Raw genomic sequence first — 72,089 nt, forward strand, 5'->3', positions numbered from 1 at the left:
TGACTTCCAGATTAAACATGGCGAGACACTTAGTCTTCTTGGGTATGGGATCATCCAACACTTCCTAGACAAAGCTTTTCAAAGAAATTAAATATTTAAACTTCTTACAATAACCTTAAGTTTAACTATAGAGACCAAAATCGAAACACAAAATCGATAGCCTCTTGTGTTGGTATTTCAGGATCCATACAAAGAACACAAACTAATTATGCAGCGGAAACAAATAATTAGTTATACCTTTCTTTGCAGCTAAAGACCTCTTGATCTTCTGTATTATTATTCTCCTCCTCTTGGACGTCGTGTGGGCGATAATCTACCAAGATGAAATCCACCCGAACCTTCTTCTTTGCCTACAAGTTTTGACCACCCAAGGAATGCCAAAATAGGAAACTTCATTCTCTTCTTCTTCCCCTCCAAGCAAACCGACCACAAGAAGATGGAGCTTGATGTGTCGCCGGCCTTAAGAGAAGAAAACAAAGGGAGAAGAGAAAGAGAGAAGGGTCGGCCACCAAGGAAAAGAGAAGAAGGAAAGCTTAGGTTTCGGCCCCAAGGGAACAAGAGAAATATGGAGATGTGTTATGTGTTATTCGTTATTCCCATAAGGCACCCTCTACATCTCTTTTATAATCATTGGTTATGGAAAAAAAGGAAATTTTAATAATAATTAAAATCTTTCTCTTTTAAATTTCCTATTGTGATGGCTACAAAAGGAAAGTTTAAAATTAAACTTTTCTTCATGATTACAAAAAGGAAAGTTTTATCAAAATTAAAATCTCTCTTTTTAAATCAAAATAGATGACAACAAAAAAAGAAAGATTTTAAAATTTAAAACTCTCTTTTAAAACCATGTGGATGGCTTCAAAGAAAAGAAAAGATTTTAAAATTAAAATCTTTCTTTTATACCTTTGTAGATTGTTATAAAAGGAAAGATTTTAACAAAAATTAAAATCTCTCTTTTTATTTCTTTTGTGGTTGGCCCCTTGCTTGGTCACCAAGCAAGGCTTGGCCGACCACATCTTGGACACCAAGATGGGCTTGGCCGACCCCTTGCTTGGGCACCAAGCAAGGATGTGGCAGACCCCTAGCTTGGATAAGAAGCTGGGCTTTGAGTGGATAAAAAGACTTTTAATAAGAGGCTACAACAAGGACCTAGAGGAGGAATTGATTTTGACCTCTTGATGGACTTGAGCTTCCTGTGTTCGACTCGAACACCCAACTCAAGTTCATCAATAATAACTCATACCACTAAAGAGTCATTATTGAACCACCGCACTAATCTCATATTACATTATGGGCTCCTTCTTATCATGAGTGCATTAGTCTCCCTATATTTAAGATATCGAATGTTCATTAATTAAATGAGTTACTGACAACTCACTTAATTAATATCTAGCTCCAAGAGTGCATTAGTGCTGACAACTCGCTTACATTATGGGTTCCTTCTTATCATGAGTGCATTAGTCTCCCTGTGTTTAAGATATCGAATGTTCATTAATTAAATGAGTTACTGACAACTCACTTAATTAATATCTAGCTCCAAGAGTAGTACCACTCAACTTCATTGTCATGTCGGACTAAGTCCACCTGCAGGGTTTACATGACAATCCTTATGAGTACTTCAAGAGGACATCATCAACCTAGATAACTAGGACACAATTTTCTTCTATAATCAATAGCACACCATATAAATAATATTATTTTCTAACTTATCGGGCCTATTGATTTAACGAATAAATCTCACCCATTGATAAATTAAAGAAATAAATACTAATTATATGTGCTTGTTATTATATCGAGATTAAGAGTACGTACATCCATAATAACAGAGATTATGTTATTTTATGCAGTCAGTATAAAAAGAAACAACCTCAAATGATCATGCTCAATACACACATAGTGTACTAGTGTAATTTTATAGTCAAGATAAACTAATACCAAATTACACTACAACCATTCCAATGGTTTGTCCCAATCCATCTTGGTTGTGAGTTACTATTTATAATTTATAAGGAACTGATAACATGATCTTCTGCGTGACACCACACACCATGTTATCTACAATATAAATTAAATGGACAACTGCATTTAACTAAATGCAGACATTTGACCAATGTGTTTCTCATTTCAAAATAAATGTTCATAAAAAAAGCTAGGTTTTTAGTATACATCCTAACATTACGAACGACGAATAGAGAAACGCAGTCAGTGTCTCGTTGAGGCGGTAGTGTGATAGCAGTGGCGTGAGGAGTCAAAGGAGAAGAGGGGGCGGCCTATAGCAAAGGTGGTCAGGTGAACGATGACGAGGCCAGTGGGCTATCGGTGTGTTAGTGAGCTCAAGAGGAGGTCGGTGCAGGTGACGCCGAAGGGCTCCGTGGCAGTAGCGGTGCTCTCCGATGGTGGCAGTCTAGAGAGGGAGGCGCAATGTGTGTGAGGAGTCAAAGGAGGCATCGACGGGCATGGCTGCAGTGGCAGCTGGGGAGGGGAAGAAATAGCTGCTGGAGGCGGCACGAGGGGAAGCGACTCCCGGGCAACATTGGCGGTCGATGTGGAGAAGGGAGGAGGTGGCGACCAGAGGCGCCTGCCGGCTGGAGGAGAGGGAGAGCAGAGGAGGGGAGCGGCCGGCGTCGGCGAGGAGAGGAGCATGAGAGGGAGTGTCGTCGGCGATGTCCTTTGCCACAGTGGCGTCTGCCGGCGAGAGGAGATGGAGAGAAGAGGAGGGGAGCGGCCGACATCGGCGAGGAGAGGAGCATGAGAGGGAGAGCCGTCAGTGATGTCCTTGGCCACGGTGGCGTATGCCAACGAGAATAGACGGAGAGAAGAGAAGAGGAGGGGAGCGGCCAACGTCGGCGAGGAGAGGAGTGTGAACTCCCTGGCGGTGGAAAAAAACTCCCCCCATGAATAGTGCTTCCTCTTCCTCCTATCCCCTAAATAGTGATTTGACCAAAATACCCCTCTTCCTCCTCTTAATTCCTCCTATAACCTTATGTTGTATCCGTATCACACGCAATAGATAATAATCCAAGAAAATAACCAAGTGTTTGTAACAACTTAAACAAAATAAGGTTATAATTAACTAGATCGCCATACATGCTAATTGAGTATGAGAATCCTAAAATTAAAAAAATGATAGATTAGAACAATCAAGCTCTAGTGCCAGGAACATTAGAAATTTCTACAAAGAAATAAAAAAAATTAACATTCTAAGGAGGAGGCTGATGTTTAGTGATCCGATCCGAGATCAAGGGATAAGATGACACAGTAAAGTAACTACGGTCGAGTACTTTCAGTCGGCTAGATACCGATGGAGTCGACTTCTTCAGATTGGGAGGCCGACTCTGCTTTATAGGTCGGGAGGTTGGCTTTCTTCATGAGGTCGACCTTAATTTGTTAGGATAACTTCTTGGGAAGTCTTAGGAAGTCAGTTGTTGTTATGATGACTTCTAAGGAGGTTGCTTGTAGTCAGGATGATTTTTAAAGAGGCCAGTCTTTCAGGATGTTAGGGTCGATTTGTAGCTAGAGCGAGGTGAATAGCTCGTCGTGCTTCATTTCTCACTCCTTGATGATGATATGCGGCAGAATGTAACTAAAGCAATGTTAACACTAGAATTTACTTGATATCCACCTCAGGATGAGGTGACTAATCCAAGGATCTACACATACAAGCACTCTCCATTAAGAAAATATTCTTTTTCGGTAACTACCGGAGGTGGAGAATGTTGGTGCAACCTTAGGTCAAGGTTGACCTGGTTGACCCGACTCGAGTTGACGTGACTCGAGTTGTATTTTGATGTTTGACTTGGGAAGATTGTCGGTGCAACCTTAGGTCAAGGTTGACCTAGTTGTGTTGCATGTTGATGTTTGACACTCGTGAGAGAGTTGTATTCTTGATGTTTGACAAGAATAGGTGTTTGGGAGATTGTAGGTGCAACCTTAGGTCAAGGTTGACCTGGTTGACCTGAAAAGTCCAAGTGTGGAGACTTGGCAACGGAAAAGTCCAAGCAAGGAGCTTGGCACGCGAAAAGTCCAAGTATGGAGACTTGGCACGGGAAAAGTCCAAGCAGGGAGCTTGGCACAAGGGAAAGTCCTAACTGGGATGTTAGGCAGTGTGGAAAGTCCTGGTGAGTGAAGCCAGGCAGTGGGAAAGTCCTGGTGAGTGAAGCCAGGCAGTGAGAAAGTCCTAACTGGGATGTTAGGCAGTGTGGAAATCCTGGTGAGTGAAGCCAGGTGAAAGTCCTGGTGAGTGAAGCCAGGCAAGGGAAAATCCAGATGGATCAGGGATGATCGGACTTCTGGTGTTGGAAAGTCCAAGTAGGTCAAAGGGATTGACCGGACACTTGGCAGGGAGTTCTAGCAGGTCAAGGGAGTGACCAGATGCTAGGGATGAAGTACCAATAGGTCAAGGTTGACGGATATTGGTTTGGAAGTCTTGGGACTTGGTTTGGGCAAAACCAAGCTCGGATCGGTCACCGACCGATCGGTGATCTGTTGCTCGATCGGTGCGGTGACCGATCGATCCAACGAAGCTCTGTTCGATTCGATCGGTGCGGTGACCGATCAGATTAATTCTGATCGATGCGCCGACCGATCGACAACGATCGAGGCGCAAAGTTCGGGAGAGAAGCTGATCGGTCTGGGACCGATCAGGAGGTTCCTGATCGATCCGTGGACCGATCGGACTCTGATCGGTCCATGGACCGATCGAGACGAAACGAAGCGGTTAGGAATGGATCGGTGCGTGGACCGATCCATGGAGCTGATCGGTCCGCATCGATCCGGCACTGGCGCTGACGCAGCGGCTAGATTTCTTCTGTTTTCTTCGCCTTCTTCGCAGGTTATAAAGGGCTGCTGCTGCGAGCCTCCTTCTTCTTCTTCTTCCTTCGGCGAAGCTTCTGCTTCTTCTGGTGCTCCGAGCTTTGCTGAGCTCAACCGCTGCTGAAGCTTCGCGTGAGCTTCCCGGACAGTTTTCTCGACTGGCTTGCTGTTGCATCTGTCCGTGGAGTTGCTACTTCATCCGGGACCTCAGTCGACGAGAAGGCAAGCTTGTTTGTTTTACATTCATTTTGTTCTTGCTATTCTCTTGTACTCTTAGCTTGCTGTTGCAAGTGATTGTGGCGAGGTTTCTCCACCCACAAGGAGTTGATATTAGCCGGTTCTCCGGGGACTCATCCACCGACGGATTGATAGGGCTCGTCCACCTTACGGACACGCCGAGGAGTAGGAGTATCATCTCCGAACCTCGTACATCGGTTTGATTTTCTTCTCTTTCGTTTCTTTGTTGTATTTTCCACTGCGCTAACCTAATCGTAGGAAGAAACGCGATCGATTTGGGGCGGCTATTCACACCCCCCCCTCTCTAGCCGAGTACGTAGGATCCTAACAAGTGGTATCAGAGCAAGGCCGCTCTTCGACGGATCAACACCCGGGGGAGCACGGGCTAGAGATGGATCTCTATGGAGAAGACATCACCATTCCACCCTTCTACGAATGCGGCGACTTCGCGTATTGGAAGGTAAGGATGAAGTACTTTCTTATGACTAACATAATGAATTGGTTTTGTGTACAAGAAGGTTTTACTCCTCCAGTGGGTAAGGAAGGAAAACCACTTGAGAAGGAGGAGTGGACAAGAGAACAAATTCACAAATCCGAAATCAACGAAGAGGTAACGAGAATAATTGAATTTTCATTGCCTACTAACATCTTGTGTAAGATAGGTTACAACAATGCCAAGGAATTATGGGATAACTTGGCCAAGTACCATGAGGAGAGCTCCACTTCAAGCCATGAAGAGGAGCCTAGTGAGCCAAGTAGCTCACATCATGGAAGGAGCGAATTAGGAGTTGAGGGCTACTCAACATCCAAGGAAGAAGAGGAGGAGAGTTCCTCTTGTTCAAGATCGGAGCAAGAAGAAGATTCTACCTCCGGAAGGGATGAAGGAGAGAGTCATCCATCCCAAACCCTAGGTAACTCAAGCATTTTAGTTTCAAATAAATTACATATATTATGCTTTGAGTGTAGGGAGTATGGACATTACAAGAGCAAATGTCCAAAGAGAGTTAGGAAGACTCCACCGGCGCCAAAGGTCAAGGTAGCCGGAGTCCCAACACGCAAAGGCAAGAAGCACGTGGTGTGCTTTCAATGCAAGCAACGGGGACACTATAGGAGCCATTGTCCGAGGGGGAGGCAACCTCACAAGGGCAAGAGACCGGACACATCGATAGGGGGAGCTAAGGCAAACCCTAAGGTATCTTCTAAGGTTCATTATTGCAATTCTAATAAAACTCATGCTAGTAGTTTTGTTGCAATTGTTAATAATGATAAGCATGTTAACTTTAGGAACCAATACATGTGCTTAGGAGCTAAACATGTTAGCCTAGGTAAGGATAACACTAGAAATATCAACCCTAGGATTAACGCCTCTAAAGTTAAGGAAAACCTAGGTAGAAATCCCAAGAAGACTAGACACATGCCTAGGAATATCTCAAGAGAAAATGACAAATTAAAACTTGAGGTATTAGAGAGAGAAAATCAAGTCTTGAGGTCAAGACTTGATAATCTAGAAAAGGCTCTTAAGAACATGGAGAAGTCATCTCTAGGGTTTAAGAGTCAAAATCTCAAGTCCAAGGACAAAAAGGGTTTGGGTCACAAACCTAAGTCCCAAATGGTCAAGCCCACCTATCATAATGTTCCATTCGATTATGGAACAAAACCTAAGGCTAGGAAGACCATTACCAAGGTCACAAGGGGAGTCACCCCTATAGTTGACCTTGATGAGACCCAAATGACCAAGGCTTTAAAGCCTAAGAGGGTCATTAGGAGGGTTGCTAGGGAAGTCATCCCTAGTGAATTTTTAGTGAACCCAATGAGCTCAAGTAGGTATTGGGTTCCTAGGAGCATTTTCTCTACCCCATAAATGGGTTAGAGAGTGTCAACTCCAATAAGAAGGGTAGTTAACCCAACTTTGAGGAAATTGACACTCAAGGAGCATTTTCAAGGTTTTTGGGAACCTTTGAAAATGAAATGGAATAATCTTTATCATTCACTCCTTGGAAGAGTAAAGTGTGCCAAAGTGAGAATATATTAATCTTACTTTAATTTGACACAATTTGGAAAAACCTAGAGAAATATCAAATTGGGATTTTGATATTCTCTTAGGTAATCAAGGCAATCCGGGCCTTAACTTAGAAGTGCTACTCTTGTAGAATTTTAAATGGTATAAATCAAACAAGAGATCAAGAAATGTCAATTTGGGTTTTGACATTTTCTTGGAGCACTTTGGGCAATCTAGGATTAGAATTTAAGTTAGCTAAGTGATTAAGGATACTTAGATAGGTAATCTAGGTATTTTATTTGTGTTAACTTACCATGGTTGTTTGCCATATGCCATGTCATGACATCATATTTAATTTATGATCATTTGAAATGCCATGATAATGCTTAGGTTATTATATGTCATGTGTTAGTTTAGTTTCAAACTTTATGCCATGACATCATGACATTGGCATATGTTTTCATTTATGAAACCATTTTATGCCATGTCATCATCTCTTGCATTAATAATCAATTGAATTGATTTAAGAATGAAAAACACATTTTGATATTGAGATCAAATTTGTGTTTAGAAAATGCATGAGAACTTAGTCTAAGATACCTAAACCCATATCTCACATCAAATTGACTTGAATGTGGTTTGATACACCTTAGATGTGTGTGAGATATTAGGATCATGAGTTAGGATCAAGGTGCATTGTCCTTGTACCTAGATGACCCTAATTCAAGAAATTAAGGATCATAGGGAAAGCTTGTGTACAAGTTATGTACATCTAGCCCTAAGATTATGGTCCTAAATTCAAATGGTTTTAAAAGCATTTTAAAATTGATTTGAAAAACCTTGATGAAGCTTTCCTAGTGATAGCATTCATCATTGAACATTGTGATACAAAGTTGAGTTAAACTTGAACTATTTCAAAGTTTTTGAACTTTGTATCAAGATTGAAAAATGGAAGTTATTTTCATAGAAAACTATTTTTCCATGATAGTATATGTTATGAGGAATGTATCCTCAAAATTTCACAATTTTTCGAATTTTCTGGAATTTTCTAGGAGTTTCTGAATTTCGGAAGGAAATTCAGAAATTCTGATATCAGTCTTGTGGACCGATCCGGAGGAATCTGATCGGTCCAGGAGAGCGTGGATCGGTCTGGTGTGCGATCTGGTGAAGGCCTGATCGGTCTGGGGACCGATCCATGGGGGTTTCTGATCGGTCTGGGGACCGATCAGAGCGTGCCAGTTTCTGATTTCAGCTGTTGGTCTGAAATTTCAGCTGGAAGTTGGGTTTTGTGGATTTCTAAAGGTTTGGAACTCACAAAGACATTGTTGGTGCAATGGTCAAGGGGGAGTTGACTTTTAGGGGGAGTTTTTACTCCTTAAGACTTTTGAGGATTAGTGATATGGGATTATCACTAAGTTGATTGTTGAGTTTAGTATCAAGGGGGAAATTAAGAGTTTCAATGAAAGGTATGGGACTTTCATTAGGAAGAAACTCTTGACCTTGATACCCTCCTTGTTCTTTTTGATGTGTGTCAAAAAGGGGAGAGTGTTCATTGGAGAATTATTGAAAGAATGTCAAGGAATGTTCAAGGAAGAACATTGGAATTCTTTTTGATGTATGTCAAAAAGGGAGAGAATTATTGGAGAACCCAAGTTAGGTTATCGGGTTAACCGAATGGGAGAATGTCCAGAGAATGTTCAAGGAAAGAACATTGGACATTGGAAGATGATTGAAAACCTAAGTTAGGTTATCGGGTTAACCTAACTTGATTATGGTTTTGTCAAACATCAAAAAGGGGGAGATTGTTGGTGCAACCTTAGGTCAAGGTTGACCTGGTTGACCCGACTCGAGTTGACGTGACTCGAGTTGTATTTTGATGTTTGACTTGGGAAGATTGTCGGTGCAACCTTAGGTCAAGGTTGACCTAGTTGTGTTGCATGTTGATGTTTGACACTCGTGAGAGAGTTGTATTCTTGATGTTTGACAAGAATAGGTGTTTGGGAGATTGTAGGTGCAACCTTAGGTCAAGGTTGACCTGGTTGACCTGAAAAGTCCAAGTGTGGAGACTTGGCAACGGAAAAGTCCAAGCAAGGAGCTTGGCACGCGAAAAGTCCAAGTATGGAGACTTGGCACGGGAAAAGTCCAAGCAGGGAGCTTGGCACAAGGGAAAGTCCTAACTGGGATGTTAGGCAGTGTGGAAAGTCCTGGTGAGTGAAGCCAGGTAGTGGGAAAGTCCTGGTGAGTGAAGCCAGGCAGTGAGAAAGTCCTAACTGGGATGTTAGGCAGTGTGGAAATCCTGGTGAGTGAAGCCAGGTGAAAGTCCTGGTGAGTGAAGCCAGGCAAGGGAAAATCCAGATGGATCAGGGATGATCGGACTTCTGGTGTTGGAAAGTCCAAGTAGGTCAAAGGGATTGACCGGACACTTGGCAGGGAGTTCTAGCAGGTCAAGGGAGTGACCAGATGCTAGGGATGAAGTACCAATAGGTCAAGGTTGACCGGATATTGGTTTGGAAGTCTTGGGACTTGGTTTGGGCAAAAACCAAGCTCTGGATCGGTCACCAGACCGATCCAGTGATACTCTGTTGCTCGATCGGTGCGGTGACCGATCGAGATCTGAAGCTCTGTTCTTGATCGATCGGTGACCGATCAGATTAGTTCTGATCGATGCCGGACCGATCGACAACGATCGAGGCGCAAAGTTCGGGAGAAGAAGCTGATCGGTCTACGGACCGATCAGGAGGTTCCTGATCGGTCCATACGCGCAGCTTCTGATCGGTCCATGGACCGATCGACCGATCAGGGACGGAATGGATGCGTGGCGATCCACATGGAGCCTGATCGGTCCACGGATCGATCCAGGCACTAGCCGTTGCAACGCGGCAGTTTTCTTCTGTTTTCTTCGCCTTCTAGAGTTATAAAGGAGGGCTGCTGCGAGCCTCCTTCTTCTTCTTCCTTCGAGTTCTCTCTGCAAGCTAGCTTCTTCGGTGCTCGAGCTTTGTTGAGCTCGCTGCCGAAGCTTCGCGTGAGCTTCCCCGACTTCTTCGACTGGCTTGTTGCATCTGTCCGTGGAGTTGCTACTTCATCCGGGACCTCAGTCGACGAGAAGGCAAGCTTGTTTGTTTTACATTCATTTTGTTCTTGCTATTCTCTTGTACTCTTAGCTTGCTGTTGCAAGTGATTGTGGCGAGGTTTCTCCACCCACAAGGAGTTGATATTAGCCGGTTCTCCGGGGACTCATCCACCGACGGATTGATAGGGCTCGTCCACCTTACGGACACGCCGAGGAGTAGGAGTATCATCTCCGAACCTCGTACATCGCTGTGTTAAGGTTTGATTTTCTTCTCTTTCGTTTCTTTGTTGTATTTTCCGCTGCGCTAACCTAATCGTAGGAAGAAACGCGATCGATTTGGGGCGGCTATTCACACCCCCCCCTCTCTAGCCGAGTACGTAGGATCCTAACAGAGAAACCTTGTACAAGACTCACATAACAAAATACACTCAAACAAGAAGAAAATACACAAGTGTATAAATAAAAACCTTCTCTTGCTTGATGTTGTTGATGTAGATCACCTTAAGACCCTTTGGAAAGTGCAACAACACTTCTCTTGCAAGCTCGAAGTCCGGTGGTGAGTGTCGGAGAGAATCACAATAAGATGGGGAAGAAGCGTTGTAGAGAAGAAGCTCGCCAACGGCTATATACTTCGCGTTTCTAGAGCTCCCAATCGATTGGGTATGCTCCCAATCGATTGCCACGTCAGATCCGCGTCATCCCAGTTGTCCATCACTCGCTACCTGCGTAACGATCACATCTCAATCGATTGGTTGTCGATTGGGGAGGCTAGATTGATCGGCTGATCGATTCAGCCTTCTTTTGTGCTCTCGTGTCTGCGCGAGAAAACTTTCTCCAATCAATCGACCAATCGATTAGGGAGCCCAATAGATCGGTCGATCGATTGGGGAGCATTCTGTGCTTGCGATTTCACTTCCCAATCGATCGGTCGATTGATTGGGCCAGCCTTCCTCGCAGAACACCTTCAATCGATCAGCTGATCGATTGAACTACAGTTCAATCGATTGGTTGATCGATTGACTTCCCTTTGACTTGCTTAACTCAAGTCTAGGGTCCCTAATTCCAACATTCGTTCAACCATGACCTGTTGGAACTCCTCATGCCTAGCATCCGGTCAACCTTGACCTGCCGGGACTTTTTTTGCCAAGTGTCTGATCAATCCTTTGATCCACTTGGACTTTTCTCGTTATGTCAAGTGTCCGGTCAACCTTGGCCCACTTGGACTTACTATCTCGTGCCAAGTGTTCGGTCTTCTATGACTCACTTAGACTTCCACCAGATGTCTGGTCACCCTTGACCCATCTGGATTTCCTCGTGCCTGGCTTCACTCACCAGGTCTTTCCATCTTCCTAGCTTCATTCACTAAGACTTTCCTTCTGCCTAGCTTCACTCACTAGGGCTTTCCATCTACCTGGCTTCACTCTTCAGGACTTTCACTTAGCTTCACTTACTAAGATTTTCACCTGACTTCACTCACCAGGATTTTCCCACTACTCGACTTCACTCACCGAGACTTTTATCTGTCTAGCTTCACTCACTAGGTCTTTCACCTGGCTTCACTCACCGAGATTTTCACCTGCCTAGCTTCACTCACTAGGTCTTTCACTTGGCTTCACTCACCAGGATTTTCCAACTGTCTAACTTCATTCATTAGGTCTTTCACCTGGTTTTACTCATCAGAATTTTTCCTTACTTTCCCAGTCAAGTGTCCGATCAATCTTGACCTACTTGACTCTTCTTCACATCAAACTGATCAGTCCTTGACCAAAGGGAAATTATATCAATAATCTCCTCAATCGAATGATTGCATCTGTAATCTCTATGTATTATCAAATACCAAAACTCAAATATTAAAACTTAAACTTGAGCCAAATCAAAATTAATCAACCAAGTCAAATTTAACCTAGGGATATTACACGCTTCCAGTTGGCGAGCTTCAAAACAATCTTCGGATAGATGTCTTGAAAGACTCAAGGAAGGTGTTAGAAGGGGTCAGGTGAACCCAGGGGCGGATCCAGAGGGGGGGCGGCATCGGCGGTCGCCCCCCCTTGCCGGTAATGGAACCCCTAGTAGTATGAGGTTCCACCGGTGGAGATAGAAGATACTGCCCCTTGTTCCACGTAAATATCGCCCCTCCATGCATAAATTCCTGGATCCGCCACTGGTTGAACCAGGGGCGTCAGAGGCGGATTTACAAGGGGGCTTGGGGGGGCCACGGCCCCCCCAAATCTCCATGTAAATCCTCCCTATATATACATGGTTGTATTATATATACTAGGATATATATATAGTATTAATTAGAATGGTGAAGGAGTACAAGATGATGAAATTAATCTTCCTTTTGAATATATTTTAATATAATTGACGAATGATATACTTATTAAATATGCTATATAATTTAAGAGAAAAATATTTCTTTTGGGAGTTTTTTAATTTACCTAATAGGAATTATGTTGAAAAAAAAATTAAATTTAAAAAAGGAAACTACAAATCATTAATTATATACAAATATTATTAGTAATAATATTATTAGTTTATTACTATATAGAAATCTTTTCTAATTTATGATATAGGCATTTTCTCTCCTATGGCTAGACATCTCGATCTTTTCCAATTCACTCCAAAATCATTGTTGTTGCTTTCATTGTCAATTGTAACATCGTTGATCGTCAGAATTCAAAATTGATTACATATTTAGAAAGTCCGCAATCTAAATTTTCTATTGGTAGTTTGATATCAAAATCTTGAAGTAATATCGCAACTTGAGAAGAGTCGTTGGCCCTTGTTTCGTGGAACTACATTTGAGCTTGTTCGCTATTGTTATCTTGTCAACCACGGTAACCTAGGACGGTGATTTCTAGGTAAATTTTGATTTCGATTTCAGTCGTAGATTGAGAATTCGGAGGTTGTTCAAGGGTGTACAAATTTCTGACGATAATTATTTTTGTCACTTATCATGCGGCCCCCCCAAATTTAAAATTCTGGATCCGCCCCTGAGGGGCGTAGTTAGTGTGGGGCGGGAGGGGGCGATCGCACCCCCTCAGATTTAGAGTAAAAAAAAATTAATATGATTAAAAATAAAATAAAAAACATTTATTTATAAATCTAAAAGTATGTGGACTTTTATGTAAAACTCCAATCAAAAGTCAAAACTTGCGGCGTGTTTTAATTGCTCTCTCTTGTCCAAAAAAAAGTTATCTCTCTTCTCTTGATTTTTCTCTCCGCCGCCGAAGCTTTTATTTTTCCCTTTTTACTATTTTTTTCCCTATCGGTGAAGCTTCTTCCCACACAACATTATTTTTTTTCCTCTTCCATTTTCTTCTTCCTCCACCATTACTCTTTCCTTTTTCCTTTATCCCATGTTCTTCTTCCTCCCCTAATTCTCATCTTATTTTTTCCTAATCTTAATTTTGCCCTCAAAATCCTCCGTCGCACATTGCCGTTGTCATCCACGTCATTGTCGGCCTGTCATCGCACGCCGCTGCCAACGCCGTTATCGTTTGCTGCCAACGCTGTCATCATTACTTCGCTACTATCGCTACTATCGCTACTATCGTTTGCTGACAACGCTATCGACGCTCCACAATAAATTTCTTTTGATTGAGGTAAAATTTTCTTACTTGATTTCTTTCGATTACGAATTTAAGTATTGAAAAAAATATGTAGTGTTAATTTTGTATATATTCATATTTTTATTTGTTATTCAAGTATGTTAAATGTTTACACATATTGAGGTGATAAGTATAAATAATATGCATATAAAATAAAATTAGATAAGAATTAATGATAAGAAATTAGATAAATAATATGCATATAAAACAATATTTTATAATAATAATATGCATATAAAATGAATCATCTTTATGATAAGAATTAAAATTAGATAGTCATATAATTAGAAAAATATGTTTTTATAATGTAAACATTTGACTTTATATCTCTACCAAGGGATCATTAACTCTCTATCAATTTCGTTTATTATTTGTTTTTTTAATATAAATTGTTGAAAACAAATAGTCATTAATTAGATGATTATGTTTCTGAAATATTATGTTGATGATAAATTAGGTGAAATAACAATGTTGAGGTATTTTAAGAAAATACGAGATGAACCTACTTCAAACAAGTCATCTCCCCCTCCACCACCTCCTCCTCCTCCGCCTCCTCCACCAGCTCCTCTTGATGCTGACTCAAATGAGTATCCTAGTGATCCTGGGCTAAGAAAGCACATTCTTGAGTATAATGTTAATGAAAGGGAGATTGTTCGACGTTACTATTTGCAAAAAGGTCCTTTTCAACCTAAAAATCATGAATTTCCTTGGCGTTCTTGTCCCAAAGAGAAACGAAGATTTCGAGCTATATGGTTTAGTCTTCATCCTAATTGGCTAGAATACAGCATTGCAAAAGATGCGGCTTTTTGTCTTTATTGCTATTTATTCAAAGCGGATCATGGTGGTCAAAGTGGTGGTGATTCTTTTGTTACTGAGGGATTTAAAAATTGGAGAAAGAAAGAAAAATTTAATGAACATGTTGGAAATCAGAGCAGCATTCACAACAGGTGCATGATGGCGGCTTATGATTTAATGAATCAAAAACAACATATTGAAACTTGTTTGGTCAATCAGTCTAGTCAAGTAGCTATCGATTATCGTGTTCGTTTGACATCATCAATTGATTGCATAAGATTTCTTGTGCGTCAAGGATTAGCATTTCGTGGTCATGATGAATCAACAAACTCACTCAATCATGGTAATTTTCTTGAATTGTTAAGATTTCTTGCTGACCATAATGAGGATATCAATAGAGTTGCACTAGACAATGCTCCCTCAAATCTCAAATTGACATCGCCTGATATTCAGAAAGATATTATCAGATCCATTGCTTATTTAACCACTAATTCTATTCTTGGAGATCTCGATGATGAATTATTTACTATATTGGTTGATGAGGCTCGTGATATATCTGTTAAAGAACAAATGGCAGTTGCTTTATGGTTTGTAGATGAAAGGGAAAATATTGTTGAGCGCTTTCTAGGCCTTGTATATGTAAGCGACACTACTGCCTTATCACTTAAAACTGCTATTGATTCTTTGTTGTGCCAACATGGATTATCTATATCTAATTTGCGGGGGCAAGGATACGATGGAGCTAGCAATATGAGAGGAGAATTCAATGGCTTAAAAAGCTTAATTATGATGGAGAACCCTTCTGCTTATTATGTTCATTGTTTTGCTCATCAACTGCAGCTTACACTTGTAGCTGTTGCTGAAAATCATATAAGAATTTCTACTTTTTTTGATGTGGTTGCACAATTGAACAATATTGTTGGAGCGTCATGCAAGCGAAGAGATATACTTCGTGAGAAACAATTTGAAAAAGTTATTAAAGGAATTTGCAATGGTGATATCTTCACTGGACAAGGTATGAATCAAGAGATGACATTAAAAAGAGTTGGGAGCACACGTTGGGGTTCACATTATAATACATTGTTAAGTTTGATACATTTGTATCCTTCAATTATTGATGTTCTTTTATTTGTTGAAGAGGAGGGAAAAGATCACAAGCAAAGGGCACAAGTAAATAATCTGTTGGAATTGATTGGAAAATATGAATTTATATTTCAGATGCACTTAATGAAGAAGATCTTGGGAGTCACGAATGATTTGTCGCAAGCTTTACAAAGAAAAGATCAAGACATTGTAAATGCCATGATTCTTGTAAGATCAAGCAAACATCAACTGCAAACTATGAGAGATGATGGTTGGGATTTGTTACTGAATGAAGTTTCTTTATTTTGTGTTAAGTATGAGGTAGTCACCCCGCACATGGAAGACTTGTTCGTCTTTCATGGGAGATCACGACGAAATATTGAAGGAAGGACAAATCTTCACTATTATCGTGTTGACACATTTTATGAAGTGATAGATTTGCAACTTTAGGAGTTGAACAGTCGCTTTAACGAGGTGAACACGGAGTTGTTGTTGTGTATGAGTTGTCTTGATCCATCAAATTCATTCTCTGCTTATGATAAGAGAAAATTACTTCAGTTTACTCAGTTTTATCCATCCGATTTTTCCCCAATGGAGTTAATGCATCTTGAGCCCCAACTTGATAACTTTATTTTTGATATGCGGAGTAGCAATCAATTCTCTGAGGTTGTGGGGATTAGCCAGCTTGCTAAAAGGATGGTTCAATTGAAAAAACATCGTATGTATCCTTTGGTGTATTTACTTTGAAGTTAGCATTGCTATTACCTGTTGCAACTGCAACTGTAGAGAGAGTGTTTTCAGCAATGAAAATAATCAAAACCTCACTTCGAAATCAGTTGGGAGATGATATGGTAAATGATTGTTTGATACCATATATTGAGCGAGATGTGTTTGATACCATTGATAATGAAGCTATTATTCAGCATTTTCAAAATATGAAATCTCGAAGAGTGATATTGTAAAAAACATATGAAGTTTATATATAACTTTTTTTATACATTTTCTGTGTTGTATTATTTTTTTTAATTTGATGAATTCGCCCCCCCCCCCCCCCTAATTAAAAATCCTAACTACGCCACTGGGATGAACCTTGACAAATTCCTCTTACGCTAAAGTTAGACCTTGAAGAAAAGACGCAAAAAACTGAATAGTAAAAAAAAAAAATGTAGATAACAACTGAAGTTTGCCTTTATGTTGCAACTGAAAACCTATAAATAAAGAGTAAAAGGATGATCCTAGTTTTCAAAGGACGCACCTCTACCATATTATTTGGTGTCTCAATAATCATCACGTCAAAGTAGAATTTCATATTGAGGCAGACCAAACTCGGATGTGAACTTGATTTAAGATCTTTTAATGAGGGACAACTAGACCCGAGCTGAGTTTGATTGGATCTGAGCTCATCTTAACTAGATTAGTTTGAATTGAGCTCATCTTGACTTGACTTCCAACTCAATTTGATTTTTGACTTGACCATATCACGTGATGCACCTATCTCCACCACATCATTCAGCGATATATGATAAAATTAGTCGAGTCACAAACAACGTCTAAAACGAATGTCAAAATATTATCTATCTATCTTATTACAGTATCCATACGATTATAACGTTAAAACATATAATATAAGCCATTTAGATTAGCATCCTAGACCTAAAAGTATTTAAAGACATTCATATTAATTTGAACGTTAATTGTATGATAAATATCCATTATATTAATATCTCATTTTTATTAAAATACACTCAAATTCATTTTTAATATTAATATTGATTATTTGTGGATGCCACTTTCTATTTATTCATCTTTATATATTCTTTATGTCTAAAATTTATTTTTAATTTTTTAAATTTTTTTATATAAAATTAGTTTATTAACTATATTTAAAGATGTTATAAGACTCATCCCTATTCATAAATTTTATAATGCCATTTGAATATTATAACATCCACGTGTTAGAACGAATGGGGATGCTGTGAAGAACAATTTTATTCTTTCAGAAAATTAAAAGCCATTTAGGTTAGCATCCTATACCTAAAGAAAGTATTTAAGGAGATTTATATTGAATATATGATATTTTTTAAATAGCAGGACATATATTTATTATATTATGGGTACACTTTCTTATTATTAATACATACTCATATTTATTTTAAATTATTTATAGATACATCCATTTATTCTTCTTTATTCTTTATATCTAAAATTTATTTTTCAATTTTTTTTATATAAAATCGGTTCATTAACTATATTTAAAGAATTGAACGTGGTGAATATATAGATATTATAACACTCTTTCATATTAATTTGTAACACCATTTGAATATTATAACATCTCCATGTTAATAGGAATGTGGATACAATGTTGCGAATGACAATTTTATTCTTTCAGAAAATGAAAAACATGAAGCCAAGCAATACATGGATGGGAGACAAACCAACAACTATTCTGTCTTATTAATCTCCATCATCATCTTCATTAACGTACGACATTAATTAATTATCTCCTTAACCATCATTAATCTTTTGAGTAATCAGTGAAGACCGTAACAACGCTCCTGACGCGGTGCTTCCCATCCGACCACGTCACGTACGCCGACACAATCCCGTTGACCTCCAACGGCCCTCCCCAAACTGTCACCTCAAACTTCTTCTGCTCGTTCAACCTCCTGAACCGCAGCACGCCGGGCGTCACCGTCACCCTCAGTCCTCCACCCGCGTTGACCGTCGCCGCGTACCGCGCAGTCGCGGCATCGCCGACGTTGGTGACCGTCCTGTTAAATCCGGCCGCGAAGCTTTGGTTCGGAGGGACGTAGTAGGCCATGGACGGGTAGTTGAGATCGCCGGGAGATCCTAATTTGGTCCCAGGGCAGCTGCTGAGGTCGCCGGTGATGAGCTGGATCTGGGTCTCGTTGTACCCTTGGTCGCACAGCATTTTGACGTAGTCTGCCTCCGCTGCGTCGTAGATCAAACCCGGATCCCGCGCCGCCACCGGGTTCACTTGGCCTGAGCCGTAGGCGAGCTCCGCATCAGGGTGCAGAGAAGGGTTCATCGGCGATGCTGGTAAATAAAATCAATTATATAATTAATCACAATAATTATATAGGGCAAAAATAAAAGGGTGTCGGCCAGAAGTATGAAATGGACGTTTTTTTTTCAAAATAAAAAATAAATGGGATTTTAGCTCAATAATACCTTTTTGATCCCGCCTACGGGGGTAACGGTTAAAACAGAAACTACCTAATAGTTGTTATTAAATATTAGAACGAGTTTAAAATTTAATTAAGATTTAGAATCTATATAGTGTAAAATAGAAACTAACTCGTAGTTGCTATAACGAGTTTAGGATTTAATATATAGTGTAAAATAGAAAGTAACTCGTAGTTGCTATAACGAGTGTAGGATTTAATATTTAGAGTTATTGTAATTACTAAATATCTTCTATAATATTTTTAAAATGATTTGGATAAAATCTAAATAATTTTAACAAGTTGATAAATATATTTTGATATAATAGTATTGAGAGATCCTAAATTTTAAATCTTAAACTCACTCTGAACACTTTGTAATAATTATTAAATAATTTCTACACACGTTATAATAATTATAGGGTAATTTCTACTGTGTAACCTAAACTCTAAATTTTAAATTTATCTTAAATATATTGTAGTACCTATTAGATGGGATCCTCTGTCCTACTTTTGCTGTGTCCCTATATCTCATTCATTAATTGGAATCATGTATCCTTGAGATCTAGCATAATCTAATGTGATCTGTTAGATGAGTGAATAAGATATGGAGATACAAAGAAAGTGAACTAGAGGATTATCTTAATCCTTATTAAATAATTTTTATACTTTATAACAGAAACTCAATAACTTCTATATATTATAATAACTACTCAATAATTTTTATAGGTGGTAAAAGTTGTTAGATATATAGCTTCTAAGTTAAGGGGTATTTTTAACTAAAAATATTAAAAGGGTGCTTGATTTTTTTTTTTTTAAAAAAAAAGATGCCTTTTGAGTTTTGATATATAAAATTTAGAGCCACCTTGTGATTTTTAGGTATATGTATATAAAAATTTATATAATTAAATACCCGTAGTGATCAATGCAGACATGATGGCCGCCGGAGACCATTGAGGATGGAAGGACTTGACGTAGGCAGCAGCTCCAGTAACATGAGGGCAAGCCATGGAAGTTCCCGAGATGATGTTGTAGTTTACTCGGCGTGGATCGTACTGGTACAACGACATGGATGCTGCACCTGACCACGCGGCCAATATGTCGATTCCCGGAGCACTAAGATCAGGCTGCACCGCCACCGGAATATTCCATTACAGGAACGCCCATAGAACAAATTCCCATACATCTAAACTAATTAGTACCTTCAAAATGGCCGGTGTTATGGTATTTGGACCTCTCGACGAGAACGAACCCACCACCGGAGCTTTGGAATCATGAACGGCTTCGCTTTTGCGTATATCAGCTAAAACATTCCTGATTCGACTCCCATGATGAGATTGATCGAGCATAGATTAAGCTGATAAATTAATAAATTAATTAATTACCTGTTGCTGTCGATGTACTGAATGAGTTGGTCGCCGACGGTGCTGTTTACTACCAACGCCGGCAGCGGAAATGCTATTGAGAAATCGGTGAGATTGAAGAAGATGATCGCTCCTTTAGCTCCGGCGTTCAGAGGCCCTGATCCATCCGTCATTTGCCCGCACACGACTATCTTCCCCTTCACCATCTTCGCCTCCAATTGATCGCAACTGCGCATGCATGCCATAGTGCGTGAAGCAATCATTGGCTAACGATTAGAGTTCGTGTGTTTACCTTGGAGAGCTTGCGTTTCCAAAGTAGGTTATCGGATAGAGCTTCTTGTCGGAGCCGAAGGTGTTGATGGAAGCTCCCTGAGGAGAAAAATGGCAGAGCAGAGGAAGAGATTATAGTTCTGTAGAAGAATTGCAGTCGCAGAGTGATCGATCGATCACTCACCACGATGTAGTTGGAGTTTTTTAGGATCAGCTTGTCTATGATGTGGCGATCGGTGGAGCTGGCGGCGGAGACCAGCATCCAGGGGGCCACGTTGCTGACGGTTCCTCTTCCGGGCCCAGCATTGCCGCCGGCGGCCGACGTGAGGATCCCCTTCTTCATGGCGTGGAAGGCGCCGATGGCGATCGGGTCTTCGAAGTAGTCGTCTGCGGAGTAGCCGCCGAGCGAGGCGGAGATGACGTCGACCCCGTCGGCGATCGCGTCGTCGAAGGCGGCCAAGATGTCGGCGCCGAAGCAGCCGAAGGACCAGCAGACTTTGTATACGGCGACCCGGGCGGAAGGGACCGCGCCGCGGGCGACGCCTCCGGCCACGCCGTAGAGGCTGGCGGGGACCTCCCGGCCGGCGGCGGTGGAGGCCGTGTGGGTGCCGTGGCCTTCGAAGTCCCGCGGCGTGGCTTCGTACCCACCGCCGCCAAATTGGTTGTAGTACCGCGCGCCGATGACTTTGCTACAATCGATCAGTAAAATCTTTACTAAATTTCCATTCAGAATCTACACAACAACTATCCCAAATCTTTACTTATTGCAGACAAAATTCACACAGCCGCCTTTCCATTTCGGTGGCGGCGGGCCGAATCCCTCGTCGCTGAAAGCCTCCGACTCCGGCCAGATTCCGGTGTCGATCATGCCGACGACGACATCGCTCTCCGACGCAGGCACCCGTCTCACGTTCTGATAAAACCCCAAGAAATCCCAAGATCTCGTCGTCAGCGGCTTCAGGATTTTGCTCTCGAACACCGAAACCACTCCTTCCACACCTGAACGCAAACGATCGATCATTAACTGCACTTCGATCGCCGTTAACCACCACCATTCGACTAATTAATTACCAGCAAGTTTTCCTTTCTCCTTCTCGGTGAGATTGGCGGCGAGTCCGGCGAAGCTGGTGTAGCTGTAAACCAGCGACTCCCTCGACGAACTGCACCAATTCCGGCAGCTTAATTAATCAATCTACAAATTAACTAACCAGAGGGCGGGCTTCGATTAACAAGCGATTAGCACTTAATTACCATCCCTCGAGTACTTGATCGAGGATACTGAGATACTTAGCCTCGGCGAACCAACCCTGAGCCGTCGACGGCGGCGGTGGCTGATGCCCCATGTACACTACATACACCTGGATCAGATTACGTACATCGCCATTAATTGTGCAAACTATCAAATCTTAATCTTAACCTTAATCTTAATCTTCACCTTTCTTTCTCCATTAGCCTCGGCAGCAGCAGAGGCGATCAGGAGAGCTGCGAAGGCGAGGAGAGGGAGCATGCAAAGGGAATTACGCGATGACATAATTACCATCAACTAAGCTGGATTAGTTTGTTTAATTTCCTCTAGCTCTTTATAAAAAAAAATTGTTGAACGAGCAACACTACCTAATCTGAGACAGCCCGCGGCAGACGGCTCAGTCTCTTTATATATTACACTCTCAATAGCCCCAGAAATGAACCAGAGGGCAAGCACTTGATATTCGTTCTGTACTAATTGTTATAATTGTAATTATTAAAATTATATGAACGATTGTCAACTCGGAAGAACTATTATATATCCTACTCATATTGCCTTGCATGATTTTTTTTATTAATTGAAAAATTGCATTATGTTAGAAGGAAAAGCGTGTTTAAGTTTATGTCAACTCTTGCCGGTCATCAATGATTATCATTTCAATATTTTACACACCTAGTAATAGTAGTTGCTTACCACTTAATGTTCGACCGTGGTTAGGTGAGCTGGTAGTTGCAATTCTTACACAGGGGACGACTTGGTCATGATTCCTGAATCTACAGTCAAGTGTTCCTTGGGGATGGTCTATGACTAACATATAAATACTGTTAACTTGATGTATGAGATTTAAATTTTGATATTTTTGAGGTAAATATTTTCATCATGTACTAGTCATTATTCTAAGGGTTAGTAGTCGTCTGTAATTTCTTTCCTCCGTGTTAGTCCTGAGACGATTGATGAGAGTGTTGAAGGCGAGTGCAGTTGTTTTTTTTACCAACCTGAATCTACATTAAGCAATCCTCTTAGGACGGATAGGTGGTTAGCACATAGTGGTATTAATCTCGGCTAGTAGTCAGATGTTTGTCCTCCCCATACGCTATTCAACTATCTAAGACTAATAGCTATTAGTAATTTACCTCTTTCGTATTAGCATGAGGACATGCTGCCGAAGGCGCTGGGACAAACAAATCACCATTTACCACTTGAATCTATATTAAGTCATCTCTAAGAGGATGTATATTGGCTAGAGGATGACAATATTATTATAATGGTATCGAGATTAATTCTCGACGGATATATGCCCTAGAAAAAATGTAGGTTATAAGTTAACCTTATAATTCATCTCCCTTTAAATAATCTAGAGACGGATTATGAAAAATATGAACATAATCATCTCTTAAGAGAACTAACTCTATAGATTAAACCATTTAATATTATGATTTATCTTTCTTAATGTATCTCACTTCATCTAACCGAGCAATCGAGGACGAAGAGAAGCAAAATCACTGTTTTTACTTCACCGACTCTACAGCCAACGTTGCAGAAACTCAGGCGGTGTCACATGATCATATCACCTTCTTTGAAGTCTTAGTTTCGTAGTAGACCAGTTCGTTAACATACCGTCAAATCATTGTTTTATTAACATAATGACATCGGCTTGTTGTTGCAGCCGATGCTACTCAAGAAGATTCTTCCCTTACCTGCAACATCAAAAACTAAATTAGAGGTTTCTGATAAAAAAAAAATGAATACTTCTAATAAGATTTGTAATATAAATACCTTTACACATCGCAGAGACGGAACCATCATAGGATTCTAATTATTTTAGTACCAGCGCCAAAATGACCCCATCATCTCTTCTAGATTAATGTTTCATTATTTGCTCGTCATTTTTCCCATACCTTTTTGTCGTTTTTTTTTAAACTTCTATTGAGAATTGGCCTTTAATACACAATACAAACCATTATGATGTTTTAATTAATTACTTTTTGTTTTGAATCAATATTCGAAATAAGAATAAGATAGAGGCTGGTATGTCGATCGAGGCAGCTGCTTGACTCGACATACCGCACCAAAGGGGGTTCATGGCAATGGGTCGGGTATCGAGTATTGATAGTCCCTCCATACCCTCCTCCATTCGAATCGGATGTCGGATCTTCCATCGGATTCGGATGAAATTGTCATCCCTAAAGTTCAAAAAAGGGTCATTCTTATCAGATTGAGGAAAAGAAAAGAAAAATCCACACAATCACTCGCAATTCCCACACACATCTTTATCTCCTTTAGTCCATTAATGAACTCCTCCCTGATCTTCAAGTGAACAACTTGATCCGAGAACCACCTCGATCCAAACCTTTGTTGCTTTAATCCACCAAGCTCCTCCTCGAGCTCAAAGCACAACAATTCAAATCCAAACATCTTAACTCATTCTACAACTCAAGTCCAATACTCAATCTCATTGAGTTCATAGAACTCCTGAGCTCCAAGCAAACTAGCGGCTACAAACTCTGAAAGAGCTCGCAGCCTGACTGCGAATCACCTATCCTAGCCAATGTTTCTTTAACTAGCCGGACGACTTTCTGGTTGTTGTAGCCTAATGGATTCAGTGGACAATCACACTAGATGATGGCCAACTCCATTGAACAAGCATGAAAGAAAATATTGCAATAGACGAAAAGGATTGAACCGGCCTCCCTCATGATGTATGAAGTTGCAACTATATCAGCTAGTATTATCAAATCAAGCCTTAATGACTTTGTAAAAGAATTTCATTCTAAAAAAACAGTTTTAAGACTTCAAAAAATTGCATCGTCGGAAAAATTATTACAAATGAATGAATTAGAATAAAGATTGCCATGTTTGGATAAATGGAAACTAATAGAATGCTTATGCAATGATATGCGAATGAGAGAGCAGCTAGACACGCTAAAAAAAAGTCCGTGCTGCTCTTATGGTGATGATATGCAGGTCGACTTCTCAAGCTAGTTTTTGAGTCTTGGTTCTTGTTGACTGCTTGTTCCCTTCAGCAAACCTGGGCAATGACAACAGGGTATCCACTCTAGCGACACCCTGTTGGATCGACCAATTACTTCCATCTACCGAGCTGACATTGACATCAGCGACCACTGTTGGAACAGTGTCAACACCATTGTGGGAAGTTGAACTGGAAGGTCCTTGCTTGTTGCCATCAGTTGTGCAGGGAGTCAATGGTTCACCAACTTGGGAATGGATGGAGACATCGGTGGAAATGTTGGATGTCTGAGATTGAAGAAAGAGACAAATTACAGCACAATCGTCAGTTCGCGAAGTTGGATATTTAAGCTTCCAGGCCTTCACAGCCGACTCAACAAGAGAGCGAGCAGCAGAAGCCCTAGCTGGAGCAGAAGCAACTATATCTACCACTTCTTTGTTGGAGAGCACATCCCAGACCTGTTATAATCATCTAGAAAAATTCAATCGTTCTAAACTTGAAACACACAAGTAGTATTATCAGTACTTTAAAAATGAAAAAAAAAATGTTTTCTTTTAGTGCTAAAAGGGTAATCTGTTGGTTTCATTGTGAAGCTTTATACAGGTGATGTGAAATTGAAAAAATTGATGTCCATATCTCACCCCGTCAGTAGCCAAGACGATGAACTCATCTCTTTCTGTGATTTGCCGATATGAAATGTCAGGCACGGAAATCAAACCGTAATCTTTTAAGCAAAAATCCCCCAATGCCCGTGCCATAGCCAAGCCTGGGACATTATTGTTAGGCAGCCAAACTCGAGCCACATCGGGCTCATCCTTGAGAGCAAAAACTCTGCCCCTACACAGCCTTATTCTTTCTGCTTCATCTGTAAAAGCAATGCATTTCTTGCTGTTTAAAGATTTATTTAACATTATTCGAGGAATAAGTAAAATAAATAAATTACAAGAAAAATCAATAAAGTATTTAGGTATCGCATCTGTTTGAAAAGCTACTTATCTGAAGCGAAAGGTTCACATGATGCAGGGAAATATAAGAATGCTTATTTAGCTTAAGGTAAAGGACACATGAAGGTCACATAAAGGTGACAAAGTGAATAATTCTTAAAATTAGATTAGAAAAACATTCTGACGTTTCTAAAGAAAATGAAGAGTTTGGAAGCAAAAAGATAAAAGAAAAATCCAACTGTTGTTAAGAGAAGCATGGAACTATGGAAGAGATCAAGAAAGCCACACTAGACCAAGGGACAGTGTGTAAATGCAGTGTGCAAAATACAGGACATGCCCATATAGTTGAAAGCAATTAGCTGGATGGTTTCTTCCTATTGTTACATGTTGCGATGGAGTTTTAAGGAAAAAAAACAAAAAGAACATGTAACTCATCATAGCTTGCAGAAATCCAGTATAGTGTTTGGAAAAATAGAAAAGAAGCAGAGGAAAATACTCAGAAAATCCTCAAGCAAAACAATCACTTAAGCATGAATTGTTCCCTCACCTACTTATTGTAGACTTCCAGATATCAGATGACATGTTTCTCTACAATGATGTGGAATGTCATAACCTAGCTCTTGCAAGGATAATCATACGTAGCAATTCTTGTTAATATTAAACATAAAGGCAACTTTCTCTGTTAGTTCAGTAACCATTAGTTAACACGGAAATCCAGAACATATGCTGACAATTTTAACAATTCTTGAATTATTTCTTCCAGTCAGCTAAACAGAGCATTTCATTTTCCTACAAAATGCCATTAGACTTTGTCTCTAAGTCTTCAACTAAATATCTGCTATACAGGTTCTCATGTTATGTTAGGAGATGATAAAAAATTCACTCTAGATTCATAATTCTAACAAAACTTGAGTCCTGAAACAAGGATGAACTGCTGCATAATGGAAAACACAATTATCTTTTGTAGTTCCACCATTGACCATAGAAATCACAGATGAACTAATTCTGATGAAATTTGTTGCAACTTATAAAGGTCAGAAGATAGGAATTTAGTTCATTAAGTCAAAACATTTGTACAAAACATTTGTTCAATTTAGAGAAGAGAAAAGAAAATCTCAAAAAAAAAAAAAAAAAAAATCATGCTTAATACATATAACCTGATATATTGAAACTGCAAAGTACACTTTTATGTGCTAACGGTTATGAAGAAAAAGGGTTGAAATACATACTTGGAAGATTAGGTTTAAGATCCACAGTCAACTGAACTGCAACTATGGAGTTATCTTGGTCTCTGGTTCCAAGTACTGCTCTTGAATCTCCAACATTTCCAATATAAAGTTGTTGGCCCTAGAAGCATGCATTCAGATGACGCCAAGTCAATCCAAATAATGAATAAATATTCAGCGATTGAAAGGTGTCAATGACTAAACTTTAACCTGCTTGATCAAAGTGACTGCTGTTGTGCCACTGTAAAAACAATCAATATCAGGGTGTTGTCTTAGCTCTTTATCCATGATTCTAAAAGCCTTGAGAAATGATTCTTTCAGTGTCATAAAGATCTGAGAGTCGTCACCATTTTCTTCAAAGTTGATGGAAGCCCTATTATCCTCTCTGAGGGATCGAGGTGAACTTGCCTCTGAAGTGTTACATTCCTCACTTTCCCAAGTAGCAGTCAGCTTTAAAGGGAGAACATCTCTGACTTTTTTAGCAACTATATGACCATATGGACCATGACCATCGAAAATCCCACAAAAAATAGTGTCATTTCTTGAGCCAAAATTCTGAACAGGAAGGTGGAATTTAATCAGAATAAGTAGCTAGCATCACAAAACTGTCAAAATTAGAAAGAAGACAATGCAAATGGATAACAGAAAATGTGATAATGGTAATGCATACACCAAATATGCCTAACAAGAATTTTAGCAATTTTGTGATAGAAAAGAAAAGTAAAAAAAGTGGCTTCTCATAAAGAAACTGAGATCTATGTTGTCATTTTGAACAGCTTAAATCATTGAATATCAGAACCCTTATCTCAGAAAAGGGAGACTGAATATTCTAAATCAAAAAAAAATAAAAATCAAGAGGTTCTGTTGTCAATCTACATTGTATTTCAGCATGTATAGGACAATCTTCAGGAAGTGATTAACTGCGAGAAATCTTGGAATCAATAATGGAATAAACTAATGCATTGATGTTTTTTCAATAAAACTTTATGAACTTTTTTTTTATTTATTTTTGAAAGAGAAAAATAGATTTATCACAATGCCATACATGCTCAAAATGGACAATACAAAACTAAGCATCGCACAAGAAAGAAAAAAAGATATTTTACATTATAAAGAAGCCAGACATGGTTATGATGTGGGCACCGAGGTGGATGTCTTTGTTGGACGCCACTATAGTTGAAAGCAAATTAGTTACTACCTAATTAGCTACTGCTGTAGTAGAAATAAATTAGCTATTGCCTAATTAGTAAAAAATAAATAATGATCTAATTTAACTATTGCTATAGTAGAAACAAATAATGACTTGATTAGCTTTTCTATTTTGATTCCTTGTTTCTTTTATGGGTTGGTCTTTCTTGAATCGTGTCATGTTTGACTCCTTATATAAGGTGTTATTATTAATAAAAAAGAAGAAGAAAAATCGAGTAATTTGGACTCTATCTAGGAGTCTTTCCACCTCCCTCCCCCTTACGTGTTACATGACCATGTACGTATCCTGCACTCGGGACCATAACAGGTTAAAACATATATTTTTCCATGCAGGTCATCAATTGGATCAAGCTATTTGATTAGAAAGAACGTTAGCAAATCACATCATTCTTCCTCTTGAAATTATTGGAGTGGGCAATGATTGACATCTGGCAGTCTGATGAGTCAATGAATACAGGAGACGAGCTGGAGTTATTCCAGCCCAACTCATTCTATATGCATATACCAACCCTATCAAATATTATATCATCCTGATCCCATGTTATGTCAACTAATTTGGTCTTCTGCTGGTTTGATCTCCACTCTTTATGTTGAAGTAAATTGTGGCATTGTCCATGAGAACAATGGGAGTTCCTTTCTATGAGCCTCTATGGATGTAGTAATCGTATAGATTCATGTTAAAATCTCTCTATTTGTTTGATTTTTTTTTTTTTTTTTTTTTTTGATTTTGTGTTATGGTTTTTGCTTGATGTTGCATGCAGGAGTCTAAAGATAAGTGTTCCCATGGGTGTGGTGCAGTATTAAAGAACTTGGGGGAATAATAAGAGGACCAGGATTTGAATCCCAATAAGGACGAATATTTGGAGGTCGACCTCTAAGTATGCATATGCTGTGCTCTGGATTTACAACTAGAGGAATGTTATCTACCTCTAGGATTAATCGGGTGAAGCCCGGACACATTGGATAATAATAATAATAAAAAAATAACACAGTTTGAAATGGTACTAGTCACAACTCATACGGCCGTAAGATGATCTAAAGAAACACAGGAAAAATCAAACACTTTCTCCTTTAATTAATAAAACTTGCGACGTTCTAGCTTTTAATTGCTGAAACATATCTAAATAATTATGAGAATGAAACCAAAAGAGTATGCCTAAACTGGAGCCCTGTAAAAACAACATGATGTTCTGCTGCATTTCACTATATAAACAGTCGATAAGCATCAACAGATCGAAACGACGAGTAAGCGACAGATCAAACCTCCCAAACGATCATGGCGTCCTGGTTGGTCCCCTTCTTTCCCTGTTGGGTGAAGAGCGAAGCAACAGCGCTGGCCCCGTTCAGGAACATCCTCCCGGGGATCCTATGGACCTGCTCCTCCCTCCTGGACGAGCTCCTCTGGGGCCTCCTCCGGGACCCTCTGCGGCTCCGCCTCGTTCCGGACGCCGGCGAAGATGGCGAGGAAGGGGCGGAGGAGTGGCTACGCCCATCCGCCGAGAGACAGGACCCCATCCGGAGGGCCCTGACGACGCCGAGTAAGCAATCCAGACCAGCAACGCAGCCCGACCCACCACCACAACCACCACCACCCTGCCTCTCTACCCGATCCGTCGGGTCCCCACCGCCAACTCCCCCCTCAACGGATCACAAAGAACACAGCAACCCAATCCCAGGCAGCATCGCTCGTGAGGCCTCCCCAACGACACAATTTTCCTCCAGCAAGGTATCCGATCCTGCTACTTCCTTCTTCCGTCTCGGCGATCGAGATCTCTCGAAAAGAAAAGGAGGAAGAAGGATCGAGAAAAGCTCATCTGGGACGAGATGGATTACCAAAAGGGGAAATCTGATCCAGAAGAACAAAAAGAAGGGGAGGGAGCATTGGATGAGATCGCGGGGGGCATTTTTAGACGCTGAGCTTTTGGAATCGGATAGCCTAATGCAAGACGAGCGAAAGTAGTGTCTTAATTTATCCGCAACACCTCCAAGAATCTATTTATTGATTTAATTTTGTGATTAATGAGCCAAACAAAATAAAAATGAGGGCGATCGCAGCTGCATTTTTACCGGTCAGGTTGACTTTGACCGCATCGTGCAAACGCAATTTCTTTTTTGGGGTGAGGATATGGTTTTATTTGGGCAGAATGAGTCACTTTCCGAATCAGTCGGCTTGAAGTTTTGGATAAGTAGATTAAAAATATATATATGACTTTCCAAATTTACCAAATCATTAACTATTATAATAATTATCAATTAATTATTATAATATAAAATTTTAATTATTTCATTTTAACCAAACATTACTATAATTAATATTATATTAAAATACTCTTTATTAATTTGATTCAAACTTTATCAAAATTATTGTTAATTCGTTAAAATTATTTTAAAATAATTATAAAATCCATTAGTTACTATTAAGTTAGAGAAACTATTAAAATATTAAATCATTAATATTATTATATTAAAATATTATTTATTAATTTGTCAAATTTATTTAAATTTTATTAATTATTTTAAATTGATCAAATCATTTTAAAACACTTATAAAAGTTACTAAGTAGACTATTACACATTTACAAATAAACTCTAGATTTTAAACTCTAAAATTTTATTTGTGAAGGTTGTTATATCAAAATATTATTTATTAACTTATTTAAAAGTATTTAAACATCATTAAAATTATTTTAAAATATTTATAAAAATTATTCAATAGCTATTACAATACTTAAAAAAATTGATAACCCCAATTAATCTTATTAACTAATATTAAAATCTATAATTGCTTGTGTGGACTCTTGAATTAGTTATCTCACGGAAGTGGAAACCAAGTAAGTCAAAGATGTTAGTATTGTGATGTTGAAAACTTCAAGTATCCACTGTAAAGAAGAATCGAAGAGAGCAATTCACCCCCTCTAGCTCTACCGGTTCTAATAAGTGGTATCAAAGCGAGATTGCTTCGGAGGACTGATATCCAAAGGAGCAAAAGGTTTGAGCTACAAAGATGTTTTCGAAAGAGGGTCATAGCATTACTAGACCACCCTACTACGAAGGAAACAACTTTGCCTATTGGAAAAGTCACCATCATGAATTAAATTGATAATTGGTTCTTTGTGACCAAGGGTTTTGTGGTGCCAACTCAAGATGGAAAAATTCTGGAATCTTCAAAATGATCGGCTGAATAAAAGTGGAAGGAACAAGCAAATGCTAAGGTTACCGTAACCCTTCAATGCGGACTGAGTTCGGATCAACTAAACAAGATTGGTCCATTCAAGAGTGTCAAGAAATTATGTGACAAGTTCATTTTGCTAAATGAAGACACAAATGACTCAAGAATCACAAAGTGGGACCTTCTCATAAATCGAAGGAAGGAGAAATGGTAAGTCAACTACGGTTTAAGGAACTTGTAAATGGTCTCCATTCGGTTAGAGAAAGTATGGAGAACCGAGATCTTATAAGGTATACGATAAAATCCTTCCCAAGAAACTCACTATGGTCATCAATAGTTGACGCCTATAAGGTTTCAAGAGATTTGTCAATTGTTAAACTAGATAAATTATTTTGTAAACTAAAATTTCATGAACAAGCTGATGCAAGCTAGAAGGAGAAAGGTATAACTTTGGTTGCAAGTGAAAAAAGAAAGAAGAAAAATAAAGAAAGGAAGAAGGAGAAGAAGGAAGAGTGTTGGTACTCCAAGGTTGTTTTGATGTGATCAAATAAGTTAGGTTAGGTCCTGTTGTGTTTAATCCTATGTCTAAGTGTGCAGGAACTTAGGAGCATAGGACATCGAGCAAAAGATGCAGCTAGCAAGAAAGACAGCATAGGAGAGAGCCGACAGGCTCAGTGCGTCTGAGGGACGAGGTGTTGCGGAAGAGTACACGGGCGGACGAGAAAGAAGCGCGCGGCATTTCCAAGGGACGAGAAGCCAGGAGCGAAAGCTTGCTCGAGAAAGCCAGAAGCTGGATTCGGGTGAGCCTTATTCCGGATGGTCGAGATCACCTAAGCAAGAGGAACCAGAGCGAAAGACCCAGACCGAGGTGAGCGAAACCGGAGCGAAAGGCTCGGACTGAAAAAGTCAACTTGGTTGACTTTCCTGGTCCGGGTGCCCGGAACCCTTCCAGGCATCCGGAATCAAATTTTATCTGGATCGCGTTTGACCACGATCCGTTGCGAAGGGGGTAAAATTGTATCCCCCTCCAAGCGCCTGGAACCCTTCCAGGCACTCCGAGCATAGCTATATAAGCAGCCTTGCTCTCAAAACTAAAGGATAACACAAAATAGTTTGAAACAACACTTGTGCTTGAGTTTGTTAGAGTTTAGCTTTGCTTTGTGAGCTTTGAATGTTGTAAGAGGCTTCTTTTCCTAGAGGAGATTTTGTTAGTGCACTTTTTCATCTTGGATTACCAACCTTCTCGGTTATAACCAAGTAATTCACTATGCCTCTTTCTTTTCAGTTTATTTCTTATTTTGTTTATGCAAGTGCTTGTTTAAGTTATAAGCCGAGGAAGGTATTTTTTTTATTTTTGTGTAGGGGCTATTCACCCCCCCTCTAGCCGGGCGCCAAGGGTCCTAACAAGTGGTATCAAAGCAAGGACACTTCAAGAGGACTAATCGCCAACCGAAGCACCAAATCAATGGTCGGACCGAGCATATACCCACCGAAATTCGAGGGGGAGTTCGCGACTTGTAAAAAGAAAATGGAGGTATTCTTTAAAACTAATTTTGAATTACTTTTAATAATTAAATTCGATTTTGTAGCACCTGAATGAAAGGAAGAATACCAGTGGACGAAGAAGGAGTAGGCTGATTTCGTGGCAAATGGAAAAGCATAGTTCAATCTACTGAGCATCCTACGCCACAAGAAGTGAACCGGATCGACGCCTATGACTCGACAAAGGAGCTTTGGGAGAAGTTCCTTGAGCTAAACGAAGGGGCGTCTGAATCCAAGCTCGCGAAATGGGATCTACTAATCAGTTAAGCAACATAAAACTGGAAGCAGAAGAAAGCATTGCACATCTTCACTCGAGAATGAAGGAACTAATCACCGGACTCATGAATCTCAGAGAAAATGTAAGCAACCGAGATTTGCTAAGGTACGCGTTTAATGCATTTCCTAGATCTACTGAGTGGGCATCATTAGTAGATGCTTACTATATTTCTAAAGATTTAGATTCTGTTACCTTAGAAGAAATGTTTTCAACATTTGAAGTCCATGAAACGAGATGTGCAGATCCGAAGAAGGAGCCGAAGCACAACATTGGCCTTAAGGCAAAGATGGATGAATAGGATTTAGAATCTTCTCTCGACGACGACGAAACAGTAATGATGGTAAGATAATTTAAAAAATTATTTAAATCTAGAAAAACTAACCATCTGTAGACTAGAAAGAAAAGGAAAATCAAATACTACCACTGCAATGAAGAAGGGCATGTTAAAGATAACTGCCCTAAGTTAAAGATCAAGGATAAGGACAAAGGAAAGAACAAGAAGCCTATCCAATCTAACAAGTACAAGATGCAAAAGGCAATGTGGGGCGAAACATCGTCCGAATCAGAAGTTGAAGTTGTTGTCGGACTTGCGTTAATGGCAAGTCATCAAGACGACGAAAACGAAGCAAGCTCGTCCAAAATGAGCATCGAGAGCATCGATGAAGGGGGAGCAACATCAGAAGAAAGCAACAGTTCAGGGGAGCTACGGATAACAAGATTGACAAGGTAAGTCAGGTACAATCTCTTCCTCCCAATAAGTTGTTTAAATTTGTTAAGTTATTATCTAAAGACTGTTTCAAATAAGAAAAAGAAAATAAAGAATTAAAATTAATTCTGACCAAATCTTGTCTATTAGAAGATTTTGAAAACTTAAAATTAAAAAATGATGAATTGAAAATACAAGTAGAAGACTTGAAGAATCGTGCATGCTTAAATATTAAAAATCAAAATATTAGGAAATATAATAAGTTGAACTGGTATTTAATTACCACAATTGACAAATTAGGAAAGTTTCTCAGAAATATATTCTTAAAAGATTTTTAATTAACCCAGTTGGCTAGAACCTATATTGGATTCCAAAGTCTTGTCTAAATTGAACTTTAATTATACTTAGGGCTTTCAGCAAGAAAATTAAATGTTTGAATTTCCTTAAGAGACTTTGTCTAGAAAGTGGTTGTTGCTCCAATAACCAAGAAGGCCTAGTGCCACGCTACAGCCTGGAAGCCAATTAATGAAATAAAATATTTAATTGACTAACTGATAAATCATTTAATTGTAATTAAATAATATTTTAAATAGTTACTAAAATATTTTTTTTCGGTATTTTTAACTTAGAAATAAAAAAAAAAGACTTAAAGTTTTTTTTGGAAGTATCAGCTTTACTTTATCAATATTCTTTCTATAAAATTAGTTTTTGTAATTTTTTTTAACTTAGGAAATTATTGATATCAATCCTCCTGTTCATCTCGTGCCAAGCTCTCATATTCAATCTTCAAGTAATCAAGAGAAGGAGAACCAAGCAAAAAACTTATAATATTTTTCTTCTTCTTCTCCTTTGTTGTTATATTCTTTTGAGAACTTTGAAAGCTTGTTGTGAAAGGTTTCTACACCTTTGGTGTTGTTCTGAGAAGGAGAGTTCATAGTGAAATCTGTGATTGCTAGTGTGGACCCTTGAGTTAGTCATCCCAAGGTGGTGGAGACCTAATAAATCAAAGGTGTTAGCATTGTGGTATTGAAAACTTCAAGTATCCGCTGCAAAGAAGAATCGAAGAGAGCTATTCACTCCCCTCTAGCTCTACTAGTTCTGACACTATCCAGGAGAAAGGTTGGAGTTTGGAGAAGCAAGCTACGAAGCTCTGCTCGATCAATTTCAAGCAGAGTGGAGTGGAATCAGGCAACGCATCAAGCGGTCCCTCGAAATCACTCGATCTCAACTACTGGAGGTTAGCTCTCCACCGGCGTCATAAATATCCTTCATTCCTTGATCGCTGCAACGCCTATGACATCGGGGAATAAGATGTGGGTGGAGGATAATTTTGGGAATATGTTTTTATTGACCCCAGAATTATCAAAAACCATCAATTTCTAAGGTAATCGGATCCCCCCTTTTGCTGACGTTTTAGTGATGTGGTTGACAACCTTCATTACTTGGAATCGGTTGTTACCTAAACTAAACAGGGTTATCAATGTTAACCCTTGAGAGATTACCAAGGTTATCAATGATAACCTTAAACCAAACACACCCTTAAAGTCATGTGCCCCTACGATTTGTGATGTTCTCGAGACATTCAAGTCAGTTTGTGTCATGTGATGTCCGACTCAATCCACTTAGTTGGTAAAGATCAAGCTCTTAGATTATGAATCGTGGACTCAAGTTATTCAACCATTAATTGAGTTGTGTTTGCCCCCACGTTGTAGCCAAATTGGTAATCGGGTGGCCGAGTTGCTTCATTAATTAAGTTGTGTTTTACCTAACATGACCCAAAGTGAGATTGGTGTGGCAAGAGATAAATGTTAGTACAGGGAGCACCAGACGATCGAACCTAAATTTTGATAATGACAAATGGTTCAAAAGTTAAGGTGTCTTGTGATCTAACAAGTGTGACTGAGCTTGCAAGAAAGTCCTAAGTTTTCTTGAGCAAAAGTCTTAGTGGATTCTAGGCAGGTAGAAAACTCTAGGGGGAGGTAACCCTAGATTGGGTGAAATCCTAGAGTCGAGGACTCTAGGTGAAAATCTTGAGGGTCGCTGACACCAGGTGGAAGACTGGATGAGTCAGAATCAGACATTCAACATAAAGTCTTGACATTTTGGACGCTAAGCAAAAGTCCAAACGGTCTAGAGGACTAGTTTGGCAAAAGGTAAACTCTTCTTGGAAGAATAGGTGAGGACGCATTCCCCGAAAAGGGTATAGTAGGTATCAGTCCAACTTAGAGTTTCGGCGAAACTCAAAGTTATGACCGGATAGTCCTAAAACTGTTAAAGTTACATTTTATACTGTTTGTCTATTATTCTAACTCTGTTTTGTAAGAAACTAATAATTTTGCAAGTTTAGATTTTGCCTTGTTCGGTCGACCGAACGTCTTGATCGGTCGTCCGAACCACCAAGCTAGAAGATTATATTTCAGCTCGCGATGAAGTGTAGACCGAGGGATCGATTGACTGAACAGGGAGGTTTAGTCGATTGAACAATTGATAAACTTCAGACCGAGTTGATCAGACCAAATAAGTCGAGGAGAGTCAAGAGTTCGGTTGAGCAAACGGCGGTATCGATTAACCGAATGAAGACTTATCTAGAAAGGTAGCATCTGGACGGAAAGCCGTGCAGATTCAGGCGAGGTCAGTCGACCAATCAAGGAGATCAATCGACCAATCAATGTTGAGTTAAACTTGATCCCGAGATCAGTGGATCTGGATCAGGCTCAACTCGGTTATAAAAGAAGACCTCGACCAACAATTTGAACATCTTCTGCTCCTTCATGGTGTTCCAAAGACAAGTCCACGAAGCTGTAATGTTGCTCCGACAACCAAAAGCTCACACCTCCAACTCTCTAAGTCATCGGTATAATTTCATTGATAGCACCTAGTCTTTAATTACATTGTAATTGTACTTGTTTTTATAATTTTACTAATTGATAGTAAATTGTCCAAAGTAAATACTCAACAAGTGTGAACCTTGGAGTAAGAGTCGTCACAGGCTCCGAACCAAGTAAAACCAACGTGTGTCATTTTTGTTTATTCTTTTATTTCCGCTACACAAACTCTTACACGAGTGTTTTTTTTTTAAATAAACGTGAAAATTATGGCCTCTTCTAGCACGTCTTGATCCTACACTAAAGGATGACACAATGTGCATATGAGGGGCTAGGGATTTGACATGAGATGTATTCGAAGGAAAATGAAGAGGATCAAAAAAGAAATATTTGAAGGAATAAGAGTTGTGAAAGATTGCAAGAGGGATTATCTTAGGCTTTCTCTTTTGGCCCACATCATGTATGTAGGGATTAGATTACCTAAGTTTTTTCTATGAATCTTTCAATTAAAAGACAATAGATCTTGAATGTAATCTACAACTTAGCTCAATTCTTAAATTTAGAGTAAGCTTACAAAGGCGTGTAAGTTAAGTGAACAAAAGACCATCAACTTGATTCAATCTAGTAGAAGTGAATCTCAATTGCATAGATTTGACTGAACGAACTGTGCACCTACTAGTCAAGTGAGGCTCTTCTTAGGAATTAAACTCTCTCTATTTTTGCATACTCTCCATGGCTATTGAAGTTGATTTTATCTCCTTTTTTATCGAAGCGTCATTAAAGTAAAATAATAAAACTTTCTATTTGTTATTTTTTATTTTATTTCAACATAAGTTGTCCTAGTTGTCTAGTCTATGAGGAAACCTCGTGCATTGCCGCTCGTTAGATTGAATAAGTACATGAGCCATGTGACTTTGTGCATTGGCATTGGCATTGGCAATGCCAATGATCCCAAAAGAAGATGAACTACACAACAGAAGTTCTCTCACAAGACATTTAATTGATTGAAAAACAAGTATGATATCACATGGATTGAACAACAAGATGATGAAGAACATAATGATGACGATTGCTCTACAGCCCGTCCTTAACATTAAGAACTAGCAATCGAGTGATCTGTTTTGTATGTTATTGTCTTGATGGAACAAAGAATATCGTTTAGGACTTTTATTGTTGGATATGAATAGGAGACATAATAACAAGATGGTCAAAATCGTCTCTGTTGGACTTTTCTTGTTATATTAAATTATTTTTTACCAACTTAATCAAAAATACTTAAACTTCATCATAATCGTTTTAAATTGATGCTACAACCGTGAATCTACTTATCAAAATTACTTAAATTTCATTAAAATTATTTTAAGTCAATCAAAATCACTTTAAAATAATAATAATAGAAATCACTTAAATAACAGCTACTAATTACTACAACAATATTATATTATATTATATTATATTATATTAGTTATTACACTATTATAACATATATATAATAGTTGGTATACATGGTAGTAACTTACAATATTTTTGAGATAAATAGTATAATAGGACATCCTTCTGACTTTATTTTTAATCTAAGTGTCCTTTGACGATTTACGTTCTTTTAAATTTTTGTCCATAAATAATTGATAATTTTTTTTACAAAATTATATCACTTAAAAAAAAAAGATTTAAGTACAAAGGTGTATACAAATGTGTAATAGAAAAATAGAAAATTAAAAGAATAAATAATTTACAACAAGAAGATAAAGGATGTAACCTCTAGATTGATCTAAAATATATAATCTATTTTAGATCTTAAAACAATGCATAATCTATCCTTTACAAAATATGAAATATGAAATAGAAAACAAATTAGATCATATGAAATGAGGAGGATAGTAACTAAACTAGAGAAAACAAAACAATGCTCAATGAAAAAATAGATTTTGAGATCTATGAGTTGCATTTGAGAGGAACCCTCCAGAACCTATCGGGAATTTCCAACAGATAAAATTGTCAAACTGATCTTATCCATAACCTTGGGCAACCAAAATTCTTGAATCTTGGTCGACAACATTCCAGGAATACCCGTTGGGTAATGGATAATCATCAACCAACAGTCAATGTATGTTATCAATGAAACAACCAACTCTGATCAACCAACACTAGATAAAATATATGTTGGGAATTTAAAATTTGAAAAGTCAAACGTGCAAATGTTTAGTCGACCAAACTTCAATCTTTGTCAATCAACTTTATTAGAAAGCGATTAGGGTTTAGGGTTTAGGGTTTAGGGTTTAGGGTTTAGGGTTTAGGGTTACCTTGCTAAAGTCACATGCATGAAGTTTTTTCTCCCAATGTGCAACACCTCTGGCACTGCAATGAGACTAGGAACTATAGCTGAGAGGCAATGCTAAGCTCCATTTTAATCCTTTACATCACTTAATATACACATATTAATGAAGACTTTAGTACCATAATCAAAGATCAACTTGGACATAGTGTTACACATTCACCAATTTAATAGAGTTTCTGTTTCATTAGCAATAAAGTATCTACTGTACAAAGCACAAGAAATTGCAAGGAATTCGGCCCACAAATATTGTCGAGTACTAGGGGGGAAAAACGGCAGACAAGCCAGGAAAAAGTTTCACAGGTTTGCGTGACTAAATGAAGCAAAGAAAAGAAAAAGAATCTACTTACATTCATTTATTTCAACATTTGAAAGAAGTCCACTCAAAAGATTTTTGGCCACTTTTTGATCCAACACTTCTTTGATGGCTGGCAATTTGCTGATGTAGGAGACGTTAATCAGAGGAACTATCAAAGCTAGCTGGTACAACTGCAATTTTTCATAAAAATTACCATATAAATTGGTTAACTAATGGTAAAAAATATAATGAAATATCACAAGATAGTAACTTCTATTGATGCCTTCAATCCCGGTGGCAAGATAATTGTGCAAAGAGGATTAGTAATGTAATACATTCATACAAATATATCTACATTTTATCTATTGGCTATTTAAACTTCTTTGTTTAGGTTGCAGCAGTAGCTGTAGCCTACATACCATATTTAAGTTTCCATGAAATAAAAAAATTTGTTTGATTTAGTAGTTAAAGCATTTTTTTAAGAAAATGTTTATTTTTTTAATGTATTTCATTATGTATTGGTTATGCAAGAATAACAGTAAGGCTTCTCTTTTGTAATTGTAGGATTTTTTGTTCAAATTAGAATATCTGATGAATCACAGTTTTATTGGGAAACTATGAAACCTTGAACCACAGATGTGGCTTAGGAAGCCTATGCACATGTGCATAGATAGATAGAAGGGAGAGGTAGGGGAGGGGGATAAGGTATCAAGGACGGCAAGCAAAACAGACTATTGTATTATAGATTGGAGCACTGACAATAAATTGGAGCTCATTTATGGTAATTCAACATTGTTAACAGACAATCTAACAAATTCTGTAAGTTGGATGATCGCCCTAAACCCCAAACTCCAATCCCCAATCTAAAGGAGGAAAATATCAATATATCTATGGTTCACTGAAATGAAATGTAAAGGTGGAAAATATGTTGAGATGAAGACATGCCACATTGGAGCAGAACATATATACAACTTGGAAGGGAATGTTGAAAGATAGTCATGCCATATTGACACACATAATATCTACAAAAAGGCAATTATCAGCTATGAAAGGTAATGTATTAAACAGTGTGAGTTAGCTGTAAGACTTAAGGAATTGCTGTAGTGATAACTCAGACATTAACTATTTGCAATTAGAAATAACAAATTTTTTATCTTCATGCCATACCATATGTATTTTCTCAAAACTCTGTAGCTTTTCGGATTTCCTGTAATTGACATGCTATTTCCTCTAGTCGTTGTAGATTGCGAGTCTCCTTTTCCTTCTTTTCTGCTGAAAAGTTACAATTTTCTCTTCCTTCTTGAATCACTTTTAGCTTTTTCCTCAAGAACTCAACTTCATTTTCAAGTTTACATCTTTCATTATTGATTACAGGCATGGAAATCCTCCTCATGTCTAACAGTGGAACTCTATTGCCTGCAACATCAACTGAATGGCACACTGTTATCACATCTGAGCTCCTTCTGTGTATGTTTGTGTCTAATGGATTTAGACTTGTGTTTAAATTTTCAGTCGAGCAGTGCACTTTACTTTCTGAAGATGATTCTTTTGGCACACCACTTCTGTTACTTTCTGAAGATGATTCTTTTGGCACACTTCTGTGCGATCTGCTCAATACCACCTGAGGAGTATTTAACTGTCCCATATTTCCCTCTCTATTCATGTCTATTTCATCATCAATTACATGCACATCAAGAACACTTGCTTCAGTATCAACCTGAGATGAGATGGAACCTACTTCATCTGCACGTAGACTTTTCCTGATGCACAAATCATTTAATGAAACTCCAACCTCAGATTTCCTATCTTGTGTTTTATCTTCTGTATCGCTTAGATAAATAGAAGGAGCATGGAAAACATTATATTGTGCCTCAATTAACCTAGGCGAGCTAGAGCCATTTCCATAGCTAGACTCATGGCTTTGGATTGAAGGTAGAATATTTTCTATTGTTAACATACCTTTTTCCTGCACATGGCAATCATTTGTATCAATTGGAAAATCTGAAAGTTGCTCCTCAGCATTGCACTGGTTACCTACATTGCTTGAATGTTGTAACTCTTCAGTCATAGTTGGTTCTTTTGCAAGTTCTGCAAAGGATTTCTGTCCAGAAGCCACCAAAAACTCTATTTCATCACGTTGTACTTCACCATGAAACCTTTCATTCTTTTTGATGGATTCATAGACCGTTTTTAGCATGAGTTCGGTATCATCAAATGAACCAATTGAAGTACCAGTTTTGTTGTCAATTAATTCCACTGCACTAGACGAATCACTCCCTAATATCTGCTTAGCACCAGCAGCACTGACAAGCATTTGCTGGTATGCCTCAACTTCTTTCTGCAATGCATACTTCTCTCTTTCTTGCCGCACAATGATATCCTTAAGAATCTTCATTTCTTCTTCATCATATGCAGATTTCTCTTCTGCCATGGTCCCATATTGCCGAGCTTCCATTTGAATTGCTGATTTCTCCTTCTGGAGTCTGAGTATCATGGCCATTGCTTCATCAGCTGCACTTGCAGCAGCGCTCCTCTCTTTTTCCAGATCCTGATAAAGGGCAGCTCGAGCATACCTTTCTTCTTTGAGTGCTTGTCTCAGTTCTCTTGTTACATCACATTCATTTTTATCTTCATCACAAAATCTCCCAATGCCATTAGATAAGACCTTAGCCGTAGTTTGCAATGCATTAGTAGAACTGACTTCTTCAGCCATAGCATTCTGGTCACCTAGAAATAATTTAAGCAATTTAGACACTTAAACATCAATAGGTTGTTGAATAGTTGAAGCTGAACTATAATCATATGAAATTGTAAGGATGGAAGAGGAGATCACAATTCTGTACCTGTAAAAAAATAATTGGTTCCAGGAATGGCATTTGCAATGCTCTGTACTAGAGGAAGAGGGTCGTTGGTGCACAAAGGAGTAACAATGGTCATTTCCCCTTTCCGACCCACCTCCGCAGAAGAAGGTAAGTCAGACAAAGAAGCGCTTTTGATGGAAATATTCTTCTTCTGTAGTCTCCATCGTTTGAGTACATTCGGTGACCTCTCTTGTCGGAGGACCGCGTTCCCCTTTACATCGGCAAAATCCTTATCTCGGTAGTTTGAAGATTCTCCTCTATCTGCCAAATGGTTATGGTTATTCAGAAGCCTCAGGTTCTTGGAATCTCGTGCACGCGGTTGGGACACCGAGCTGCAAGACTCCTCACCTCGGTCCATCTCCAACATACCGCCGCCGTCGGAAGCGCCTCCTCTATCCTCACCAGTACGATTGACGAGTCGGAAATTGTCGCACCTTCCAACACGGGAGGCTCTCGATTCGCCCGTGCAGACGGAATCAAAGACGCCTCCGATCTTTCCGGCAGGGTAGTCAAGGAGGAACCGCTGGAGGCAGCCGAGAGTAGGCTGCTGCTCCCGACGCTGACGCTGACGCTGAGGGCGGCGTTCGATGAGGACGAGGTCACAGGAGCATGGGGCGGAAAGTCCGACGAAGGATAGGGCCTTGGAAACGAAGAAGGCGAAGGCGGCTGCGCAGAGGAAGAGATAGACGAGGGCGAGGTCAACGAAAGAGGCGACCAGGCCGCGGAGCGTCCAGCGGTGGTGGATCCCCTGGCACGCCTCCATCGGCGCCAGATTCTCCGATCAAGAATTCCGTCGAACAGCGCGAGGTCGTCACTTCCCGGTTGCTTATTGTAGCAGAAATGGGAAGGATGAGAGAGCGAGAAAGAGAGAGCAAGAAAGGGAAAACAGACTCGAAGGCCCGCGAGTGGACTGGTATCGGTCTGTAAAATGCATTCTGTACCTGCTTTATTATTGGGATTCATATCGGGCCCCAATTCAATATCCAATTGAAAGAGGTCTTTTTAAACTATGATATGAATTTTAGTAACTTGGTCCCATTCCACGTCACATTTGGAAATCGAAAACTAAAATCGGCAAATTAGAAAAAATAAAAAAGCAAACCAATTCGGTCTCCACCCACCATCTCGTGGGTCCCACATCGCAGTTCCACCGCTGTCACTTCTCTCTGTTGAAATAGAGCATAATGACGACATGATTTCTATAGGTTATATAATAAAAATTAAAATACGCAAAATATGACTTCAAACACTTTGACTGATAAATTAAAATAATAAATATTTTAATTAAATTTATTTCAAATGTAAATATGAAAATAATGAGATCATATATAGTTAATAGTTGATACATTTGGTTGACCGAAAGGAAGAACTCATATGATATTGAAATTTTAAGTTCACATTTTAATAAAAGTAAATTGTATGATCTTGTCTGACTGTTGAGTCGATGGACACTGAGATATGGTGCTCTTGTTGACTAGCCCAAGACTCCCAAGACGTACCTCCTTTGCCATCGTCAACCTGCAAACACAACGCCGAGCCGAGGAGCGGTTCCCGGCGACAACCCTCCAACGCTCAAGTCAAATCTCCGGCAGAAAAATGTAGAGCAAAGAAGCAAGAACTGTAGCTACAGTAATGAAGTGTGCATACCTCCATTGGCGTCAGAGATATGCTCGTGCATCTGCACTTGGCTATTTTGGATACTTTTCCTCGCCGCCTTCGAAGGGGTGCGGGTCGGTCAGCTAATGCTGACGTCGTCCAAATTTCTTCGTGATGCATGCAAATCCTTTCTATTAAGGTCGAGCATGCGCCCATTAAATGTCATCCTGTGGGACGATGCCACGTGTCGTTGGCGCAGTCGCCGCACGTCCGAGGTGATAGCCGCTGATATGATGTTTGGCGGTTCGAATTCAACAGTCGGATGTGCGCCCCGATTCCTGCGCCCTAGATCAGACGACCCCGATCAACCGCGTCCATCTTTATAAAGACGTGGGGTGGCTACCGCTGCATCGCTTTCGTCTTCCGCAAGCTCCAGTGGTTCCGTGCGCTTGCTGTGCTCCGGCGGTTTTGCGTCTCAATGCTCCGGCGACCCTTATTCCGTAAGCTCCTCCTCCCTCTCCCACTGCATCGTTTTTGTCTTGGCGAGCCTACCTTCAGTCGATCTTTCTTTTTGCTTTTTCTGGCAATCTTCTGTATCGAACCCTCCACCCTTGTTTTCCGACGATGGCCAGTTCCTTGCAACCCGCTGACCTTGCTCCCGGCCCATGGTACACCACCATGGAGACTCGGTTCGACGCAAGTGACGCGGCGAGCCTGGTAGGTGCCTTTGAAATCCCCTCTGATCATGAAATAATTTTGGCCTCACCTTCCGATCGGCCACATAGCCCGTCGAACGACACCCTTTGCTTTTTTTGCGATCAATTTGTGGCCGATCTGCGATTCTCCATCCATCCCTTTATTATTGAAGTCTGTAACTATTTTAGCCTTTTGCTCGCCCAGCTTGTCCCTAACTCCTTCCGCCTCCTATGCGGGGTTGTGGTACTGTTCAAAGTCCACAACATTCCCCTTAAACCTCAAATATTCCACTACTTCTATTACCCTAAGCAGTCCGAGCTGAGCACTTATCTCTTCCAGTCTCGGATCGACTTAGTCTTTTTTGATAAAATGACCACTTCTAATAAACATTGGAAGGACTACTTCTTTTATATAAGGCTCCCCGAGCTACCTCCTTTCCGAACCAAGTGGCAGGTTGGACTCCCCCCTCCCCTCGAGCTGAAGAGATACAAGATGCAGCTAGCATACCTCCATGCGGCCAACATGCTGGCCGGCCTGAAGCTGGATATCAACAGGTTGTTATCGGAGGGGCATGCTATACATGTTCGGGTTGAGTCCGATCCGAACGTATCTCCCGGGCGGCTTAGGTGAGAAATTTCCTTTGACCTTTTTCTTTGGATCTAACTGATTTCCTCTCTTTTTCTTGCAGCTAACACCATGATGAAGTCGGTGGTGCTCGGCCTGCTAAAACTTAAAGCTGCCGAGGTTGAGGTAGCTGTTGCGAAGGAGATGGAGAGGCTCGGGTTGACGTCGATCGGCTCCAATGAGGGTGAGAGCGAGGAAGCTTCGACTACTGGTGGTGGGTCCGCCGCCCGGACATCACATATTGAGGTTGTTGGGGAGGCTGCCCCTCCGGCGTGCAGCCGGCCGCTTGACCTGAAGAAACCGAGGCTGCTGGTGACGAGGAGCCACTGAACAGACGCAAATGAAGCCGAATGGGCACGCCAACCCGTTCGGCTTCCTCGGCGGTGAGAGCGTCTGAGGAGACGGGTGCCCCCTGGCCACACAGACCGTGGAAGCTATCTCCTCCGATAGGACACCCTCGCAGTGCGACCTCCCATCTGATCCAGTCACCGCTCAGCCGCTCAGCGTCTTGCCCCCCACTCGCAAGAGGATTCTCCGATCAGGAATCCTCCTGATTCTCCGATCAAGATTCTCCTTCGACCCGGCGATATCTGTGTTGGTGCAACCTTAGGTCAAGGTTGACCTGGTTGACCCGACTCGAGTTGACTTGACTCGAGTTGTATTTTGATGTTTGACTTGGGAAGATTGTTGATGCAACCTTAGGTCAAGATTGACCTAGTTGAGTTGTATGCTGATATTTGACGAAAAGAGAGTTCTATTCTTGATGTTTGACAAGAATAGATGTTTGGGAGATTGTTGGTGCAACCATAGGTCAAGGTTGACCTGGTTGACCTGATTCGGGAAAAAGTCCAAGTATGGAGACTTGGCAACGGAAAAGTCCAAGCAGGGAGCTTGGCACAAGGGAAAGTCCTGGTGAGTGAAGCCAGGCAGTGAGAAAGTCCTAACTGGGATGTTAGGCAGTTGGAAAGTCCTGGTGAGTGAAGCCAGGCAATGGGAAAGTCCTAACTGGGATGTTAGGCAGTTGGAAAGTCCTGGTGAGTGAAACCAGGCAAGGGAAAATCCAGATGGATCAAGGTAGATCAAGGGAGTGATCGGATACTTGGCACGAAGAGGAAAATCCAGATGGATCAGAGATGATCGGACATCTGGTGTTGGAAAGTCCAAGTAGATCAAGGGAGTGATCGGATACTTGGCACGAAGAGGAAAATCCAGATGGATCAGAGATGATCGGACATCTGGTGTGGAAAAGTCTAAGTGGGTCAAAGGGATTGACCGGACACTTAGCGGGGAGTGCTAGCAGGTCAAGGGAGTGACCAGATGCTAGGGATGATGTACCAACAGGTCAAGGTTGACCGGATGTTGGTGTGGAAGCCTTAGGTTTAGGGCTGAGAAGTTTGGATCGGTCTGGTGACCGATCCAGTGATACTGCGTTTGCCCTGATCGGTCTGGTGACCGATCAGAATCAGATCAGTGGCTCACTGATTGTAATCTGATCGGTCTGGAGACCGATCAGGAGGCAACGCAACCTCGCGAGAAGAAAGCCGTGGATCGGTCTGCTGACCGATCCACCCATACCCTGATCGGTCGGCAGACCGATCAGGCATAGATCAGTGGCTAAGGAACCGAATCCTGATCGGTCTATGGACCGATCAGGAGGTTCCCTGATCGGTCCACAGACCGATCAGGAGACGCCGATCAGACGAGGGACCGAAGCCTGATCGGTCTGTGGACCGATCAGGAGGTTCCCTGATCGGTCCATGGACCGATCAGGAATCTAGCCGTTGCGACGCAACGGCTAGTTCTCTGCTCTTCTTCTTCGCAGGTATAAAAGAGGGCTACAGGACTTCGGTGAATCTTCTTCTTCTGCTTCTTCTTCTTCCTTCTGGAAGTTCTCTCCTGCCTGAAGCTTCTGCTTCTTCTGGTGCTCCGAGCTTTGCTGAGCTCAACCGCTGCTGAAGCTTCGCGTGAGCTTCCCCGACAGTTTTCTTTACTGGCTTGCTGTTGCATTCGTCCGTGAAGTTGTTGCTTCCAGGACTTTAGTCGACGACAAGAAGGCAAGCTTGTATTGTTACATTCATTGTATTTACTTCTTGTATTCCTTGTATTCTATCTTGCTGTTGCGAGTTATTGTGGTGAGGTTTCTCCACCCACAAGGAGTTGATATTAGCCGGTTCTCCGGGGACTCATCCACCGACGGATTGATAGGACTCGTCCACCTTACGGACACGCCGAGGAGTAGGAGTATCATCTCCGAACCTCGTTACATCCTTGCGTTGAGGTTTGATTTCTTCTCCTGTTTTCTTTCTGCATTTAGTTTCCGCTGCGCTAACCCTAGTTTGTAGAAAGAAACGCGAGCAATTGGGGTCGGCTATTCACACCCCCCTCTCTAGCCGTACGAAGAGATCCTAACAAGTGGTATCAGAGCAAGGTCGCTCTTCATCGGATCAACACCCGTGGGAGCAAAGCTAGAGAATGGATCTCTATGGAGAAGACATCACCATTCCACCCTTCTACGAATGCGGCGACTTCGCGTATTGGAAGGTAAGGATGAAGTACTTTCTTATGACTAACATAATGAATTGGTTTTGTGTACAAGAAGGTTTTACTCCTCCGGTGGATAAGGAAGGAAAACCACTTGAGAAGAAGGAGTGGACAAGAGAACAAATTCACAAATCCGAAATCAACGAAGAGGTAACGAGAATAATTGAATTTTCATTGCCTACTAACATCTTGTGTAAGATAGGTTACAACAATGCCAAGGAATTATGGGATAACTTGGCCAAGTTCCATGAGGGAAGCTCAAATTCAAGCCATGAAGAGGAGCTAAGTGAGCCAAGTAGCTCACATCATGGAGGAGAAGATTTAGAAGTTGAGGGCCACTCAACATCTAAAGAAGAAGAGGAGGAGAGTTCCTCTTCAAGGTCGGAGCAAGAAGAAGAAGCTTCTACCTCCGGAAGGGATGAAGATGAGAGCGTTCATCCATCCTCAACCCTAGGTAACTCAAGCATTTTAATTTCTAGCAAATTACACATAATGTGCTTCGAGTGTAGAGAATTTGGGCACTACAAGAGCAAGTGTCCAAAGAGGGTTAGAAAGACTCCACCGGCACCAAAGGTCAAGGAAGCCGGCGTCCCAACACGCAAAGGCAAGAAGCACGTGGTGTGCTTTCAATGCAAGCAACGGGGACACTATAGGAGCCAATGTCCGAAGGGGAGGAAACCTCACAAGGACAAGGGATGCACATCGATAGGGGGAGCTAAGGCAAACCCTAAGGTATCTTTTAAGGCTCATTCGTGCAATTCTAGTAGGATACATGCTAGTAATTTTATTGCATTAGTCAATAATGATAAGCATGTTAACACTAGAAATCAATACATGTGCTTAGGTGCTAAACATGTCAACCTAGATAGGGATACTACTAGGAATGCTAACCCTAGAATTAACTCATCTAAGGCTAAGGAAAATCTAGATAGAAATCCCAAATCATCTAGACACATGCCTAGGAATACCTCAAAGAAAAATGATAAATCAAAACTTGAGGTATTAGAGAAAGAAAATCAAGTCTTGAGGTCAAGACTTGACTCTCTAGAAAAGGCTCTTAAGGATTTGACTCTAGGGTCTAGGGGTCAAAAACCCAAGTCCAAGGATAAGAAAGGTTTGGGTCACAAACCTAAGTCCCAAATGGTCAAGCTCACCTATCATAATGTTCCATTCGATTATGGAACAAAACCTAGGGCTAGGAAGACCAACACCAAGGTCACAAGGGGAGTCACCCCTAGAGTTGATCTTGATGAGTCCCAAATGGCCAAGGCTTTAAAGCCTAAGAGGGTCATTAGAAGGGTTGCTAGGGAAGTTATCCCTAGTGAATATTTAGTGAACCCAATGAGCTCAAATAGGTATTGGGTTCCTAGGAGCATCTTCTCTACCCCATAGATGGGATAGAGAGTGTCAACTCCGATTAGAAGGGTAGTTAACCCAACTTTGAGGAAATTGACACTCAAGGAGCATTTTCAAGGCTGTTGGGAACCTTTGAAAATGAAATGGAACATTTACTCCTTTGAAGAGTTAAATGTGCCTAAAGATTGGAAATTTCATTTTTAATCTCAATTGGCACAATTTGGGAAAATCTAGAGAACTCTCGAGGAAAAATGAAACATGCCAAGTTTTGAGGATAAATTTGATCTTTAAGTGGCATGAATTAATCTAGAGTTCAAGAAGTGTCAAAATTAGGATTTTGGCATTTTGGGGCAATCTAGGATTAAATTTGAAGTTAGCCAAGTGGTTAAGGATACTTAGATAGGTAATCTAGGTATATTTATTTATGCTAAATCTTGCCATGATTGTTTGCCCTCACATGTCATGACATCATGTTTAGTTTTATTATCATTTGAAATGTCATGATAATGCTTAGGCTAGTTTTTATGTCATGTTTATTTAAGTTTCAAACTTTATGCCATGACATCATGACATTGGCACATGTTTTCATTTATGATACCATTTTATGCCATGTCATCATCTCTTGCATTAATAATCAATTGAATTGATTTAAGGATGAAAAACACATTTTGATATTGAGATCAAATTTGTGTTTAGAAAATGCATGAGACCTTAGTCTAAGATACCTAAACTCATATCTCACATCAAAATTGCCATGGATGTGTTTGATACACTTTAGATGTGTGTGAGATATTAGGATCATGAATTAGGATCAAGGTGCATAGTTCTTGTACCTAGATGAGCCTAATTCAAGAAATGGAGGATCATAGGGAAAGCTTGTGTACAAGTCATGTACATTTAGCCCTAAGATTATGGTCCTAAATTAAAAGGTTTAAAATCATTTTGAAATTGATTTGGAAAACCTTGATGAAGCCATCTTAGTGATTGCATTCATCATTGAACATTGTGATACAAAGTTGAGTTAAACTTGAACTATTTCAAAGTTTTTGAACTTTGTATCAAGATTGAAAAATGGAAGTTATTTTCATAGAAAACTATTTTTCCATGATAGTATATGTTATGAGGAATGTATTCTCAAAATTTCACAATTTTTCGAATTTTCTGGAATTTTCTAGGAGTTTCTGAATTTCGGGAAGGAAATTTCAGAAAACTCCTGTCAGAGTCTGGATCGGTCTGGGGACCGATCCAGGGAAGTCCTGATCGGTCTGCGGACCGATCCAGTGAAGCATGGATTGGTCTGCAGACCGATCCAGTAAGATCCAGAGAGCTTGGTGCGATCTGGTGAAGGCTTGATCGGTCTGGTGACCGATCAGTGACGATCCAATGCGATCAATGAAGCATGGATCGGTCTAGGGACCGATCCAGGGGGCTTTTTGATCGGTCTGAGGACCGATCAGTGCGTGCCAGTTTCTGATTTTCAGCAGGTGTCTGAAATTTCAGTTTTTGGGAGTTGAGTTTTGTGGATTTCTAAAGGTTTGAAACTCTCCAAGACATTGTTGGTGCAATGGTCAAGGGGGAGTTGACCTTTAGGGGAAGTTTTACCTAATTGTCAAGGGGGAGTTGACTTTTAGGGGGAGTTTTTACTCCTTAAGACTTTTGAGGATTAGTGATATGGGATTATCACTAAGTTGATTGTTGAGTTTAGTATCAAGGGGGAAATTAAGAGTTTCAATGAAAAGTATGGGACTCTCATTAGGAAGAAACTCTTGACCTTGATACCCTTCTTTTTCTTTTTGATGTGTGTCAAAAAGGGGAGAGTGTTCATTGGAGAATTATTGGAGAACCCAAGTTAGGTTATCGGGTTAACCTAAGCTAGGGGAAGAATGTCAAGGAATGTTCGAGGAAGAACATTGGAATTCTTTTTGATGTGTGTCAAAAAGGGGGAGAATTATTGGAGAACCCAAGTTAGGTTATCGGGTTAACCTAAGGGGAGAATGTCTAGAGAATGTTCAAGGAAAGAACATTGGAAGATGGTTGGAAAACCTAAGTTAGGTTATCGGGTTAACCTAACTTGATTATGGGTTTTTGTCAAACATCAAAAAGGGGGAGATTGTTGGTGCAACCTTAGGTCAAGGTTGACCTGGTTGACCCGACTCGAGTTGACTTGACTCGAGTTGTATTTTGATGTTTGACTTGGGAAGATTGTTGATGCAACCTTAGGTCAAGATTGACCTAGTTGAGTTGTATGCTGATATTTGACGAAAAGAGAGTTCTATTCTTGATGTTTGACAAGAATAGATGTTTGGGAGATTGTTGGTGCAACCGTAGGTCAAGGTTGACCTAGTTGACCTGATTCGGGAAAAAGTCCAAGTATGGAGACTTGGCAACGGAAAAGTCCAAGCAGGGAGCTTGGCACAAGGGAAAGTCCTGGTGAGTGAAGCCAGGCAGTGAGAAAGTCCTAACTGGGATGTTAGGCAGTTGGAAAGTCCTGGTGAGTGAAGCCAGGCAATGGGAAAGTCCTAACTGGGATGTTAGGCAGTTGGAAAGTCCTGGTGAGTGAAGCCAGGCAATGGGAAAGTCCTAACTGGGATGTTAGGCAGTTGGAAAGTCCTGGTGAGTGAAGCCAGGCAATGGGAAAGTCCTAACTGGGATGTTAGGCGGTTGGAAAGTCCCGTGAGTGAAGCCGGGCAAGGAAAATCCGGATGGATCAAGGGTGATCGGACATATGGTGTTGGAAAGTCCAAGTAGATCAAGGGTGATCGGATACTTGCACGAAGAGGAAAATCGGATGGATCGAGATGATCGGACATCGGTGTTGGAAAGTCCAAGTAGATCAAGGGTGATCGGATACTTGCACGAAGAGAAAAATCCGAGTGGATCGAGATGATCGGACATCCGGTGTGGAAAAATCTAAGTGGGTCAAAGGATTGACCGGACACTTAGCGGGGTGTGCTAGCAGGTGGGAGTGACCGATGCTAGAGATGATGTACCAACGGTCAAGGTTGACCGGATGTTGGTGTGGAAGCCTTAGGTTTAGGGTGAGAAGTTTGGATCGATGCGGTGACCGATCCGGTGATCTGCGTTGCCACGATCGGTCGGTGACCGTCGAGAATCGAATCGATGGCTCGCGGTTGTAATCTGATCGATGCGGAGACCGATCGAGGCAACGCAACCTCGCGAAGAAAGCCGTGGATCGGTCGACCGATCCACCTGCTCATTGATCGGTCGGCGGACCGATCGACTGACAGTCTGGGAGGCTCCTGATCGATCTATGGACCGATCAGGAGGTTCCTGATCAGTCCACAGACCGATCAGGAGACGCCGATCAGACGAGGGACCGAAGCCTGATCGGTCTGTGGACCGATCAGGAGGTTCCCTGATCGGTCCATGGACCGATCAGGAATCTAGCCGTTGCGACGCAACGGCTAGTTCTCTGCTCTTCTTCTTCGCAGGTATAAAAGAGGGCTACAGGACTTCGGTGAATCTTCTTCTTCTGCTTCTTCTTCTTCCTTCTGGAAGTTCTCTCCTGCCTGAAGCTTCTGCTTCTTCTGGTGCTCCGAGCTTTGCTGAGCTCAACCGCTGCTGAAGCTTCGCGTGAGCTTCCCCGACAGTTTTCTTTACTGGCTTGCTGTTGCATTCGTCCGTGAAGTTGTTGCTTCCAGGACTTTAGTCGATGACAAGAAGGCAAGCTTGTATTGTTACATTCATTGTATTTACTTCTTGTATTCCTTGTATTCTATCTTGCTGTTGCGAGTTATTGTGGTGAGGTTTCTCCACCCACAAGGAGTTGATATTAGCCGGTTCTCCGGGGACTCATCCACCGACGGATTGATAGGGCTCGTCTACCTTACGGACACGCCGAGGAGTAGGAGTATCATCTCCGAACCTCGTTACATCCTTGCGTTGAGGTTTGATTTCTTCTCCTGTTTTCTTTCTGCATTTAGTTTCCGCTGCGCTAACCCTAGTTTGTAGAAAGAAACGCGAGCAATTGGGGTCGGCTATTCACACCCCCCTCTCTAGCCATACGAAGAGATCCTAACAATCTGCTCCGTCCACCCAGAGCGGTCGTCGGTCGATAAAGGCAACCTTGCATCTCCCGACTGAGGAGCTTCTGTTGGCTGTCGATCAGCCAACCTCCCCCGAACATCAAATAGTTATCCGGGGGCAGCTGGCCAAGGTTTGGGAGGAGGCTCGAGCTCGGGTTGCGACCATATCGCCGGGGCTGCTCGGCAATTGCCATATGCAGATGGCAACCGGGGTAAGTTGTCTATTTTATGATTTATTTTCAACTTGGTATTAACCTTCCGTCGATCGACTGCAGTACTGGGTGGAAAGTGTTGCGGTATGCAACTGTCTAGCGCTGTTGGAGGAGGAGCTCAAGGGGCTTAAAATTTCTAGGGTGGGTCCCTCCCAGGGCCCTACATATGCCGAGCTGCAGGCGAACCTGGCTAAGACTCAGAAGTTTTTGGAGGAGGAACGGAGGAACTCCTCCGGCCTACAGACCATGGTGGGTCGGCTTGAGACCCAGGTCAAGTCGTATGACCAGAAGATCGATCTAGACACCACCAGGAAGAACAGGGTCGTCGCTGACCTGGAGGCGAAGAACGTGGAGGCCCGAGCTTTGGATCAAAAGATTAAAGAGCTGATGAGTCTGCTAGACGCCGAGCAAAAGGGTCGCTCGACGGAGGCATCTGCTCTTCGAGAGGACCTGAAGACCTTCCAGGACACTCTCGAGGCCTCTCGTCTCGCCTTTAAAGAATACCAGGACACTGAGCCAAGCCGTTTCGCTGTAATGAGGCAAAACTACATCCATTCGAAACAATTTGTCAAGAAGACGTGCGAACGGCTTGTCAGTGCCTTTGAGCTGGCCATCGATGCCACGGTTACCTACTTGAAGGCAAAGGGTCACATTCCCAAAGCCACAACCATTCCGGTTTCGGACCGTGCTGAGCTCCTCACCACCATTCCTGACGAGATCTTCGATTACTTGGAGTGAGGAGTGGTATTGTAAAAAAATTTTGATGTCTCGTATGTATGCCTGCCGCTCGGCAGGGATTTAGACTAGTTAATGGAGTTCCTTTTTGGTTTTTCGTATGTCCCATGCCCTTAGCTGACTCTATAAGCCCGGGGAAATCACCTACTCAGATCTCGGTCCCTGTCATATTCGTTATCTCATGTCCTTTGGATGACCGTTCGACCTTCAATTTTACACACGCTCTCCTTTTGTACCTGAGCCAGAGTTGTCATTTTGCTCAAGTTTATAGTTATGAACGACCCATGGTCTTAACGTCGCTTCTAGATGGGTTTCCAGGCTGGGTATTTATAGTCGCCGTTCTGACTCTGGGGTTTAACGTCGCCGCTCGACGGTCTTCAGCGCGGGGTATTTATGGTCGCCGATCCAACCCTAGGGTTTAACGTCGCCGCTCGACGGTCTTCAGTACGGGGTATTTATGGTCGCCGCTCGACGGTCTTCAGCGCAGAGTATTTATGGTCGCCGCATCGACCCTAGGGTTTAACGTCGCCGCTCGACGGACTTCAGCGCGGAGTTTTTATGGTCGTTGCTCCGACCCTGGGGTTTAACGTCGCCGCTCGACGGTCTTCAGCGCGGGGTATTTATGGTCATCGCTCCGACCTTGGGGTTTAACGTCGCCGCTCGACGGTCTTCAGTGCGGAGTATTTATGGTCGTCGCTCCAACCCTGGGGTTTAACGTCACCGCTCGACGGTCTTCAGCGCGGAGTATTTATGGTCGCCGCTTCGACCCTGGGGTTTAACATCGCTACTCGACAGTCTTCAGCGCGGGGTATTTATGGTCACCGCTCTGACCCTGGGTTTAACGTCGCCGCTCGACAGTCTTCAGCGCGGGGTATTTATGGTCGTCGCTCCAACCCTGTGGTTTAACGTCGCCGCTCGACGATCTTCAGCGCGGAGTATTTATGGTCGCCGCTCCGACCCTTGGGGTTTAACATCGCCACTCGATGGTCTTCAACGCAGGGTATTTATGGTCGCCGCTCCGACCTTGGGGTTTAACGTCGTCGCTCGACGGTCTTCAGCGTGGGGTATTTATGGTCGCTGCTCCGACCCTGTGGTTTAACGTCGCCACTCGACGATCTTCAGTGTGGAGTATTTATGGTCGCCGCTCCGACCCTGGGGTTTAACGTCACCGCTCGACGATCTTGAGCGCGGGGTATTTTTGGTCTCCGGTTCGACCCTGGGGTTTAACGTCGCCGCTCGACGGTCTTCGGCTTTAAGCTTGTCGTTCGGTAGTAATTTTGATAACCTTTGCCTTTGATTCAATCCTTCAATTTGAAAGGGACAAGAACATAGGAGACACGGCATTGATTACATCAGCGCACCTTTCAGCCAGCTCGGTACGGCTGGAGATGGTTCGCGCTCCATGGGCATTCGAGCTGCCGTCCATCCTCATCCTCCAGGTAATAAGCACCTGAGCGGAGCTTCTCCATGACTTTGAAAGGTCTAGCCCATGGAGCCTCCAGCTTGGTGACGTCGCCGACCGACTTCACCTTCTTCCATGCGAGATCGCCTACCAGAAAGGATCGAGGTATCACTCGTCGATTATAGTTTTGACGCATCCTTTGTCGGTAGGATGTCAACCGTACAGCATCCCTGGCGCGTGCTTCGTCCACCAAGTCCAACTCCAGCAGTCTCCGCTGGCATTATCCTCATCGTATCGCTGCACCCAATCGGACTCCACCCCCACCTCGACCGGGACGACTGCTTCTCCTCTATACACCAAGTGGAACGGGGTTACTTCTGTTCCCTCCTTTGGAGTCATGCGAATCGCCCATAGGACTCCCGAGAGCTCGTCCACCCAGCTACCTCCTATATGGTCGAGCCGATCTCGAAGGATCTGTTGGTGCGGTTAGCACTAACGATTTAACCCAGGTTTTGATGAATGACAAATAGGTTAAGTTAGTTTTGTTGTTGTCTGACACTTTGATCGAGTGTGCAGGAGAAGTCCAGACAGGTCGACGGGCTGACCGGATGTCTGGCACGAAGTCCAGCTAGGTCGACGGGCTGACCGGATAGCTAGCGAGAAGTCCAAGCGGGTCGACGGGCTGACCGGACGCTTGGCGAGAAGTCCAGCTAGGTCGACGGGCTGACCGGATAGCTGGCGAGAAGTCCAAGCGGGTCGACGGGCTGACCGGACGCTTGGCGAGAAGTCCAGACGGGTCGACGGGCTGACCGGACGTCTGGCAGGTAAGTGAGGTAAGTCACTGGAGGGGAGTGACTGCGAGGACATTAGGCGTCGATCTGGCTTAGATCCATTTCGGATGTCTAAGTCGAGATCGTGACTAGAATCCGGTCTCGGAAAGACGGAATCTAAGTCATACTCTTTTTATCCATCTATTGAACTTTAACTGTGCTAACAATTTGTTTTACAGGATGTATATTTACCTCGGACTAACCTTGTTTTGCAGGAAAAAGGAGTCTTTCTGGAACAAAGTGGTCCGGGCGCCCGGGGGGGATCCGGGCGCCCGGAGGTCCGGGCGCCCGGAAGGGGCGCCCGGAACAGCATATAAAAGAAGCCCCAGGCAGGAGCTTCAGTATCAACTTTTACTGAGAACTCTTCTACTGCTGATCTTGCTGCTCGACGTTCAAGTGCGACGTCAACTACGCTCCGACAAAAGTGCTCTTCCGGTTTTTATTTAATTTTTCTTTGTCGGTATTGCTTTATTACTAGCATTTCCTGTACTTATTCTGTAATCATATTTCGACTTGTTAGTGATTGCCCAACGAAAGTGGTCAAGGACCACGGGCCTTCGAGTAGGAGTCGTCACAGGCTCCGAACGAAGTAAAAACATCTGTGTCTATTTTATTTTTCCGCTGCGATTATACTCATCTTTTTCGAATCGATATTCACCCCCCCCTCTATCGAATCTAACGGTCCTACAAGTGGTATCAGAGCAGGTACCACTCTGATTTGGTGCAACCACCAATCAGGCAAAGGGGGGACTTTTTGAAAGAAAAATTAGATATTGTTTGTCTTTAAAATAAAACCTTACGTCTTTCGTTTTTTCCCTCCAAAACGGTTTTTGAAAAATACATCGCCATCTTTTCACCATTGTTTAGTATTTAAAAAATATTACATTTTCAAAATTTTGAAATAATATTTTTTTTCAAATATTTTATTAATATTTTATTATTTTTTCCGAAAATAGTGAAATATTATTTTTTCCAGCACTGCTAATCCAAGACCAAGTCTTGGGATTTTTTTTCTGTTTCTCTGTGTGCAAGAATAATGACTCTTCAAGAAGGATGGAACCCCCACGAACCACCACCATACGATCAAGATTTCAACTATTGGAAGCGATTAATGGAATACTTCTCAGGAAGCGTAAACTTTGATTATTGGCTGATATTGAGAAAACCTTCTCAGAACTCAGAACTAAACACAAATGTAAGTAAAATCATTTGTAATGTTTTACCTAACAATGTTTTATGCAGACTAGAAAAGTACAAAGATGCACATGAGCTTTGGACCCAATTGATCAAACTTCACGAGGAGCCGATGGAGCTCGAGGATCAAGTAAAAATCGAATCCGAACTCGGGTTAGATCCAATCGAAAAGCCTACTGAATTAGGGGTTGCGCTCAAGGTTAGTGATATTTACCAAATACCCCTGCTAATAGTAGTTTAAAAAATATGAGCATTGATCTGGTTATTTCTGAAAATATATGTGAAAATAATGTAGTTGACAATAATTACAAAAATACCCCTAGGATATTATCCGATAAAACAAATCCAATTAATTTAAAAAATTCAAACTTAAACCTAAACAAATCTGAAAACTCAAATGATAGAGATGACAAGGTCAATATTGATCTATATAAAATTAATAAATTATTTAATAATCTAGACAATATTAATCTAGAAAATCCTATCCAAACCCACGATAATTTAATTAATAAAAAATTAAGTTTTAATGATAAGAATAATCTAATAAATTCCACTAATTATATCAACTTAAAAAATAAAGAAAATATAAGAATAAAATCAAACACTTTGATAAAATCAAAACTAAATTTAACAAAATTAAAATTAAATGTTAAAAATAACATATTAAATAAAGATAAACCTTTAAGGAAACATAATTCAAACAATTTAATTAATTCAAAGTTAAAAATGAATAAAAACTTAAACTTTAAAAATAAGCTATTAAAGAAAGATAATTCAATTAACCTAATAAAAGTGAAATTGAAAGAAAATTCAAATATTAAATACACTCTCTTAAAGAAAGATAATTTGACTAATTTAATTAATTCAAAATTAAAAACTTAAATTTAAATTATAAATTTTAACCAAAACTTAACTATAATAAACCCAGAACTAAAAACTAAATTAATGGGCAATAATTCAGGGGGAGGCTCCAGAATAGCTGACACCTCCAAAACTAACATACCCGAAAGGGTAACCCAAACCAACCTACCTGACAGGGTAATTAGGACTAGTTAAAGAGAGTTCAAGTTTAACTTGAAAAATGGTACTGGTGAAGTTTTGGATGATAGTACGTTAGAGAAGCTTAGTCTATGCATGTCTAGGAAGATATGGCTTCGACCTGGTGCATCTGGCTAAGTGGAACTGACCGAAGCTACCCTTAATGAATCCTAACCAGTTAGACCAAGGTTTATTACTAAGCTCCGTGGATAGGACTATTCGGAAAACCTCGAAGGGTTGGTTACTTCTAATGATGTCCAGGTGACTCACTAAGCTTAGAAGTTTATCCGAAAAATGCCTATTTGTTGAGACCAAAGCTAAACCTGAATCTAACACAAGTTAAACCAAACTCTATAATCTAATTCATCTCACAAAATTATAGGATTCCCTGATTGATAATCTAGATCGGGTGAGATGAATAAGGATCAAATTAATTTTTAAATTAAATTAAAATTAAATTTTGAATTTCAAATTAAAATTAAATTTCGAATTAAAACTAAATTAAGTTTTAAAAAAAAAATTTAACATTAAATTTCTTTTAAAAATTATTTTAAAACATTTTTAAAAATTATTTTAAAAACACTTTAAAAAATTATTTTAAAAATTCTTTAAAAAAATATTTTAAAAATTCTTTAAAAACTATTTTAAAAATTCTTTAAAAATTATTTTAAAAAATTCTTTAAAAACTATTTTAAAAATTCTTTAAAATTAGTTTAAAAATTCTTTAAAATCTATTTTAAAAACTATTTCAAAAATTCTTTAAAAATTATTTTAAAAATTCTTTAAAAACTATTTTAAAAACTATTTTAAAAATTATTTTAAAAAATTCTTTAAAAACTATTTTAAAAACTATTTCAAAAATTCTTTAAAAATTATTTTAAAAATTCTTTAAAAACTATTTTAAAAATTATTTTAAAAAATTCTTTAAAAACTATTTTAAAAACTATTTTAAAAATTCTTTAAAAATTATTTTAAAAATTCTTTAAAAATTATTTTAAAAACTCTTTAAAAAATTATTTTAAAAATTCTTTAAAAAATTATTTTAAAAATTCTTTAAAAACTATTTTAAAAACTATTTTAAAAATTCTTTAAAAATTATTTTAAAAATTCTTTAAAAATTATTTTAAAAATTCTTTAAAAATTATTTTAAAAACTCTTTAAAAAACTATTTTAAAAATTCTTTAAAAATTATTTTAAAAACTCTTTAAAAACTATTTTAAAAATTCTTTAAAAATTATTTTAAAAACTCTTTAAAAAACTATTTTAAAAATTTTTTAAAATTTTTTTTAAAAATTCTTTAAAAACTATTTTAAAAATTCTTTAAAAATTCTTTAAAAACTATTTTAAAAATTCTTTAAATATTATTTTAAAAACTCTTTAAAAACTATTTTAAAAATTCTTTAAAAATTATTTTAAAAACTCTTTAAAAAATTATTTTAAAAATTCTTTAAAAATTATTTTAAAAAATTCTTTAAAAACTATTTTAAAAACTATTTTAAAAATTCTTTAAAAATTATTTTAAAAACTCTTTAAAAACTATTTTAAAAATTCTTTTTAAAAAAAAAACTCTTTTAAAATCATTTTAAAAACTTTAAAAAATTCCTTTAAAATCTTGTTTAAAAATCATTTTAAAAAAAACTTTAAAAATTCTTTTAAAAATTATTTTAAAACATTTTAAAAATTATTTTAGAAAAACTCTTTGAAAAATCTTTTAAAAAACTATTTAAAACATCTTTTAAAAACCATTTTAAATTAAAAAAAAAAACTATTCTTAAACTTTAAAATGTATTTTAATTTTTTTCTTTAAACATTATTTTTCTTAAAATTATTTTTAAACTTAATTTAACCTAACTGAATATTAAAACTTAATATTAAAATTACAATTAAAATTTAAAAATTTAACTTAAACTTAAAACTTAAACCTAAATTAATCACTAATATTAATTTAAATCCAAAATCAAAACTGAATTGAACGTATGTTAATTAAATAATTATAGAAATCATTTTAAAATCCTTTTAAACACTAATTTATAAATCCTGTTAGAAATTCCTTAAAAATAATAATAATAATAATTCTTTTAAATCCATTTAAAACTTAGACACCTAACGTAAAAACTTAAATTCCGTTAACTTTAAACTTAATTATGTAATTAAGAAGTAGAACTTAACTGTCTAAGTTTAACTTCATTTGAGAACTAAAATTGACTTGAATTAAACCTTATTTAATTGTGTCTAATAATTTTAACTTCATGCTAACTTCAAATCCCACTTAAAAGGAAGTAAATAAAAATATATATATATAATTATAACTAACACTTTCATTGACGACTCAATCAATTAATATGAAATTTAAATTATTTTATTAAGCATTAACTTATTAAATCAAGTAAAAATTAATCAATAAATTATTGATAATGGTTAACTGTTATTGAATTAATAAAATCTTATCTTATTAAACCTTAAACTAAAGTTAAGCGCCTGAATCTAAAATTAATTAATAATTGATTAATCAAATTCAAATAAACAGTTATACCAAGGATACAGATATAAGTGTTAGTAAATTAGACAAATGTGTTAGGGATTTGAAATTTAACACAACCAAACCTTAGTATTAACTTAAGGGGGAGATTCAATTTTTTTCTTTCTATATCCCCTAGAAAAATTAATAAATTAAAGGAGAGTAATAAATTAAATGAGTATCAAATTCAGGGGGAGGTTTTTTTTCTCCTCAAGTGTTATTTTTTTTCTTTAAAATCTCTCTAGAAAATTCTACCTCAATTTAAAAAAAAAAAAAAATTCTACTTTGAGTATTTTTAGCAAATATTTTCAAAATTTAATGTCAGGTTCAGGGGGAGAAATAAAACTAATTCAGTTTTTCAAATTGAATTTTAAACTTAATTTTGAAAATCAAAGTTTAAAAATAAATCGTCAAAATCAACTTGTTTAAAATTGAGCGCGGGGTATTTTTGGTCTCCGGTTCGACCCTGGGGTTTAACGTCGCCGCTCGACGGTCTTCGGCTTTAAGCTTGTCGTTCGGTAGTAATTTTGATAACCTTTGCCTTTGATTCAATCCTTCAATTTGAAAGGGACAAGAACATAGGAGACACGGCATTGATTACATCAGCGCACCTTTCAGCCAGCTCGGTACGGCTGGAGATGGTTCGCGCTCCAAGGGCATTCGAGCTGCCGTCCATCCTCATCCTCCAGGTAATAAGCACCTGAGCGGAGCTTCTCCATGACTTTGAAAGGTCTAGCCCATGGAGCCTCCAGCTTGGTGACGTCGCCGACCGACCTCACCTTCTTCCATGCGAGATCGCCTACCAGAAAGGATCGAGGTATCACTCGTCGATTATAGTTTTGACGCATCCTTTGTCGGTAGGATGTCAACCGTACAGCATCCCTGGCGCGTGCTTCGTCCACCAAGTCCAACTCCAGCTGTCTCCGCTGGCATTATCCTCATCGTATCGCTGCACCCAATCGGACTCCACCCCCACCTCGACCGGGACGACTGCTTCTCCTCCATACACCAAGTGGAACGGGGTTACTTCTGTTCCCTCCTTTGGAGTCATGCGAATCGCCCATAGGACTCCCGGGAGCTCGTCCACCCAGCTACCTCCTATATGGTCGAGCCGATCTCGAAGGATCTGTTGGTGCGGTTAGCACTAACGATTTAACCCAGGTTTTGATGAATGACAAATAGGTTAAGTTAGTTTTGTTGTTGTCTGACACTTTGATCGAGTGTGCAGGAGAAGTCCAGACAGGTCGACGGGCTGACCGGATGTCTGGCACGAAGTCCAGCTAGGTCGACGGGCTGACCGGATAGCTAGCGAGAAGTCCAAGCGGGTCGACGGGCTGACCGGACGCTTGGCGAGAAGTCCAGCTAGGTCGACGGGCTGACCGGATAGCTGGCGAGAAGTCCAAGCGGGTCGACGGGCTGACCGGACGCTTGGCGAGAAGTCCAGACGGGTCGACGGGCTGATCGGACGTCTGGCAGGTAAGTGAGGTAAGTCACTGGAGGGGAGTGACTGTGAGGACGCGTTCCCGGGAAGGGGACATTAGGCGTCGATCCGGCTTAGATCCATTTCGGATGTCTAAGTCGAGATCGTGACTAGATTCCGGTCTCGGAAAGACGGAATCTAAGTCATACTCTTTTTATCCATCTGTTGAACTTTAACTGTGCTAACAATTTGTTTTACAGGATGTATATTTGCCTCGGACTAACCTTGTTTTGCAGGAAAAAGAGTCTTTCTGGAACAAGGTGATCCACGTCACACTCCAGGCGCCCGGAAGGGATCCAGGCGCCCGGAAGGGATCCAGGCGCCCGGAACAGCATATAAAAGAAGCCCCAGGCAGGAGCTTCAGTATCAACTTTTACTGAGAACTCTTCTACTGCTGATCTTGCTGCTCGACGTTCAAGTGCGACGTCAACTACGCTCCGACAAAAGTGCTCTTCCGGTTTTTATTTAATTTTTCTTTGTCGGTATTGCTTTATTACTAGCATTTCCTGTACTTATTCTGTAATCATATTTCGACTTGTTAGTGATTGCCCAACGAAAGTGGTCAAGGACCACGGGCCTTCGAGTAGGAGTCGTCACAGGCTCCGAACGAAGTAAAAACATCTGTGTCTATTTTATTTTTCCGCTGCCATTATACTCGTCTTTTTCGAATCGATATTCACCCCCCTCTATCGAATATAACGGTCCTACAGGATCCGTAAGATCTCCCGATTGGCGACTTCCGCTTGTCCGTTGCTCTGGGGGTATGCTACGGAGGTGAAGGCCGGATGGATGTCGTACCCTTCGCACCATTCTCTAAGTTGCTGGCCAACGAACTGTCTTCCGTTGTCCGAGACGAGCCGACGCGGGATGCCAAACCAACAGATGATGTGCTGCCAAATGAACTTTTTGACCATCTGATCGGTTATCCTTGCCAGCGGCTCGGCCTTGACCCACTTGGAGAAGTAGTCGACTGCCACAAGCAGGAATTTCCATTGTCCGATCGCCATTGAGAACGGTCCTACGATGTCCATTCCCCACTGGTCGAACGGGTAGGCCACCATGGACGACTTCATCTCTTCCGTAGGTCGGTGAGAAGAGTTATGGTACCTTTGGCAGGATAGACAGGTTGTCACTGTCCGAGCGGCATCTTCCTGGAGAGTCGGCCAAAAGTATCCTGCCAACAGAATCTTCCGTGCCAATGAGCGGCAGCCCGGATGCCCTCCACACGACCCTTGATGCACTTCTTGCAGTATGTAGTCATTATCATTCGGCCCGACGCACTTGAGCAGCGGTCGAGAGAAAGCTTTCTTGTATAGCTGATCTCCGATCAGCGTGAACCGGCTCACCCTTCTTCTCAGCCAAGAGGTGTCATTCCGGATTGCAGAAACTCTATCAGCGAAGTCCTCCAGTCACTCGGGAAGGTGAGCCCCTCCATTCGGTCAATGTGTGCCACCAGGGAGGCCTGCTTGATTGGCTGCTAGACGACGAACGATGATATGGAGCTGGCCAGTTTTGCCAGCTCATCCGCCGCTTGATTTTCCGCCCGAGGTATCTTCTGTATAACCACCTCCCGGAAGTTAGCCTTCAATTTCTCAAAGACCTCGACGTAAAGTCTGAGCCTCAAGTTGTTGATCTCGAATGCCCTAGTAAGTTGTTGTGCGGCCAGCTGGGAATCTGAGTGAATCAAAACCTTGATAGCTCCGACGTGCCGGGCGGCCTGCAGGCCGGCTATGAGCGCCTCGTACTCGGCTTCGTTGTTGGTTGCCCGGTACTCCAACCGAACGGACAAATGCATTCATTCTTCTTGGGGGGGGGGGGGGGGGGATTAGCAGCACCCCAACTCCACTTCCTTGCCGAGTGGATGATCTGTCCACGTATATCTTCCAAGCGGCCTCTGGTTCGGGAGTCTGCACCTCAGTAACTAAGTCTGCCAAGGACTGTGCCTTAATGGTCGTTCGTGGCTGATACTGGATGTCGAATTCGCTGAGCTCCATCATCCACTTGATCAGCCACCCTGACGCTTCTGGATTGAGGAGGACTCTCCCTAGGGGGTTGTTGGTCATTACAACAATCGTGTGCGCGAGGAAGTATGGCCGAAGCCTCCTAGCGGCGAGTACCAGTGCGAAAGCAAGTTTCTCGAGACCAGTATAGCGAGATTCGACATCTTTTAAAATATGACTCAAGAAATACACCGGCTGCTCCTCGTCGTTCGGCCTTACAAGGGCCGAGTCGACCGCGTGCTAAGTCGAAGACAGAAAGATCCTGAGAGACTCTCCGACGACTAGCTTGGCTAGTACCGGTAGTGAATTGAGATAGGCTTTGAGCTCTTTGAACGCTCGATCGCACTCCTCGTCCCACTAGAACTTGGTGGCTCGGCGCAAGATCTTGAAGAAAGGTAGACTCCGGCTACCTCTTGGAGATGAATCGGGATAAGGCCATTATTCGATCGGTGAGGCGCTGAACTTCCTTCAAATTCCTTGGAGGTGGCATATCTTGTAGTGCTTTTACTTTGCTAGGGTTCGCCTCGATACCCCGCTTGGTAACTATATAGCCCAAAAATTTCCCGCTCTTTGCGCCAAACAGACACTTGCCCGGGTTCAGCTTGATCCCGTACACTTGGAGTGTTCGGCGGGTTTCTTTGATGTCTGCGTAGAGGTCAGTAGCTCGGAGGGATTTAATAAGTATGTCATCGACGTATACCTCCATATTCCGTCCGATCTACTTTTGAAAGACTTTGTTCATGAGTCGTTGGTACGTGGTCCCGACGTTCTTTAAGCCGAACGACATTACGTTGTAGCAATAGGTGTCGCCCACCGTGATGAAGCTCACCTTCTCCTGATCTTCCCGGGTGAGCAGCACCTGATGGTATCCTTGGTATGCATCCAGCATGCATATCAGCTCGCACCCAGCGGTCGAGTCCACCATCTGATTGATTCTGGGTAGGGGATAGAAGTCCTTCAGGCACGCTTTGTTCAGGTCCCGAAAGTCGATGCAGACCCTCCACTTGTTGTTCGGCTTGGAGACGAGTACTACGTTCGCTAGCCAGCTCGGGAACTGGACCTCCCGCATGTGGTCGGCTTCCAACATCTTCTCGACCTCCGCCCGGATAATCTAATTCTGCTCGAAACTGAAATCTCTCTTTCTTTGCTTTACTGGACGGACATCTGATCGGACATGAAGCTCATGCTGCGCAACACTAAGGGAGATGTCAGGCAGCTCGTGTGTTGACTACACGAAGACATCATGGTTCTGCTGGAGACAGCTGATCAGCTCGGCTTTCTGATCGGCTCCCATATCAGATGCTATGAAAGTCGTCCCCTCTGGTCGGCCAGGATGTATTTGCACTTCCTCCTTTCCTTCATAAACTAAGGTAGGGGGTTTCTCAGTTATAGTGTTTACCTCAATCCGAGGGGCCTTTTGGGCGGACTTAGCCTCCGGCTTTACCATCCCGACGAAGCAGCGGCGAGAGCCAGTTGATCCCCTTTGACTTCTCCGACCCGATCTTCAACCGGGAATTTAATTTTCTAGCAAAATGTTGAAACAACTGCTCGGAACTCATTAAGGGCTGGTCGGCCCAATATGACGTTGTAAGCGGATGGGGTGTCTACAACGATGAAGGTAGTCGTCCTTGTTCTTCGGAGTGGCTCTTCTCCGAGGGATATAGCCAGTTTTATCTGGTCGATCGGCTGGACCTCATTACCGGTAAACCCGTACAGTGGAGTCGTCATCGGCAGCAGCTCGGTCTGGTCTATCTGGAGTTGGTCGAACACCTTCTTGAAGATGATGCTGACCGAACACCCTGTATCAATAAATATGCGGTGAATTGTGTAGTTAGCAATTACCGCTCGGATAATGAGGGCATCGTCATGCGGTACTTTGATTCCCTCTAAATCTCTGGGACCGAAGCTGATCTCTTGTCCGCTCACCCTTTCTTGGCTGCAGCCTGCCGCGTGGATTTCCAGACGCCGCGCGTACGTCTTGCGGGCTCGGTTGGAGTCACCGTTGGTTGGCCCACCAGCGATGATGTTGATCTCTCCCCGAGTGACATTGTTTCTATTCTCCTCCTCCCGAGCGGAGTGCCCGACTTGTCCGCGCGAAGCTGGGGCGCAGTCGTCTTGACGTTGATGCTGCCGCTCGGGTGACCGCCTGATCTCCCCTCGCCGTTCGGTGCTCGGCCGCCTATATCGCAGTTCGGGGGAAGGCGATCGGCGGCGATAACTCCTGGGAGTCGGCTGAGCGACTGCAGGGACTCCGCGACAGTCTTGTGTGTTGTGGGTGGCGGATTGATGGAAGGTACAGAACATAGGAGTCCATACCTTTCCCTTGGGCCTTGGCCGTTCGGCCGCCACATGTTGGATGGCGTGCGGTCTTGCTAAGCTGTCTTGACATCCATTTGCCAAATCTCATAATCCATATGAGCAGTAATAGATAAAAGAATCCGGACAGACTTAAGCATGGCTACCGGCGAAAAAGTTTCCTCGTAATCAATTCCCTCTTTCTGAGTATACCCTTTTGCAACAAGCCTTGCTTTGAAAGTTTCCACCTTCCCGTCTATTCCTCTTCTTCTTTTGTAGACTCATTTACACCTAATGTCTTTTACACCATTTGGTGGTTCTACAAGCTCCCAGACCTGATTAGAATATATAGATTGTATTTCAGAGTTTATTATTCTTTGCCAAAATGTTGCATCTTTATCTTGGAGTGCTTCATCATATGTACAGGGATCAGGTTCATGTTCATCAGGGATCAAGTCCGAAGACTCTCCCAAAAATATGAATCTATCAGGTTGCCGAACAACCCTCCCACTACGACGTGACACTGCTTGTAATTGTGCATCATTTATGACACATGTTGCAGTTTCTTATGGTATCCCATCTTGTACTGTTGGTACTAAAATAGATGTGTCTTCTCTTATTTCTTCAAGAACAATTTTACTCATGGGTTTATGATTCATTACATAGTCCTCTTCTAAAAATCGAGCATTGGTGCAAACAATGACCTTCTGATCTTTAGGACTATAAAATAAATCACCTTTCGTTCCTTTAGGATAACCCACAAACAAGCGAATTTCTGTTCGTGATTCCAACTTATCAGTGTCTCCCTTCATCACATGTACTGGACTACCCCAAATCCGAATATGCTTCAGACTAGGCTTACGCTCATTCCATAATTCTATGGGAGTAGAGAGTACTGACTTAGAATGTACCATATTCAGAATGTATACTACCGTTTCCAGAGCATATCCCCAAAATAAATTTGGTAATTCTGAATAACTCATCATTAATCTAACCATTTCCATAAGAGTCATATTCCTTCGTTCTGCCACACCATTCTGTTGTGGTGTACCAGGTACAAACAGTTGAGATTGCATCCCGTCCTCTGATAAGTAACTCTTAAACTCTCCTAAGAGGTGCTCTCCACCACGATCAGACTGTAGTGTGTTGATACTTTTATCATGACGTTTCTCCACATCAACCTTATACTCTTTGAACATATCAAAGCACTTAGACTTGCGGTGCATCAAGTAAATGTACTCATATCTCGAATAGTCGCCTATAAAAGAGACGAAATATTCAAAACCACCTCTTGCCTGGATAGTCATAGGTCCACACAAATCAGAATGAATCAATTCCAACACATCTTTGGCTCTATACCCCTTAGCTTTAAAAGGTCTCTTGGTCATTTTTCCTTCTAAGCAAGACTCGCAGGTTGGAAAGTTTCCACCACCAATGAACCCAAAAGTCCATCGGCTATTAACCTTTGAATCCTACTTAAGTTAATATGGCCTAGCCTTAGATGCCAAAGATATGTTTGGTTCATTTCCGAATGTTACTTTCTATTATTTGAATTAGAAGATGTGTTATTAATTTCCATTTGTTGCATCGTGGGAGTTATTGGATTTAGAGTATAAATTGCCAACTAACGTACCAGAACAGATAACTTCCCTTTTTTTCTTGATAACAACTTTGTCATCAAAAGAGACAGAATATCCATCCTTAAATAGTTTAGAAACTGAAATCAAGTTTTTTCTAAAACTTGGTACATAAAGATAATTTCTCAAAATTAATGTTTTATTCCTATCAAAGGATAAATAAACATCTCCCACTGCAACAACCACCACTTTCGTAGCATTGCCCATGCTTACGGTGATTTCCCCTTCATGTAGTCGTCGGGTTTCCTGGAACCCCTGCAATGAATCGCAGACATGATCAGTGACTCTCGTATCTATACACCATGTACCGGTAGATAACACCACTAAACATGTTTCAACAACTAATGAATAAGATACACCTTTATTGTGCTCAATTTTGCGAGGGCAGTTTACTTTTTGTTTCCAATCAATATAATTGGGACTTGTAAGTGTATAACAACTGGGGGATTGAAAGTCATTTGAAATCCTAAGAATCATAAAATATTTGGTCAAGACCTTAAAATAATATTGATTCCTCAATATCATTTAAATTTACCAACATCTCAAAACACCGTGAATTTTGTATGCCACGTTAGTGTGGACGTATACAAATTCAAACATTTGTAAGAGGAGGTTTTATTAATTTTATTATCTTGTCAACCTATCTTTATAACAAATAAAATTAATAGTTGGCCTGTCTTTGATCAAATATTTGGTCAAAACTTTAGAATTTAAAATAATATTGATTCCTCAAACAATATTATTTAAATTTACCAACACCTCAAACACCGTGAATTTTGTATGCCACGATAGTGTGGACGTATACAAATTCAAACATTTGTAAGAGAAGGGTTTTTACCGATTAATTATCTTGTCAACCTAACTTTATGACAAATAAAATTACATCAAATACCGTGAATTTTGTATGCCACGATAGTGTGGACGTATACAAATTTAATCATTTGTAAGAGGAGGTTTTACCCATTAATTTTATTTTGTCAACCTAACTTTATGACAAATAAAATTACCTCAAACACAATGAATTTTGTATGCCACGATAGTGTGGACGTATACAAATTCAATCATTTGTAAGAGGGGGGTTTACCTAGCTTTATGACAAATTAATAGTTGGTTTTTCTTCGGTCACACAAATAATAGCAGTGACTCCGATGGGGAAGATGCTATTAAACGCGCCTAAGTGTATACCATTACTTGATACTAAGTCCACTAAATAGGATTGTGACCCTTCAGATGGAGAAGATCACATACTTCTAAATAATTTTCTATAATCATCCATTAAGGAAGTTTGATCTAGTGATCCGCAAACAAACTCATCCGATGTGGAGGAAGGCACTCAGAGCCAACGCGCAAGTTTGAATGCATCACTTACAAACCAATAATGGAGACCGTGGAATTTAAATAATTCCTCTCCCACTTAGTTATTTAGTAACGAGGAATTTTAACATGCACATAAGCACACAAACACAGCACACACATTATAGCATAAAAGGCAATAAATATAAAAATTAATTTTCCAACTATTATGACCTCATCCAATGTTGTCCTCCATATGCCACCAACCCTAGCCGCCACCAAAGGGTTTACGTCGTCGCGTCCATCATTCTTCCTTTTCCGCTGCGCCTCCGGTGCTCAATTAGTACCACGCCTCGCAAGGATACGATCTACGATAAAAATAAAATTTTACATTTATCAACCCTATATTTCACGAAGGAATGTATATGTAATCTAGATCGAACAGAATGTAAAATCCTAATAACTAATACAACTCCTGCTGTATTTAATAATTACAATCATGCACACATATAAAATGCCCTTGACATGTCCGAGGGTCCAATCACACACAATCACAATAGGCCATAATAGTTGGAGCCTGCAACCACATAGTTAATCTATTTGCACATCCTACTATTATCCTGCTTAAACTTATGTATGAAAAGTGCATAATTAACTGAAAACCAAACACAGAGAGGCAAAAACCTGGCTCTGATACCAATTGTTGGTTGCTACTTGGAACACCGATCTGTTTCCCCTGTACAAAAATTTATACAAGCACATAACTTAACCTAGCTACCCATATGATCTACTGAAGTTAGACTTAGATTGCAAACGATGATTAACATTATTAATCCAAGTTGCTCTTCAGAAGTTAAACTTGGATTGGAAACAATACTTAACATTTTTACTCCAAGTTTAATCGATGTGATCTTCCTAAGTTAAACCATATTACAGAAGTTGATTAAATATCTATTTCAAAGATTGGCTTCCAGGTTAAACATGGTGAGGCACTAGGTCTTCTTGGTTATGGGATCATCCACCACTTCCTAGACAAAGTCTTTCAAAGAAATTAGATATTTAACTTCTTACAGTAACCCTAGGTTTAACTACATAGACCACAATAAAAACACGAAATCGAAACACGAAATCGAAATACAAAATCGATAACACGAAATCGAAACATAAAATCGCTAGCCTCTTGTGTTGGTGTTTCAGAATCCATACAAAGAAAACTAACTAATTAATTCAAAGCGGAAACCATTAATTAGTTATACCTTTCTTTATAGCTAAAGACCTCTTGATCTTCTGTTATATTCCTCTCCTCCTCTTGGACGTTGTGTGGGCAACGATCTACCAAGATAACTCCACCCGAACCACTTCTTTTCCTCCAAGAAACTCGAGCCACTAAGGGATGCCAAAATAGGGAATTTCCTTCTTCTTCTTCTTCCCCTCTAAACAACCGGCCACCAAGGATCTCTTCTTTTCTTTTCAAGTTTCGGCCACCAAGATGAAATAGGTGTCGACCTTAGAAAGAAGAAAGGGAAGAGAAGAAGATGGTGCCGCCGGCCTAAGAGAAGAAACAAAGTGAGAAGAGGAAGAGAGAGGGTCGTCCGTAAGAAAGAGAAGAGAGGAGGCAAGGCTTAGGTTGTCTGTAATATGAGGCACTCTCTCCTTCTCTTTTATAATCCTTGGTCATGGCAAAAAAAAAGGAAAGTTTTAAACATAATTAAAATTTCCTTATTTGTGGCCTCCCTTTAAAAAAGGAAATTTTAACAACAATTAAAATATCTCTTTTCTAAATTTCCTATTGTATATGGCAATAAAGGAAAGTTTTAAAATTAATCACTCTCTTTTAAAACATGTAGACAACAACAAAAAAGGAAAGATTAATTAAAACTTCTCCTTTTAAATCATGGTTACAAAAAAAAAGAAAGTTTTATCAAAAATTAAAATCTCTCTTTTAAACATTATAGATATCTACAAATAAGGAAAGATTTTAACAAATATCTCTTTAATCTTTTGTAGATAGCTATAAAAGAAAAGATTTTAAAATTTTAAAACTCTCTTTTAAAATCATGAGGATGGCTATAAAAGAAAATTTTAAAATTAAAATTTCTCTTTTAAATTCCTTCATGAATGGCTACAAAAAGAAAAATTTTAACAAAATAAAATCTCCCTTTAATCTTAGTGGTGTGGCTGGCCCTATGCTTGGACACCAAGCATGGTTTGACCGGCCACCTCTTGGACCCCAAGTTGATGCTTGGTCGGTCCCCTTGCTCCAAGCAAGGATGTGTCCGACCCATTACTTGGGTAAGAAATGGATTTGGTGGACACAAGGATTTATAGAGGCTACAACAGGGACCGAGAGGAGGAATTGATTTTGGTCTCCAATGAGCTTGAGCTTCCTTGCCCCGAACACTCAACTCAAGTTCATTAATAATAACTCATACCACTAAAGAGTTATTATTGAACTATCACACCAATCTCATATTACATTATGGGCTCCTTCTTATTATGAGTGTGTTAATCTCCCTGTGTTTAAGATATCAAATGTCCATTAATCAAATGAGTTACTGACA

At 40.5% G+C, this 72,089-nt stretch overlaps 4 protein-coding genes across 4 annotated transcripts; 1 reads left to right on the forward strand and 3 right to left on the reverse strand.

The window, feature by feature from the left end:
* Positions 1-14,197: 14,197 nt before the first annotated feature.
* Positions 14,198-16,057, forward strand: LOC121978523 (zinc finger MYM-type protein 1-like). The gene has a single exon (XM_042530859.1). The coding sequence runs from the start codon at positions 14,198-14,200 to the stop codon at positions 16,055-16,057; it is 1,860 nt and encodes a 619-aa protein (XP_042386793.1).
* Positions 16,058-18,027: 1,970 nt separating this feature from the next.
* On the reverse strand, positions 18,028-21,984 carry LOC121976016 (subtilisin-like protease SBT4.3). The gene is made up of 10 exons (XM_042527990.1): positions 21,865-21,984; positions 21,681-21,787; positions 21,501-21,589; positions 21,191-21,428; positions 20,614-21,118; positions 20,452-20,528; positions 20,181-20,387; positions 19,998-20,109; positions 19,709-19,922; positions 18,028-18,667 (listed from the first exon to the last, which is right to left on the reverse strand). The coding sequence occupies exons 1-10, from the start codon at positions 21,967-21,969 to the stop codon at positions 18,126-18,128; spliced, it is 2,196 nt and encodes a 731-aa protein (XP_042383924.1). The 5' UTR covers positions 21,970-21,984; the 3' UTR covers positions 18,028-18,125.
* Positions 21,985-24,453: 2,469 nt separating this feature from the next.
* LOC121976017 (probable protein phosphatase 2C 33) lies at positions 24,454-29,991 on the reverse strand. The gene is made up of 5 exons (XM_042527992.1): positions 29,286-29,991; positions 27,024-27,368; positions 26,817-26,934; positions 25,285-25,508; positions 24,454-25,101 (listed from the first exon to the last, which is right to left on the reverse strand). The coding sequence occupies exons 1-5, from the start codon at positions 29,535-29,537 to the stop codon at positions 24,649-24,651; spliced, it is 1,392 nt and encodes a 463-aa protein (XP_042383926.1). The 5' UTR covers positions 29,538-29,991; the 3' UTR covers positions 24,454-24,648.
* Positions 29,992-39,040: 9,049 nt separating this feature from the next.
* On the reverse strand, positions 39,041-42,942 carry LOC121976018. The gene is made up of 3 exons (XM_042527993.1): positions 42,018-42,942; positions 40,342-41,901; positions 39,041-39,365 (listed from the first exon to the last, which is right to left on the reverse strand). The coding sequence occupies exons 1-2, from the start codon at positions 42,796-42,798 to the stop codon at positions 40,355-40,357; spliced, it is 2,328 nt and encodes a 775-aa protein (XP_042383927.1). The 5' UTR covers positions 42,799-42,942; the 3' UTR covers positions 39,041-39,365; positions 40,342-40,354.
* Positions 42,943-72,089: the final 29,147 nt, after the last annotated feature.

This window comes from Zingiber officinale, chromosome 4B (genome assembly GCF_018446385.1).
Source record: "Zingiber officinale cultivar Zhangliang chromosome 4B, Zo_v1.1, whole genome shotgun sequence".
Taxonomy (NCBI): Eukaryota; Viridiplantae; Streptophyta; class Magnoliopsida; order Zingiberales; family Zingiberaceae; genus Zingiber; species Zingiber officinale.

Coding starts and splice junctions, on each gene's coding strand:
- LOC121978523 (XM_042530859.1), top strand. CDS start 14,198: ATGTTGAGGTATTTTAAGAAAATACGAGATGAACCTACTTCAAACAAG.
- LOC121976016 (XM_042527990.1), bottom strand. CDS start 21,969: ATGGTAATTATGTCATCGCGTAATTCCCTTTGCATGCTCCCTCTCCTC. Junction 19,923..19,997: donor TAACACCGGCCATTTTGAAG/GTACTAATTAGT, acceptor GTGGCGGTGCAG/CCTGATCTTAGTGCTCCGGG. Junction 18,668..19,708: donor GTCTGCATTGATCACTACGG/GTATTTAATTAT, acceptor TTTATTTACCAG/CATCGCCGATGAACCCTTCT.
- LOC121976017 (XM_042527992.1), bottom strand. CDS start 29,537: ATGGGGTCCTGTCTCTCGGCGGATGGGCGTAGCCACTCCTCCGCCCCT. Junction 25,509..26,816: donor TCTTAAACCTAATCTTCCAA/GTATGTATTTCA, acceptor TTGCTTTTACAG/ATGAAGCAGAAAGAATAAGG. Junction 25,102..25,284: donor TCGTCTTGGCTACTGACGGG/GTGAGATATGGA, acceptor TGATTATAACAG/GTCTGGGATGTGCTCTCCAA.
- LOC121976018 (XM_042527993.1), bottom strand. CDS start 42,798: ATGGAGGCGTGCCAGGGGATCCACCACCGCTGGACGCTCCGCGGCCTG. Junction 41,902..42,017: donor AACCAATTATTTTTTTACAG/GTACAGAATTGT, acceptor AATTATTTCTAG/GTGACCAGAATGCTATGGCT.